The sequence below is a fragment of the Arvicanthis niloticus genome, chromosome 29 (assembly GCF_011762505.2).
Source record: "Arvicanthis niloticus isolate mArvNil1 chromosome 29, mArvNil1.pat.X, whole genome shotgun sequence".
Taxonomy (NCBI): Eukaryota; Metazoa; Chordata; class Mammalia; order Rodentia; family Muridae; genus Arvicanthis; species Arvicanthis niloticus.
The window spans coordinates 25,451,758-25,516,812 of record NC_133437.1 but is presented as its reverse complement, the minus strand read 5'-3'; the positions used below and the strand labels follow the sequence as shown (position 1 = coordinate 25,516,812).

Here is a 65,055-nt window from a genome sequence, read left to right as displayed (position 1 = left end):
ACGAGCTCCACTGTTATTTCTTTGAGGCACGGCCTCTCACTAAACCTGGATCTTACTGATTGGCTAGGCTGGCTGAACAAAGAGCTTTGGGGAGCAGCTCAGGGCACAGATGCACCAAGCCACACTCATTTTTTTATGTGGGTTCTGGGGATCCAAACTCAGGTCCTCTTGCTTAAGAGGCAGCCACTTTACTGACTGATTCATCTCCCCAGCTCTATTTTATATTACTTTGAAGACATTTTATTCCATGTGTGCCTGGCTGGCTTTGACCTTGCTATGCAGCCAAGGTCATCCTGAACTTCCGATCCTCCAACCTTCAACTTCGAGGTGCTGGGATTACAGGAACATGGTACCATGCATGGCACCTCACGAGGGTCCAACTCAGGCCTTCTGCTTCTAGCAAGGTCCTCTGCCAGCTGGGCCACCTCCCCAGCCTTGAACTACTTTCTGACTGAGGCGAACGAATCAATTCCAGAGCTCGTTGGGCATAATTTCAACAGGGTTTTCAACCTCACAAACAAGTCCAAATGTGACAGAGTTAAAACAGAGTTAGCCTGCCGAGAGGTCACGGAAATCAGGCCCTGAACCCATCTTCCCCCAGAGAAAGACATGAACAGCCAGAGTGGTTGTGGGGAGGAAGACAGGACACCACCCATCTCTGAGAACAAACAGCCGTCTTCTGGAGCTGTCCATGTAGAGTTTATAAGGAGTCATGATGAGACGTCTTACTGCAACCTTTTCAAGTTGAGCTATGAAATCCTGTCCAAAGGCTTTGTCCCATCAAAGGGTCTGGGTGGTGAAGTTGGACTTAAGAGATGCCTGTGTCCTACGACACACTTGCTGGTGGGTGTGGAAACGGATAGGGTAAGGCCTCCTTGGAATGCTGGAGGCTGCCTGGCAGGTGTTCACAGCGGGACCTCCCACAGCCTTTTGACCCAGCAGTTCTTTGAAGGATGCCTGCCTGTTGCAGCTGTAGTCTGTTGTGTAAGCCATTTCTGAAGCCCTTGGTGGGAGCAGAAAACTAGAAACAAGGGAAGTCAGGAAGGGACCCTAATACTGAGTGTGTGTCACACGCCGGAAATCCCAGCACTCAGGGAGGTAAGGCAGGAGGATGAGCTCACGGGAAGCTGGTCACGGTGCCTCGTGCCTTTAATCTCAGCCTCATGTTTGAGGCCATCCTGGTAGTTCTGGCCAACTAGGGCTATATAGTGAGACTGTGATGCAAGAAGAAAACAGAAGAAGGAGGAAGAGGAAGATGAAGATGAAGATGAGAAGGAGGAGGAAGAAGAAGAGGAAGAAGAGGAGGTGGAAGAGAAAAGAAGGAGGGGATGAGGAGGAAGAGGAGGAGAGGAGGAGAAAGAAGAGGGGGAGGAGAAGGAGAAGGAGGAGGAGGAAGAGGAGGAGGAGGAGAAAAGGAAGTACCAGTAGTAGTGATGGAGAAGGGATGAGGGCAGTAGGACTGAAATCTTAGTGATCTTAGCTTGATCTCCAGAAACTATGTAAATGATTTGGATGTAAACTAAGGAGGTAGCTCAGTGGTGAAGGCAGAAGCCTGACCACTGGAGTTTAGATCCCCAGAAACCCACATAAATGTCAGTGAGGGGTGTCGTGGCCCACCTATCCTTCTAGATTTAGAAAGCAGAGATGGGGTTGCCCATAGCAAGATGGTTAGTTAGAATAGCCATAGGAGCAAACTCTGGCCTGTGGCAGAGCCCCTGCCTCAGTGGGGCCACAGAGGATTCTCAACAGCAAGGTCAGCTCACACACACATACATAATCAAGTGAATGTGCATGCTGTTTACACACATGTGCCTATACACATGCAAATATATGCATTCACACATATGTGCACATGCACACACACACATATGAAAATGGGGTTGGGGGAGCTAGATGACATATCATGCAGTCTACATTCTCAGGAGTCTTACCCCAAGGCAGGAGGCAGAGACTGGTGAATTGCCTAGAAGCTGGGGTAGGTTGGGGTGCTAGAGTATACAGTACAGTAGCAGAAACAGGAGAGACCCAACTTCGACATGGTAGAGGCAAGGACTGACTTCTCCCCCAGTTGTCCTCTGAGCACTTGCATGCCGTAAAACAAATGTAGTAAAAATAAATAATACATTTTTAAAAATGGATTGAAGCTACTTAACTGAAGCCACTCCCTGCCACCTTGGGAATAGAGAGCCAGCTCAGCAGTTAAGAGCACTCTCGCAGAAAATCTGAGTGTGATTCCCAGAATCCACATCAGATGGTCACAACGCTACCTGTGCTCATGTGCACATACCCACCCCCACCTCCCACACAATTAAAAATAAAAATTGAAGACATTCTCTTTATTTTTGACAATTTCATACATGTATACACTGAAATAAGATCATATCTGCCTCATCTCCCACTCCAATTCCCGTGATGCTGCCCATATGTGCAGGGGGCGGGGCCATTCGCTGGATCACAAGAATCATACTAGTGGTCGTATGTTCAGAGAACGATTCTCCCTTCCCGCTGAGATGGTTCAGTGGGTAAAGGTACTTGCCTCCAAGCCTGAGGACATGAATTAAATTCTCCAGGCCCCACAAGGTAGAAGGAGAACATGAACTCCTGAAAGTTGTCTTTTGGTCTCCATGCATGCACATGCATGTAACTGAACATACACATGCACACATTAGTAAATATAATAAAAAAATTAAATGAACAATTAGAAAACACACACACACATACACACATACACACACACACACACACACACACACACACCAATAGTTCTGGGGTTGGGCTTAGTTGGTAGAATGCCTGTCTAGAATTCAGGAAGCTCTGGGTTCTACCCCCAGCACATCATAAACTGAAATGTCAGCTTGAAGAGACTAAGGCAGAAGGATTGCTGTGAAAGAAAGGCCAGCTGTGCTATGTAGCAAGACTCTGTCACACCAGCATTTCTGAGAAGCTTTGGCTTCATTCCTTATAACACACACACACACACACACACACACACACACACTCACATATACACACATACACACACTCAAAAATACATGCAGAAATACACATTCACACATTTATACATACATACACACAGTCATACACACATACTCACACAGACATTCACACACACACACACACACACAGAGAGAGAGAGAGAGAGAGAGAGAGAGAGAGAGAGAGAGAGAGAGAGGGATTTGTAGATCAGGTGACCAGAAGAGTGTGTTTTTCCTTTTATTTTCTTTCTCTATTTTTTTGAGACAGGGTCTCATGTAGTCCAGGCTGATTTCTTGCCTCCAGAATGCTGGGATTACAGATGTGTGCCCCAACACCTGGCTCAGAGCAATGTTACTCATAAGACAGAAGTTGGGGTACAAATTTGAGGTTTGCTTTATAAAGCAGTTAGAGAAAGCTTAACCAAAGATGACATATGAACAAGGCCACAAGGAAAGAGAGTGCACCATGGAGGTTATCTGGGGTAAGGAGGGGCACATGGCCCGTAATCAAGAGCAAAAGCCCTGGAACAGGAAAGGTCACAAGTAGTGCACTGTGGGTGGAGAAGAGAGACACAGTCTTAGGGCCGGCCACTTGATCATTTGGTGGGGGCTGGGAATATAGCTGAGTGGGAAAAAAATGCTTGCCCGGCTTGCATAAGACCCAGAATTTAATCCCCAAAACAAAATCACAACGGTTGGCATTGGCTTCCTCATCCTGGAGTTCTGTCAGCTGGTGTCTTGGCTTGTGCTGGGTGGGATCCATCCTCAGTACTCTCAAGTGTATTGCTAAACTTTTAGGAATTTCACAAGCTTGTTGGTTTTTTTCCCCCCTTCATCTTGTTATGTAGCCCTGGCTGTCGACCAGTCTAGCTATGAACTTATGGCCATCCTCCTGCCTCTACCAACTGAGTGCTGAGATTATAGGTGTGTACCACCATGCTCATCTTTTCAAATCAGTGGATAAATATGAATCATTGCTGTTGTTCCTGTTGCTTTGAGACAGGTTCTCACATGGCCTAGGGTGGCCTCAAACTCTCTCTAGTGACTGAGGCTGGCTTTGATCACGTGATGATTTCGCATTCCTCTCCAAGTGCTGAGATAAAGGTTTGAAACGCTGGGTTTCCATTGTTGTGAACAGACACCATGACCAAGGCAACTCTTAGAAAGGACAACACTTAACTGGGTCAGAGGTGCAGTCCATTACCATTATGGCAGGAAACATGGCAGTGTCTGGGCAGGCATGGTGCTGGAAGAGCTGAGAGTTCTACATCTTGTTCCACTGGCAAACAGAAGACTATGGACTTCCAGGCAGCTAGGAGGAGGGTCTCAAAACCCATGCCCACAGTGACACATTTCCTCTAACAAGGCCACACCCACTCTAACAAAGCCACACCTCCTAATAGTGCCACTCCCTGGGCCAAGCACATTCCAAACCACCACAACCACTATCTACTACGCCTACCTATTGAACCCAATGCTATGTGAAGGTGAGGTTAACTTTCTGTGAGGATTGAGGTCTGAGGACAACATATCCAAATTGGTTCTTTCCTTCTACCATGAGGATCAAACAGGTCATCCACCTTGGGATCTATTGCCTTTACTCACTAAACCACCTTGCCAGATCATATTGTGTTTAAATTAGGAACGCATGCCACCAAGACTGGCTTTGAACTCCTGATTCTCCTGCTTCAACCTACAACTACTGGTATAACAGATGTACGTATGTCACCATGCCTGGCTCAAATGCACCCTTTTTATTTTAATTTAATTAAAGTTATTTATTTTAGCCAGGCAGTGGTAAGGCATGCCTTTAATCCCAGCTAGGGAGACAGAGGCAGGTAGATCTCAGAGAGTTCAAGGCCAGCCTGGTCTACATAGCTAGTGTCAGAACAGCCAGGGCTGCACAGAAAAACCCTGTCATGAAGAAAAAGAAAGAAAGAAAGAAAGAAAGAAAGAAAGAAAGAAAGAAAGAAAGAAAGAAAGAAAGACTTATTTTATTTTGTGTAGTGGGTGTTTTGTTAGATCCCCTAGAACTGGAATTATAGACAGATGGTTGTGAGCAGCTGTGTAGGGGCTGGGAATTGGACTCAGGTCCTCTGCAAGAGCAGCAATTGTTCTTAACTGCTGAGCCATCTCTCTAGCCCAGGAATCCACCCTTAAGTAAGAAAACAGTGAGGCTTAGGGCCCATGAGTGTCCTAAGTAGAACTTTCTCCATCTGTGCTTATATAACATCTACTTTGAGAGCAAACACAAGGCCCTGGGTCCCTGGTCCCTGGTCCAAGTGTGCAGGCTCTGCCCTTCCCTATGAGTGGCCCTCTGAGCTTTCCACAGGGAGGCCCATCCTGCTGGGGGCCTCTGATGTGGGTACTTCAGAGCCTCCACCTCTGGCCCACAGCCTATCCAGCTGGAGCCTGGAGTCCTCCCAAGGAGCCTTTGAGGATGGGATAAAACAGGCTGGGGTACCTCCTGGGAAGTGCCTCAGGGCATGGAAGAGGAGGAGAAAGAGGTGGGTTTTCACTATCTCTTTCTGTCCAGTGCATGCCATGTGCCTTCAATTATCAATTCCCACGTGTTTTTAAAAGTGTTCTATAAAAAGTATCAGCCTAAGGGGTCCTGTCAGAGAGCAGGAGATGGGTGGGAGAGAGAGAGACAGAGAGGCCCTGAAGAAGGAGGAGGCTGTTGGAGCAAAGAATGACCCGGCCTCCAGGGCAGTAGAGGCTGCCAAGCTTCCTCAGCTTGTTCCAGAAGGTCCAGCAGTGGAATGTTCTCCAAGCAACCCATAGAAGGCTGTGGGAAGCAAGGGCCGTCCCTCAGCTGGGCCCCTGGAAACTGCTGAAGAGTCTCTCAAAAAGGCACACAAGGACCCCCAAACACACACACACACACACACACACACACACACACACACACACACACACACACTCTATCCCAAATTAAAAAGATCCCCTAACATTGCAGCCACCTCTAAGTGTCCTGTGGCAGATGAAAGCTGTGTGTGTCCCAGGGTATGTGAGGGAGGCCCTGACCCCACAGCACCCTCGGCTTTCCCAACCCTACCGTTTCTCCCAGCATGCCCTTCTCCGTGTCTCTTGCCTTCCAACGTTTCCTCCCTGTTCTGTCTAACTCTCCCTTCCTCCTTCCCCCATTTTTTTTTCTCTCTTTCTCAAAGCTTTTTTGGGTTGGGGGTGGAAACAGTCACACTCAGCTGGATCTCTGTGAGCTCCAGCCAGTCCTAGTTCTGTACTGAGTTCCAGGTGAGCCAGAGCTACACAATGAGACCTATTTATTAAAATATTATCACAAGCTGGACAGTGATACAAATCTTACATACATACATACATACATACATACATACATATGTATATATATGTGCATGTGCATATGCATATATATATATAGTTATATATGTGCTTGCTTGTAAATAAACAACATAACATAAAGTATGGTCTCCCTATGTAACCTAAGCTATCTTAGAACCCACTATGTAGCCACAGATGACCTCCAACTTTCCTTCTTCCTGTCTGCATCTTCCCAGTGCTTGGGATACTGACATGAGCCACCAAACCTGGTTTTCTGAGGTGCTGGGAGGCCCACCTAGGGTTTCCTGCACACCAACTAAGCTGCATCCCCAGCCCTTTTCTGAGAAGATTTTGAGCATCCAGGTCAGCTTCAGATTAGAAACCATCCTCTCACCCTAGTGTCCCAAGTGCTTAGGTAACCAACAGGCATTCTTCCACTCTCCAGTCTGTTCCCCGCCCTTCTGTCAGCCAGACCTCCTTCCCCAGCTGGGCAGGGTCCTCATCACCTGCTCCTGTCCTGAGCCTTAGCACACACCGTTTCCCCTGCCAGACCTCCCTCCCCACCTATTGGCCTACTATGGTTGCTTCTGCACATTTCACCTCTGTGGCCTGACTTTCCGCTCTCCTCAGGCAACTTGCCAAGAGGGAAAGCAGAGTCCACATCCTAAGGGAAGGCTGGAAACAAAGGGATGGTTGAGAAGACCTTCCGCTGCAGGACTCACTGCCCTGATAGGGAAAGAAGCAGAGGGGAGGCATAGTATGCTGGAGAGATGGGGGCGGGGTGAGAGGGGTAGAGGGGGAGGGAAACGGAGGAGGGAGAGAGAGAGAGAGAGAAAGAGAGAGAGAGAGAGAGAGAGAGAGTAAAAGGTGGACCAATACCAATAGCAATAGGGGTTGGGACCTGTGAGGGACAGAAGGGACAGCAGGAGCAGGGGTGGGGGTGGGGCGTGCAGTGAGGGGAAGAGAGCAGGTGGGGGAAAAGGGGGTGGGGGCGGGGCGTGGGGGTGGGGCTCTGACTGTACCGAGCATGCGCAGCAGGTGCTAGAATGAGGCTGTGGAGCCTCCAGGCTAAGAGCTTAGTTCCTCTCTGCACTTCTATTTTTATCTCACATCACTTAAACGCTGCCCAGTGGGCATCTGGCTGGTAAGAACAAACATCATGAAGATGTCGAGTTGTCATGGCAACCACAGGTTTATCACTTTGGGCTGAATGATGAAGCCTGGCATCTATCTCCATAGAAACAGAGAGAGCCACACGGTAGAAGGAGAGGTCTCTATGCAAACAGGGACTGTTGTCTTCTTCCTTCCTTCTTCTCTCTCTCTTTTTCACGTGTGCATGTGGTGCATGTAAATGTTCATGTCATGTGAGTATACATTCACATGTGTGCACATGCTTGTGGAGACCCGAGGTTAACATTGAGTATCTTCCTCAAGAAACTTATTTTTCAATTGAAATTATTATGTATCAAAAAAATAATATTATGAGTATGTGTGACCATCGTGTGTGGTCACAGAACAATTTTGCTTTGTTTTGTTTTGAGACAGATTTCTTTGTGCAGCCCTGGCTATCCTAGAACTGGCTTTGTAGATCAGACTGGCTTCGAAGCTCAGAGATCTGCCTGCCTTTGCCTCGAGTGCTGGGCTTAAAGGAGTGCGCCACCGCTGCCTCACTGGAAGGACAATTTTGTAGCATCTCCCTTTCTACCTTTTTATGGATCCTGGGTGACCAAGCTTAGGCTGCTGGTTAGTTGTTTGTTTGTCTTTGGTCAACTTGTCACAAGCTAGAGTCATCTGGGAAAAAGAAACCTCAATTGAGAGAATGCCTTCAATTTAGACTTCAATTCAGACTGTCTGTGGGGCACTTGACTGATGTGAGAAAGTCCCACCCACTGGGGATGGTGCCACCCCTGGACAGGTGGTGCTGGGTGCTATAAGAAAGCAGGCTAAAGCCAGACAGTGATGGCACATGCCTTTAATCCCACCACTTGGGAGGCAGAGGCAGGTAGATTTCTGAGTTTAAGGCCTTTCTGGTCTACACAGTGAGTTCCAGGACAGCCAGGGCTACACAGAGAAAGCTTGTCTTGGACAACCAAAAGAAAGAAAGAAAGCAGTCTGAGAAAGCAGTGGAGAACAGGCCAGTAAGCAGTCCTCCTCCACAGTCTCTGCGTGCCTTCCGGCATCCAGCCTCTTGCCTTGGATTTCCTTGATGGTGGAGCGTAAGCTCTAAAATGAAATAAGTCCTTTCCTTCTCACATTGCTTCTGGTCATGGTGTTTTATCACAGCAATAGAACCCCGACTAAGACATGCATTTACCTCCTGCACCCATTCACTGGCTCACCCACTTATGCCTTGAGACAAGGTCTGTCTTAGGGTTTCCATTGCTCTGAAGAGACACCATGACCAAGGCAACTTTTTTTTTTCTTTTTTCTTTTTTTCTTTTTTCTTTTTTTTCCAAGGCAACTCTTATAAAGGACATTTAATTAGGACTGGTTCCCAGGTTCTGAGGTTCAGTCCATCATCATCAAGGCAAGAAATATGGCAGCATCTCAAAACAACAACAACAAAAAAAAAAAAAAAAAAAAAAAAAAAAAGCAAGCCGGGCAGTGGTGGTGCACGCCTTTAGTCCCAGCACTTGGGAGGCAGAGGCAGGTGGATTTCTGAGTTCGAGGCCAGCCTGGTCTACAGAATGAGTTCCACGACAGCCAAGGCTATACAGAGAAACCCTGTCTCAAAACAACAACAACAACAAAAACAAAAACAACAAAACAAACAAACAAAAAAGGAAATATGGCAGCATCCAGGCAGGCATGGTGCTGGAGGAGCTGAGAGTTCTACACCTTGTTCCAAAGGCAAACAGGAGAAGGTTGGCTCCTATGTGGTTCAGAAGGTCTCATTGCCCAACCCCACAGTGACACTCCTCCCCCAAGGCCACACCTACTCCCATAAGGCCAACTGCCCAATAGTGCCAAGGAGATTCAAACCACCACAAAGTCTCTCTCTCTGATTCTAGGAATCAGCAATTAGATGGCCAGTGAATTCCAGGAAATCCACCTGTCTGATGCTCCCACACTACCACTGCTGGGGTTACAGGCGTGCCCCACCCCACTCTGCTTTAAAAAAACTCTTTTTTGTATACTTATATTTAATTTAGTGTGTGTATGTGGTATAAGTGCCGTGGTGTGTGTGCCATGGTGTGGGTGCTGTGGTGTAAGTGCTATGGCGTGGGTGCCGTGGCATGCGTGCCGTGGTGTGGGCTCCGTAGTGTGGGTGCCATGGTGTACGTGCTGTGGTCAGGGGATAATTTGAAGAAGTTGGTTTTCTTCCTCCACCCATTTGCAGTTCTGGGGATCAAATTCATGTCATTAGGTTTGGGGGCAAAAGCCTTTGCCCACTGATATTCACCGTTTCCATGGGCATTAGATCTGAACTCCTGTCTTCATGCATGCACAGCAGGTACTTAATTGATTAAACCATTTTCCCAGCCCGGAGAATCAAAAACAAGCCAAATAAAAAACCAGAACAACTTCGAGGTCAGCCTGCTCTACAAATCTAGGTCCTTCACAGGGAAACTCTGTCTCAAAAATACTAAAACAACAAACAAAGCAACAACAACAGTAACAAAGCAACTAACCAAACAAAAATAACAGGAACAACAAAATACCCCAATTATTAATTTATTTAGTTTTGGTACTACTGTGGATTAAACCTAGGCATCAAACATCAAAGGCAAGAACTCTACCACTGAGCTACAACCCCAGGTTCACCACAAATATTTATGGAGGACTTCCAATGTCCCACGAACAATACTGGTACAGCGGTAAACAATCATAAAACAAAATCCCAGTTTTCTCCCAGCTTACATTTCTGTCAGCATAAGAGGAAAGAATGATAAACCAGAAAAATGGAAAAAAAAAAACAAGAGTGATGTATAGTTGCTTACAGAAACAGAATGGAAGAGAACCGGGGCGTGGCTCAGGGGTAGAGCCCCTGCCTAGAATCCCCCAGTAAGAGGCTGGGGGCGTGGCTCAGTGGTAGAGCCCCTGCCTAGAATCCCCCAGTAAGAGGCTGGGGGCGTGGCTCAGTGGTAGAGCCCCTGCCTAGAATCCCCCAGTGAGGGGCTGGGGCCGTGGCTCAGAGGTAGAGCCCTTGCCTAGAATCCCCCAGTGAGGGGCTGGGGGCGTGGCTCAGTGGTAGAGCCCCTGCCTAGAATCCCCCAGTGAGGGGCTGGGGGCGTGGCTCAGAGGTATACCACTTCACTTGGTATATAGAAGGGTCTCACTTCAATATAACAACAAAAAAAGTAAAGCATATATGCTTTGTTTCAGCACTAAGGATAGAATATAGGACTTGCACCTTCCCAGTACACACTGAGCTGCAACCTTGCCTGCATAGGTAATTTAAAAGAAGAAACGTTTTATTTTTAATTACGTGTACATGTGAGTATCTATGTGTGAGTGAGTGCCCATGAGTGCTGGTACCCGTGGAAGCCTGAAGTGGAGTCAGGCTCCCCGGCGTTGTAGTCACAGGGGATCATAGATTGTCTGATGTGAGTGCTGCGATTAAAACGTGGGTCCTTTGCAAGGACGGTGTGATCTCTCAAATGTTGGACCACGTCTTCTGGCCCCGAGTAGGTAATTTTACATTCTGAATGCAATAGTCGAATTAAAAAAAAAAAAATAAGTCACTTTGAGAGTGCCATTTAAAAAAAAAAATGTATTTTTATTTTATGTGTATTGGTTTTTTGCCTACACGTATGTCTGTGTAATGATATCAGATATTGGAATTACAGACAGTAATTCCATCTCTCCATCTCTCCAGCCCGAGAGAGTACCTTTTTGTATAATTTAACTTCAGGAAGCAGAATAATGACTGTGGGGGGAAAAAGTCAGCTTACATGACAAGAAGAATTGTAAAGGAGAGAAGTCAAGATTCTCAGTAGGAGGTTGTCTTGGATCCCTTTCCGGGGTGGGGGGTCATTCCATGACAGTAGCACAGCTACTATGACCTCAGCAGCCTGAAGAGGTCACTTTCCCTACCGGGACCTCTAATCTGCTCAAACTGGAATTTATAGCTTCAGTGAAGAAATAAATTTCAGAGTAAACACCTGGCGGTGGTGGCTCACGCCTTTAATTCCAGCACTTGAGAGGCAGAGGCAGGTGGATTTCTGAGTTTGAGGCCAGCCTGGTCTACAGAGTGAGTTCCAGGACAGCCAGGGCTACACAGAGGAACCCTGTCTAGAAAAACCAGAAAAAAAAAAAATTCAGAGTAAACAACTATGAAGCAGAGATGGTGTTTGTGAAAGAGAATCAGGTGTGCTGGCACACAACCACAGGATATGCTGAAAGAGGGATCACCAGTTTGAGGCCGTCTTGGCTACACTTTTTCCTGGGGGGGTGGGGAGGTGGGGAGGAGGAGAAAGAGAGAGAGGGAGAGAGACACACAGAGAGAGACAGAGAGAGAGAGAGAGAGACAGACAGAGAGAGAGAGAGAGAGAGAGAGAGGAGACAGAGAGAGAGAGAGAGAGAGAGAGAGAGAGAGAGAGAGAGAGAGAGAGAGAGAGAGAGAGACCCACTGACGCTGGTTGGATGGGTATAGGTCCCTCTGCTCCCTGTCCCTGTCCCCTACCTTTTTGTGATTAAGAGCAGCATTGCTCTTGCAAAAGACCCAAGTTCGGTTCTCAGCACTTAGGTGGCTCACAATGTCGGTAATTCTAATCCCAGGTGATTTGACACCCTTTTATGGCTTCCTTTTTCCAAATCTGCCAGGCCTGGTGGTGTGCTGGCAGCTGTTGGCAGCTGGTTTGGAAGCTCTAAGGAGATGATTGTTTTAGTCTCACAGGAGATGATGCTGGAGTAGCTGTCAGGGATGGCCTGTGATTCCAACGCGGAATTAACAGGATTTCCTGCAGGATGGGATGTGGAATGTGAATCAGGAATCCCCTCAGAGACTCCAGGCTAAGAGCAGATAGGACTGTGGGTCCTCTGTAACTCCAGAAAGCAGGCTCGACCCAGCCCTAACTGCAGCTGACACAGGGAGCACCCTACCTGTTCTGTACCTGTGCTGGTGGATGTTGCAGCCAATTTGGGGATTGCATCATGAGTGGGAGGCCTCTGGCTGACCCTGGTTAACCTTGACAAGGCTCCAGCAAATGTCAGGCCTGAGGCTAACCTTATCTCCAGTCTCACATTCCCTCTCTGGGCTGGGCCGGATTCTCTCTTCCCTAGGCCCATAGAAAAGTAATCTCATCCATCTTCACTTTGAATTCACTTCACTGATGTCTAAGCACTCCCTGACATTTGTTAGGGCCTGCTCCTTTGATCTAAGGATGGAGACCAGGCATCTACATAGCAGGCATGAGCCTTATCCCCAGTCCTGCTCAAGTGGAGTCTAGACAGACATTCAGTGCACCCTTGCCTTGAGAGTGGGGGTGGGATGTAGAGCTTAGTGGTTAGTGCACTGGCTGTTCTTCCAGAGGAATGTCCAATTCCCAGTTCCGACCACTCACATCAGTTCTAGGGGGACCCCATCATGCTCTCTCCTGATCTCTGTGGGCACCAAGCACAGACATACATGCAAGCAGAACACCCATACACATAAAATAAAATAATTAAAACAATTTAAATGAATAATAAGGAATTTCTTTTTGGTTCATTTGTTCATTTTGAGACAGGGTCTCTCTGTGTAGCCCTGTCTGTCTTTGAACTCACTCTGTAGACCAGGCTGTCTTCGAACTCACAGAGATCTGCCTGCTTTTGCCTCCTGAGTGCTGGGAGTAAAGGCTTATGACAAGACTGCCCAGCTAAAATTATTTTTTTAATGATTTATTTTTATTTCATGTGCATTGGTGTTTTGCTTTCATGTGTGTCTGTGTGAGGGTGTCTGATTCCCTGCATATGGAGTTACAGACAGTTGTAAGCTGCAATGTGGGTGCTGGGAACCCAGGTCCTCTAGAAGACCAGCCAGTGGTCTTAACTGCTAAGCCATCTCTCTAGCCTCTAAAATAAAATTTTAATATATATATATATATATATATATATATATATATATATATATATACACATCCACACACATATGAAGAAAGTCCATGCAGGTTAGACCTCTGAGAAGGTGAAAGCACCTGCTGCTGAAGCCTGATGACCTGAATTTGAGCTGTAGTGGAAGGCACGAGTGCTGGAAAGCTATCCTCCCACCTCACAGGATGCTTTGGCACGCCCGCGTGCACACACATCCATTATGCATTACACACAAATGCACAATTACACAAAATAATAATAGAGAAAAATTAAAATGAAAAAGAGAGGCTTCAGCTAAATGTGGTGATGTACACTTTTAATCCCAGCACTCCTGGAGGCAGAGGCAGGGGGATCTCTGTGAGTTCAGGGCCAGCCTGGGGGGCTCCAGGACAGTCAGGAATACATAGAGAGGCTCTGTCCCAAAACAAAATAAAACAAACAAATAAATGAGAGAGAGGGTGGGGGGGGCGGGAGGGAGAACGCAGACAGACAGCTTAGAATTAAGAACATTGGCTGTAGTTAGGTGTGGTGGCATACGCAGAGGCAGGTGGATCTCTGTGAGTTTGAGGCCAACCTGCTTTACAGAGTTGAGGAACAGCCAGGGCTACACAGAAAAACCCTGTCTCCAAAAACAAAAACAGAACAAAACAAAATCCCAGCAACAAAAAAAGGTTTTACTGGGCGCTGGAGAGATGGCTCAGCGGTTAAGAGCACTGGCTGCTCTTCTAGAGGTCCTAAGTTCAATTCCCAGAAGCCACATAGGGGCTCACACTCATCTGTAATGGCATCCAATGCCTTCTTCTGGTGCATCTGAAAATAGTGACAGTGTACTTATGTACATTTCTTTTAAAAAGTTTCATTTTGAATGTGTGTGCGTGCATGTGTTCATGTGCTAGCCTCATGCAAGGCCATGCAGACATCACGTTCTCTTGGTCACTAAGGCTAAATCTTAACCTCTGGTTGGTCAATCAGTCTCATATTTGGCCTTAAAATGACGGTGCCTTTCCTTGAGGCTTAGTTTTCTCATGAGTCTCTGTCTCCTGGGATTTTGTAACAGTCCCCAGAAAGATGGGGCTTTGACAATAGGAACTTTAGAGACTCCAAATGAATCCCGTGAGACAGACGAGGTGGGTCAGGCCCGAAATCCCAACATTCGGAAAGCCGAGGCACAAGAATGTTGAATTTGGCATGTGCCTCCACCACTCTGCTAAAATCTTTGATTTATTTTTATTTCATATGCATTGGTGTTTTGCCTGTATGTGTGTTTATGTGAGGGTGTCCAATCCACTGCAAGTGGAGTTACAGATAGCTGTGAGCTGCCCTGTAGGTCCTGGGAATTAAACATGGGCTACACAGTGAAATTCCACCTCAAAACCAACCAGTAAACCTGGTAGTGCAGACCTATAATCTCTGCGCTTGAGGGGCTGAGGTGTAAGGATCACAGGTTCAAGGCTGGTCAGGGCTGCAAAGTGAGTTGAAGGCTAGCCTGGGTATTTAGTGAGTCTTGACTCTAATAAATAAATAAATAAATAAATGGAAAATGAAAGGCTTGGTATGTATAAGAGGGTTGGGCATATAGCATCTGCCTGAAATACCCCAGTAAGCAGCTTGAGGACTCTGTGAAGCTCACTTATTGGAAGGTATTGTCAGTGGTATTTACTTAGCCCACACAGTCTATTCAATCCCTATTACCACAAACACACACAGACACAAAACAACCCTGTGCACTGAGAAGCCACTCCCTTTCTCCACGCTAATCAGCTTTCCGTGTTAATGGATCTGTCCGTTCTGGTATTTGGACACTTCATGTTGGAGCAGGTACTAACATGGAATTTTTATTCATATTCTATTCTATGGAGACAGGGTCTCATGTAGCTGAGGATGACCCAGATCTCCTGATCCTCCACCCACATCTTCCCTTGGTGGCCTTTTGTGTCTTCCTCCCCTCCCATCAGATGCACTGTCCACACTGTGGCGGGTGTCAAAGCTCCAGTTCATTTTATGGCCGGATAATTTGTGTGTCGACTGAGGCTTTCCTTCATCGATGGGCTAGCATCCGGGTTGGCTTCTGTGTGTGTCCACAGCTGCCATGGACACGTGTACACGTGTGTGTGGACAGAAGTTTTATTTCTTTTGAGTAAATTGCTGAGTCACAGGGCGTGTGTTTGTCTTGGTAAGGAGCTGCTTGGCTTCTTTCCAGCCTGAAGGTTCAATTTTGCATGCCCACCTGCCAGGCTGAGATGCTCAGCCCAGGTGAGGTCTCTGTGTGTGTGTGTGTGTGTGTGTGTGTGTGTGTGTGTGTGTGTGTGTGTGTATTTGCCCACGTGGAGGTCAGGAGTCAGCAGAGGTCAGCTTTTGGAAGTCAGATCTCTCCTTCCATCTCATTGAGGCAGGGTTTGTTTTGTTTCTGCTTTGGTACTCTGGGGTAATTGGCTTCTGAGCTTCCTGGTGGTTCTCCTGTCTCTCTGGCTCCCATCTTGCCATAGGAAGGTCTGCCATACACACACACACACACACACACACACACACACACACACACACACTTTTTTGTTGTTATTGTTCTAGAGAGACTCAAGCTTAGAAAGTTCTTTATCGCAGTGGTGGCGCACGCCTTTAATCCCAAGTGCTGAGATTAAAAGTGTGCACCACCACTGTCCGGCCAGACTTTTTCTTTACCCCTAGACCTGAGCAAAAGAATGCAGGTTCCAGAAAGCGGAACTGAATGTAAGATTCAGGCCTTCACTGCTCCGGGATACATTCTGGGACATTATCCCCGAGTCAGAGGACACTTGCTAGATTACATTCCTCAAGCCTCAGGGAAAAGAACCCACCTGTGGGTGGGGAAGGCCCAAAGCAGGAAGACACATTCCTGACCACAAAGAGAAATACAAGCCATCTAGGTGAGACTGAGAAATAGTTGAGCTAGTGACAGGGCAAGACTACAATTTGAGAATACAGAGTGTTTTCCACATGACCCTGATTCACTTAGGTTGCGTTTCTCTGGAATTCTCCGCTATTTTTATTGTTATATTTCCTTAGCAACCTTTCACCCCCTCCTCACTCTCCAGGTTTGTGGTTTCCCCCTTTAAAAACCCTTCTCAAACTGACTGACTTTGTCAAACTCTACTCCTGCGTGGGTGAGCAGTTTGACCGTTGGCTGCCAGCTTTCTTCCCTAATAAACCTCTGCTGATTGCATCCAGGTATGGTGTCTTGCCAGTTTGTGGGTGGCTGTGACTTCCCGAGACTTGAGTAAGGGTCTCCCGAGTTTGGGGGTCTTCAGATAGGTTTATGGTACTCTCCATAGCACTTCTAAAAAATGCTTTGATTCCGGCAGGATTTCACATACCCCAGGTTGGTCTTGAATCTGCCATGAGAGAGCTTGAACTCCTGATCCTCTTGTCTCTGCCTCCTCAGTGCTGGGGTTACAGATGTGGGCCACAATGCCTACTTTATGTGGTGCTTGGAATTGAACCCGGGACTTTGTACACGTTAGGCAAGCACTCTATCCACAGAGCCACATCCCCAGTCCATTTTGCCTTGATAGCTACCTCTGTGGTCAGGGAAATGCCAGGACACACCACAGTCACTTAATGGCTACAGAATAATGTGTTTGCTCTCAGATTAGTTAAAGGAACGCTCACAAAAACACAGATGAGGAAAAATTGTTATTACCAGCTGAGCAAGTAATCCCAGCATAGAGGAAGCTGGGGCAGGAGGATGGTAATGAGTTCAAGGCAGCTTGGGTTATGTAGGTGAGACTGGCTGCTAAGGGGCCATGCTGGGTTGCACCTGCCTCTTGCAGTGGTTAAAGTCTGAGAGAAGGCACCATGACATACAGAGCTGTTCCCTCAGAGGTGGGGATGGTGGCCATCACTCTGTTCTCAGAGGTCATGGGGTGGATATACTGCTCAGAGATGAGCAGCATACAGGGCCCTGTTTCTCCTCTGTGCTTTTAAGTAAAACTTTTACTTATTTATTGGGTGGGAACAGGAAGGGCACATGTGCCACAGCATGCTTGTGGAAGTCAGAGGACAGCTTGTAGGTGTTGGTTCTTCCTACTGTGTGGGTGTGGGGATTACAGCTGGGCCATCAGGTTGGTGGCCTGCATCTCACCTGCTCTCTTTCTCCAATTTTTCCTTCCTCTTCTTTGAATTGAGAATTGAACTCAAGGCCTCACACATACATGGCACTCTACCACTGAGCCATGCTCCCAGCCCCTCATTGGGAGATTCTAGGCAGGGGCTCTACCACTGAGCCACGGCCCCAGCCCCTCACTGGGGGATTCCAGGCAGGGGCTCCACTACTGAGCCACATCCCCAACCCCTCACTGGGGGATTCTAGGCAGGGGCTCTAGCAATGAGCCATGCCCCCAGTGACATGTGACATAGGGTCTAGTAGGTAGAAACAAAGATTTGGACACATGCTCCAGGTCTCAGAAGTAGCTCCATATCAACCTAATGCAGGCCATGGACTTCGGTTAAGTCTTCTTGGGTTCAGCCATCTCCCTCAGAAAAAGGGACAACTAGGCGCCCTTCCTCACAATCTTGTAAGTACAAAGTAATTTCTCAGAAACTGGATGTGGAAACACACTGCAATCCCCGATCTTGGGGGTAGAGGTCAAGACTCCTTTTTAAAAATCCAGGAGCTGAGCTGGAACTTGTGGCTCACCCCTTAATCTCAGCAATCAGGAGGGAGAGTGAGGTGAGTTTCAGGTTAGGCAAAACTACACAGTGAGGCCTTCTCTCAAAACAAAACAAAATCTGTGGCTAGGTATGTGCGTTGCCAGCAGGCTCTTGGTGCTGTTAGGCCCAGTCACTGAGTGCGATTTTAGAGCAAGTGTTTCCTGTCTAGAACACTGTGTTGGGGCCCTGTGTGGGCAGCAGCATGGCTAAGGAATGCTTAGGTTTCTCTGCTTTTCTTAGACCAGTGTGACATATTGTTGACTGAGTCACTGATGGACCAAGGGCAAGGCTTCCTAAGGGCCGCTGGTTCCCAGGGCAGACAGAGGAGGGCTCAGCCAGCCAGGCCAGGCAGGACCACAGGTTTATTGGGGGATGCACACACGCACACTCACAGCCTCACACGACAATGCACAGTTACTCAGGACATCGTGGTGGCCTCTGCCATCCACATAGGGCCCAGAGGCAGTGGGTTCCGGCCTCCTCCCCTGCGGCCTAGACCCTGTGGGGTCCTTCCTCTGGGCCAGCTGAGGAAGGGAGGGAGCTGCTGGGGTGGGCCTCAGGCCTGGCAGGGGACGAGCAGGCAGGTTGGTCCAGCAGGCCGAGCTGGGCGGAGGCCCGCCTCACTCCAGGGACTGCAGCATCAGCAGCTGCTTCAGCACCTTCGTCTGGCTGGTCTCTCGGATTTCTCCTGCCAGGAACATCTCATCTACCACCGTGTAAACCTGGGCAAGCAAGGGAGGGCAGGAGAAGCTGGAGTGAGGGAAGGGAGCCAAGTGGGTAGACCCTGAGCGGAGAAACAGCATGGGTGGCTCTGGGCACATCCCTACAGACATCTCTTGCCCATTTACCCACAAGCCTACCTTGTAGAAGTTGAACACCAGGTCCAGTTCACAGACATTGTGGAAGTACTCATTTAACACCTGAGAGAAGGAGACAAAGACCAGTGAGTGGTAAGAGACAGGCATAGACAAGGCTGGCTCTGTGGCCAACAGTACTTGCTGTGCACTGAACCCTGTATCCCATGGTGGGAGGAGAGAACCAACTCCCAAACCTGTTCTCTGACGTCCATGTCTGACGTCCATGTGTGATCCGTGGCACACGTGTGCCCGCATGAACACACATATCACCACAGACACTAGACACACATGATGATGATGAGGATAATAATAATAATATGAAAATGACACAGGCCAGGAGGCCTGGGATGTAGTTCAGTGTCTGCCGAGCATCCACAAAGCCCTGGGTTCCATTTCCAGCACTGCATAAAACCTGCTTGGTGGACCACATCTTTAAGCCTAGCACGTGGGAGGTAGAGGCAGGAATTTAAGGTCACCCTTGGCTATATAGCAAGTTTGAGGCCAGCTGGGGTTCTATGAGACCTGTCTCAAAAAAAGGAGGGGAGGTATGTGCAACTGGAGAGTTGGCTCCTCAGGTGGCTCACAACTGCCTGCAAATCCAACCCCAAGGTGTCTAATGCCCAATGCCTTCTGGGTCCTTGGGCACCTGCACATACATCATACTTGTACACACACACACACAAGCACAATGGAGGGAGGAAGAGACAGCAATGTGATGCAGTTGTGTTGACTGTCATCAAGCATGCAGAAAACTGAGAACTGAGGAGGGAACCTAGATCATGAGTCACAGGCCACCCTGAGCTACATGGAAAGACACTTATCTCACACAAACAAACCAGTTATCAAGACGACAGACAGACAGAAATACTGAGGGAACCATGAGGACGCAACTGCTGGGTAACAGACAACTGAAGACCTCAACTGTGGCACCAGGAGAAGGGTCAGGAAGAGGGTTCAGTTGGTGCAAGTGCCTGCTGCCAAGCCTGCCGACCCAAGTTTAAGCCCTGGAACCACAGGCTGCAAAGGCAACACCCTTCTAACCTCTACACACACGCACGCACGCACGCACGCACGCACATGTACACACGCCATTGTACAGGCACCGTCACACCATGACTATAGTCAAAGGTGGAGCCAGGTGGCAGATAGGCAGATGAAGGAGGCACTTGGCTGGAGCAGATGAGAGAGGTGAGGAGGGAGAGGCAGATTAGAAAGCCAGTCCCATGCACACAGAGGGAGGCTAGGGGTGGGGTTTGGGGGACAAGTGGCCACCCCAGCACTCCAGGGCCTCCTAGGCTGGCATCTGACTCACTTCTACGAAGTTGTGGATGGCCTCGAGATAGGCCAGATTGTTGTCGTTGACATCCACGCAGATGCAGAAGTAGAGGCCAGCATAGCGTCTGTAGATGATCTTGAAGTTCCGGAACTGTGGGCAGAAAGGAGTCAGGTCTGAGCCTGGCAGAGGGGGCAGGTGACAGCTGTTCCACTGTGTGTGAGCACAGGCACGGCTGTTCCTGCCTGGGGGAGGGGAGGGCAGTAGTGACAGCCAACTTTGGCTCATGGTCCAGCAGAGGGTCACTCACCCAGGAAGTGGGATGGAAATCCCCAGAGTTAGCATTGGTTGGGTTTTGGGAGTTCAGGACAGGGCCCTAATCCCTTTCTCTCCTGGGAGTCAGGGAGATTTCCTGAAGGAGGGTACTGTGAGTTAAGAGATGGAAGACAGTCAGGGGAGTTCCAGGCACAGGGAACAGAGGACAAGGAACAGAGAAACAGTTCCTGAAAAGGAGCCAGGGCAGGGACTGTGACTAGGCCTGGCAGTAGTAGGGGGCTGAGGCAGGAGGATCACATGTCTGAAGAAAGTCTGGGCTATATAGTGGATCCTAACTCAATATAAAACAAAAATAAGTTTCAGCTTGTTTGTTTGTTTTAACACGAAATTACCATGTAGCCCAGGCTGAACTCGTATTGGCTACGTAGTTAAGAATGGCCTTGAACTTCTGATCCTCCTGCCTCCACTTCCCAAGTTCTGGAATTACAGACATGCAGCACTACACTTGGTTCAGCGTCTCAGGAGGCTGGGAGGAAGGCATTTCCGATCAGCCTGGGCAATATAAACAAACAAACAAAACACAGAAGTTTCTTATTTCGGGGCATTTTGAATTTTAGAGTTCCAGGTAATGGAAGGTCAACTGACACATGTAAATATTACAGTAATGCTTACATGGCTCTCACGTGAGGCACACCTGTGCCGGGGTAGACCTCATACTACATGCATGTACACTTAGTAGACAAGAGATGGACAGGGGCTGGGGCGTGGCTCAGTAGTAGAGCCCTGCCCAGTATGCATGAGGCTCTGTGTTCTGGCCTCAGCACAGTGAACAAACTAAAGGAGTGCACAGTTAACACAGACATGGATGTTCACACTGGGATATGGCTGGTGTTTAGCCAAGTCCAAGTTCTCTGGGATGTATGTAGAGCACCACCTGGTGGTAACTGTGATGAACTACATATTTTGTGGGTCTTGGAATTTTTTTTCAGCTCAGTTCATTTTTTAAATATTATTTTGCTCATTTTTAAAATTATTTATGGAAACAAGGTTTCTCTATGCAACTCTGGTTTGGAACTTTATATATAGACCAGATTAACTTCAAATTTTTCCTTATCTTTACACCTCTGCTTCCCAAGTGTGGGGAAAACTGTCACCTCAGAGATAAAGACAGAAGAATAGTCAAGGCTGGGGGTCAGCCAGGACTACAGAGTGAGACTGTCTAAACCAAGAGAAAAAGCTGGGTGGTGATGGCACACGCCTTTAATCCCAGTACTCAGGAAGCAGAGGCAGGAGGATCTGAGTTCTAGGTCAGCCTGGTCTACAGAATGAGTTCCCAAACAGCCAGGCCCACACAGAAAAACCCTGCTTTGTAAAACTAACCCTGGACCCCTATTCCCTAAAAAAGAAAGGCTGGGAGTAGCTCATCCCTAAAGTCTCACTATGCAACAGAGACAGGCATAGTGTCACATGCTTTAATCCCAGTGCTGGAGGCTCCCTGGAGTTTTCTGGCCTGTCAGCCTAGGCTAACCGGTGAGTACAGGCTTCAACGAGAGAGCTTATCTCAAAACACAAGGTAGATACCTCCTAAGGAATGACCCCCAAGGTTGACCTCTGGCCTCCACTCTCTGCCCTGCCACACACATAAACACACATAGGAATTCAGTGCCTGTGTTACAGGCATGCATCACAAAGCTAGGGTTACAGGCATGCACAGCAATCCTAGGGTTACAGGCATACACTGCAGTGTTAGGGTTACAGGCATACACTGCAGTGTTAGGGTTACAGGCATACACTGCAGTGTTAGGGTTACAGGCATACATTGCAGTGTTAGGGTTACAGGCATACACTGCAGTGTTAGGGTTACAGGCATACACTGCAGTGTTAGGATTACAGGCATACACTGCAGTGTCAGGGTTACAGGCATACACCTTAGTGTGTTAAGCGTTATAGGCATGCACAGCAATATTAGAGTTACAGGCATGCATTTTCCCCCTCAAGATCGTCTCTATGCAGTCCATCTTGGACATAAACTCAACCATAGCTGAGGAACTCTCCTGCCTCAGCTTCTCAAGTATTGGATTAGAGGCAGACACTACCACTCCTGTGTGATGTGGCTCTGGCTTGGAGCCCAGCACTTCATGCATTCTAGGTAAGCACTTTGCCAACTGAGCCATATCCTCAGCCTTTCTTTTGGAGACAGGGTTTCAATGTGTAGCTCTGGCTGGCTAGAAACTCTACAGAGACCAGGCTAGCCTTGAACTTACAGAGGTCTGCCTGCTTCTACTTCCTTGGTGCTAGGACTAAGGGCATGAGCCATCAGTCTTAGTACCCACCAAGTTTCTTAAAATTATTAGCAATGTCACTCACTAGTCATAGCTCAGGACTCTGTATGTGGCTGACTTCAAGTGGCATCTGTTCAATGTTATCTCGGTTCAAGGCAGCACCAGAGACACCACGAGACATGCTCAGCTTCTCTAACAGGCTCAAGGTGCAATGGGGGTCTCTCCTCTCACCCCCAACCTGCTGTGTGTGTGTGTGTGTGTGTGTGTGCGTGCGTGCGTGCGTGCGTGTAGTGTAGTGTAGTGTAGTGTAGTGTAGTGTATCTTGGAAGAATGGGGCTGTCCAGCTAGGACCTCATATCAGAGCCCCCACCTCTCCTGCGATTCTGCCTCAACACTGGCGCATCTTCCTGTGCCACACTGGTACCACTTTGAGGGTCTCCTGCTTCTGTTCTTGCTCCCTAAGGGGGATCCTAGCCAAATGTGGTGGTACAGCCCTGTAATTCCAGTACACAGGAGACTGAGGCAGGAGGATTATGAGGTCCATCCCTGGAACCCACACAAAGGCAGAAGGAGAAAACAAGTCCACAAAGTTGTTCTCTGACCTTTGTACACATAAGACACTGTGGTGTGCATGCTCTCCCACAACAGTAAGTAAGTTACCCAGACAGATGGGGGATCCTGGAAGCTTGTACCAACTCCTGTCCCCTGCTCAAAACTTTCTTTGGCTCTGGCCACTAAGTGTGCCAGAAGACCTCAGGACCTCAGCCACACTGTTTCTCCCTGCCTGGCCCTCCTGGAACTCTCCATCCATGCCTCTGCCTCAGGGCCTTTGCACCTGCTCCTCCCCCAGAGGTCTGGAATGTTCAAAGCTCTGAAAACATCTACTCCCTCAGATCTCGTCACCTGAATGAACAGGGTTTGGGGGTGTACTGAGGATCTCAACTCAACTCCTCATGCTTGTGTGCTCTGCTCACTGACCACACCCACAACCCCTGAAAGAGAAAACGAGCTAAAAGCATGCGGAGTGGATTAATAGCGGAGAGGAGGTCACAGGCCGTGCTACTGTTAGAGACGGGCAGGAGGCTGAGGTGCCAGGGAAGTAGGGGGCAGAAGGAAGCACAGGAAGGGTGTCAGTCACCTCCACAAAGTTGGTGTGCTTGGCGTCCCTGACGGTGACCACAGCGTGCACCTCCTCAATCAACTTCTGCTTCTCGTCATCATCAAACTGCATATACCACTTGGCCAGTCGAGTCTTACCTGCCCGGTTCTGGATGAGGATGAATCGGATCTAGAGCAAGCAGGGGAGAAGGAAATGAGAGGAGAAGGACATGGCTCAGGGTGGGCACCAGGAGACATCCTATGGGAGAGATGGCGGGGCCCAGGCTCGCTCTCTCTTCTCTCTCCCGTTTTCTAAGGCTGCCTCCCTGGGTCCTGCTGTTCACTCTGGACATGGGCTGTGGTCCCGCTTCCACTGAGTGACTGACCAAGTCCCAGGCTTCAGTTCATCTTACATCCACCTCTGAAGCTACTTCCTCACCTTCAAATCAAGTTTCCCAAGATGCTCCATCTTATCAGGGATAGGGGGGGTCATTTACAGTCCTGGGGAAGCACCCAAGGCCTTGTGTGAGCCAGGCAGGAGCCACCCCTCCAGGTGCTCACTGGGGGATTCTGGACAAGTGCCCTTACTGAGCCATGCCACACAGGGGGATGACAGGCACTATCACTGAACAATAAGTTATGAGCCGTCTCCTTGTTGGCTATGTAAGCACTCAATCCGTGTTTATATTTAAACTTCTGTGTCTGAGTTCCTACAATGTGCCTTTTTTTTGAGATTGTGTCTCCTATAGCCCAGGCTGGCTTCAAACTTACTACACAGCCAAGCAGACCTTGAATTTGCTGCCACTTCCCACTTAAATTTGCTAGGATTACAGGCAACGACATAGCTCAGCTGTGTTTGGTTACTTGTGTTTGTATGTGCACATGCGTACAGGTGCCCATACAGACCAGAAGCATCAGGCCACTTGGAGCTAGCGTTCCAGGTGGCTGTGAGCCTCCCAATGTGGGCGCTGGAACCAAACTTGGGTCCTCTGCAGGATCCTCTTAACTGCTAAGCTGTCTCTCCAGGCCTTGCTTTTCTGTTTTTTTAAAGACAGGGTCTCCCTATGCAGCCTAGGTTTGCTAAGAACTTAGGGAAATCCTCTTTTCTCAGCCTCTCAAAGCTCTGAGATTACAAGTGCAGGCCGCTATGACTGGGTTTACTGGTGCTTGGCGGAATCCCAATACCCTGTACATAGAGGCAGAAGAATTACTGTAAGTATGGGGCAAGCTTGGTTTACATACTGAGTTCCAGACCAGCTGAGGCTACATATAAAACCCGTCTAAAACAACAAACAAAACAAAATCAGACACCACAAATTTCACCACTTCAAATGTTCTGAGATAACCCCTCAGCCCATTCACAGCTGTGCAATAGCCACTGCTAATTCTAGTATGCTTCCTTCCTCTCATTTTGCCAAGAATAACCTGGAACACACTGTGACCTGGGCAAGCCTGGAACTTAAGATCCTCCTGCCTCAGCCTGAAAGCACTGCAATTGCAGGCCTATCCTGCTCACTTCCTGATTACTGGTAAATGCTCCTCCACTTGTGGGTCAGCACCACCTCAGTTATTCATCCTTCAGCTGATGGACAACTGTACGGCTTCCACATCCGGGTTACAGTGAGAAATGGCATACGAGTCTCTGTGTGTACTCACTGCTTTTCGGCTATCTGCTCAGAGCAGAATTGCTGGGCTCTTTGGAGACTGCCTGTCCTCTCCAGAGGTGTTAGTGCTTTCCGGCATCTGGCGCTTGTTTGTTTGTGTGGAAGTGAGAGGATTTTGAGGGAGCCATTCACTCCTTCCCTCCTTGGGTTCCTGGTATTAGACGAAGGTTGCTGAGACTACGTGGCAAACGCTTTTGCCCTCTGAGCCATTTCAACCCAAGACGTTTGTTTGTTGTTTTGTTGAATTCTGGGCTAGAACCTGGGGCGTCACACTTCCCAGGAGAGCAAGTTGAGCCTTAACACTTAAATACCCAAACTGTTTGGAGCCTCGGTGTACTGTACCAAAATCACTAAAGCAAACCACCCGCAGCGGATCTGACTCAGACTACACATTCTGTGTTAACCCAACTACCTTCTATCTGGCTCAGAAAAAAGTCATGAGACCCCATGACTAGGTCACCTGTCAAGAGAGCAATTCTGAAAGCTGAGTAAGTCAGGTGGACTTGGTGACACAGGCCTGTCAACCCAGCTTTTTGGAAGGCTGAGGCAAGAGGATCATAAGTTCAGGGCCTGCCTAGGCAACTTGGTGAGACCCTGAAAACAGAAGATAAATTGCAGCAACAGAGCTCTTGCCTAGTGTGCTCCAGGCCTGGGGCTCAACCCAGGCACCACAGGAAACAAAACAACCGAGTTAAAGCCACAAGTACTCAGCACAATCCCCAATACCCACTGAGTCTTCAGTAAAATCAGCAGTCATGTGACCTAGACCAGCTTTCAACCTTCCTAATGCCATTGGGGGTTCCTCATGTTATGGTGACCCTGCAACCATAAAATCTTTGTTACTACTTCATAACTGTCATTTCGCTACTGTTAAGAATCATAATATAGCCGGGCGGTGGTGGCGCACGCCTTTAATCCCAGCACTTGGGAGGCAGAGGCAGGCGGATTTCTGAGTTCGAGGCCAGCCTGGTCTACAGAGTGAGTTCCAGGACAGCCAGGGCTACACAGAGAAACCCTGTCTCGAAAAAAACCAAAAAACAAACAAAAAAAAAACAAAACAAAAAAAAATCATAATATAAATATCTGTGTTTTTTGATGTTCTTAGGTGGTCCCTGTGACGGGCATTCAACCCCCAGAGGGGACATGACGGTTGAGAACCGCTACCCTAGATGCATTCAATCAAGCAGCTAAGAGCACAGACTCCAAGCTAGTAAACATCCTAGTACTATCAGGCAATGGCTTTATGTTCATGGGCAGATCACTTAAACTCTGTGGGCCTCAGCTTCCCCTTCTGTGTAATGGACATAATGGGAATTCCCTCCTTCCTTAGACCAATGAACAGGGTAATACCTTATAAGAGGTGCAGCATATGGCTACTATATATATACATCATAAAACCCCAACCTTTAAGTAGCATTATAAAGTGTGCTCTGTCATTTCACTTTCAGAAACCCACGCCCCAGCCACCCAGTGTTGTGTATCTGTGATTGTAGCTACTGGGAATGCTAAGACAGGGAGACTGGGAGTTCAAAGGCATCCTGGGATAACTGCAAGATCCTGTCTCAAGGAGAAGAGAAAAAAAAGAAAAAAAGAAAAAGAAAAAGAAAAAAAAAAAGCTGGTGAGATGGTTCAGTGGGTACAGGTTGCCAAGCCTGACGACCTGAGTTTGATCCCTGAGACCCAGGAGAGGACTGACTCTGTCTGTAAGTTGATTCTGACCTCCACATATGTAACGTAAAATGAATAAAACACCAGAAAGGACTGAGATGCAGTTCGGTGGCAGGAGATGTACCTGGCTTACTATCATGTACAAGGCCCTGGGTTTCATCCTGGAAATTTAGCTGAAGGTAAAGTACTCAAGCAGCATGCCCAGGATCCTAGGTTCAATCCTCTATGGAGGTTCAATCAAAATCAGGGCTCAAAGTTTCCCTGCTGGGAAGCCTAGCTTTGAGCTCTATCTGTCCAGACATACATGCTCTTGCCCATTTTACAGATGATAAAGCTAAGACCCAAGGAAAGCAGTTATCACAACCAGAAAGCAGAGCTAGTTCCTCAAAGTCTTTACCCTGAGCCCTGGATTCTTTACTGGCCTTCACAGTCTTCCCTGAGCCTCATGCATCACTCAACCTAAGCAGAAAACACCAACAGGATGTTACACGCTCCTTCCAAGAACTACTTCTGCTGAGCCAGGGAAACCCAGTTCTGGGCAGCCCCAGGAAGGGAAGGGGTGGGTGCAGGCAGGCTAGGGCAGAGCCAGGCACAGAAGCATAAGGGAAGAACAGCTGGAAGCAGGGCTGAGTTAAGTCCTCTGTGTCCTACCCCGTCGTCCCCCAACCAATATGTCTGTTTCCCTCAGTGAGAATCATTGCATTCCTAGGAACACATCTGAGAAGCCCCCAGTCCCTCTGCTGTAGCCTCAGTGAGCCTCCCGACCACCTCCCCCCATGTTCTGTTGTAACCTCTATTCCCCCCACTCCGCGGCACCTTTGCCCGCCTCTGTGAAGCTCCACCGGGGCCTTCATAATAAGCATCCCTTCTCCCTGTAAGGCTGGCCTCCCCTGGTACAAAGGTCGCATCGAACCTGCAAGTCCTCTACTCACCTCCTGTTCTGACATCCCCCTCCCAAGTCTTCTTCCCCAAGACCCTATCCAAAGAACTCTTAGTTCCAAAAGGCCCATCTCGGAGGAGGAGGTTCCCCTAAATCCAGTGCTCAGTCCTTGCTCCAAAAGCTCCCCCTCCTCAAATGTCACGCCTCCAACCCTACTCTGCACCCCAGCCCTCTCCTCTGTGGGGCGTTCTGTTCAGCTGCTCCTCATTTTCTTTTAGAAATCACTTTCTACTGTTAGAGTCCTCTCTCTTTTTGCAGCAGCCTAAGCCTAATCCTACAGGGGCTGACTTCCGGTCTCCAGGGTCCTCTTCTTCCCCAGGAAAGTGTCTTCCCTGGCCATATCCAACTTGCCCCAACACTAGCTCTCCTTAAAACCAGCTCCTTCCTGCTCATAAGGAACCCTGTCTGTAGAGTCTCTGGTTCTTTTTCATCATCCCTGCCTCATCTCCAATATCTTCTCCCGCCTCTGTGGTTTCAAAATCTCCTGCAAATGTCTCCCACCAGGGCAGTCCCTCCCCTGGACACTCTTTCCCCTCCAAATCCTTTACTTGGAACCACAAGCACACCCCGCAGCGCAGCATCGAGCCCCTGAGCCCCATTCCTGACCCCAATCCCGAGAACCCGCGTCCGGCCCGGATCATCCGCGGCAGGAGAAAGCTTGTCAGCTCCAAACCGAAACCCCGGGGACCGTAAGTGAACCCTCCCTCTGCCTGTCCCCGGTACGACGCTCCCCTCCGTTACCATGGCGACCCCTGTCTGGACCCCAGAGGCCCGGGTCCCGCTGTAACAGGGCGGCTCAGGCTCTGCTTGCAGTTGTGGGGCCCAGGACTAGAACTGACTTCCGGCAGGAGAACCCGCCTTCCTTTTCGGGCACGGCCCTCTGGGAGTTGTAGTTTAACGCATGCGTTGGCAAGTAATGGTGGCCCCAGTCTAGACGTCTTCCCAGCATGCTCTGCGATTGCTTTTTTTTTCCTATCAAGAGAGCCAGCCACCAAACGCATGTACCAAGTGCATTGTGGATGAAGGTCTCTGTATAAGGACAATTTCTATAGGTTAAAAGTAGGCTGAGTGAGCATTTCGGGAAATGTGGTTCTAGTGCGCCTCCATCCCAAAGCTACCGCCCAAGGGCATGCTGGGAATAGTAGTTTTTTCTTTTGAGCTTTGTTTTAAATTATAATATATAATGTGCTTTGATAATATTTCCCTATTACCATTAGCTTACTTCTTTCTCCTTCACCAAAATCCTTTCTTCCCCAAGTGTTCCTATTTTCATGTAATTTTTTCTTGCGGGGCGAGTGACCCACGTCTTTGATCTGGGGTTGCGGATGTGGATGTTACTTACTTGGGCAAGGGCATCTTTTAACTGAATACACTACTGGAAATATGACTCTCTCACCCACTGCGACTGGTCTTTAATTATTTTATGTGTTTGAGTTCTTACCTGCATGTAGGTAAGTGTACAATGTACATGCAGTGTCCACAGAGGTAGAAGAGAGCAAGAGCATAAGAACCTAGGAACTGGAATTTGGGAGCCAAATCTACAAGAGCAGCAAAAGCTCTGAGTCTTCTCTCCAGCATCTCAACCCTTCCCCTACATGTGGTGAAATGCTGATGGGTCCAGTCTCCTACAGGTGGTGTGCAGTAACTCACAGCTGCTGTAAGTTCCTTTGGCATTATCTCTGTCACTTTCAGAAGGCATGTTTCACCCTTTCCTCCAGTGATATTTTTCTTTAAACTCAGAGTTTTATGTATCCCGGGCCAGCCTAGAGCTAGCCTTGTAGTGGGAGGACTGGTAAGAGTCTTGATCCTCCAGATTCTGCCTCCCAAGGGGCTGCATTATAGGCTTATGCCACCACACCAGTCTCAGGAATAGTGGGTTATTTTATTTTATTTTTGAGACAGCGTTTCTTATATAGCCCTGGCTGTCTTGGAACTCACTCTGTAAACTAGGCTGGCCTTGAACTCAGAGATCTGACAACTGGGATTTAACACCACCACTGCCCGGCAGAAATAGTCTTAAACAGGAAATTACACCGTGGACCTAAAAGTGTAACTCCCTTTCCATGCTCATGCATGCTCTGTTTAGTTGAGCTTAGGGATGTAGGCTTGCTCATCAATATAAATACATATATACATAAAGTAAAATAAAGATAGGAATTGGGCTAGACACAGTGTTTGTAAATCCATGGTTTGTTATGGATTTGAGGCTATCCTGTGTTATATAGGGACTCTCTGGCTAGCCTGGACTACAGAGTCAGATTTTGTCTCAAAAATCTAAAACCTGCACCAGGCAAATAGATCAATGGATAAAGACAACTGCTGCCAAGCCTGACAATGACCTGTGTTCAATCACTAGGACCTGCATGGCGGAAGGCGAGAACTGACACACACAAACACACACACACACACAATACTAACACACACACATAAACACAGACACAACATTAACACAAACACAGAGGATAAATTTAAAAGATGTAAAGAGAACAGTAAGAGAAGAATGTCCTTGTGTGTGTGTGTGTCTTCCTGGAATAAGCACCCCAACACCAATGAGAGTGGAAGAAAGGAGACTTCACTGGTGGACCGAAGCCAGGTGAGCTCCGGAAAGGTTTCCATCCCAAGTCTGGTTTGTTTTCTCATTTTATACAGCCACAAGGTGGGGCAGGCGAGGGAGAGTTTTATAGAAGCCTATGCGGTTTCAGTGGCAGGGCAACAACCTGGTTGTTTGAACTGTTTTTCCAGATTGTTTTGTTCCAGGTGGCGAATGCAGTCATGCTTGCCAATTAAGTGGTACAGACATCACTTTAAGCAAATCACTGAGCAAACAGATAAATATAGTAATTAGTCTTGTTCTACTTCCTTCTCTCTTCACCTTCATAATTTATGGATATATCCTGAAGAAAGGGGTTGGAACTCTGGCATATCATCTGCCACTTTATCGCTTTCCTTCTAGTTTTTGGTGTAGCTGGACAGGGAGTTTAAGATGCATGGTCCAGAGGGCTAGAGGGATAGCTCTGTGGTTGAGAGCACTGACTGCTCTTCCAGCGGTCCTGAGTTCAATTCCCAGCAACCACATGGTGGCTCACAACCATCTGTAATGGGATCCAATGCCCTCTTCTGGCAGGTCTGAAAACATCAACAGTGTATTCATATACGTAAGTAAGTAAATAAATAAAATAAATAAAATAAATAAAAAGCATGTTCCTAATAGAAGTCCCAGCATCCTCATCGTAAGCAAGCCTATGGCGGAGCCAGCCAGCCTCCCCCCTCCCTGCGTTGTTCATATTTACTCTATTGCCTCTCCTTGTATGTCTACCTTACTTTTCTAATTACACACCTTTGGCATTTCCTTGTACTATTCCTGATTAACTAGCATGAAACAGCATTCTTTATTTAGAACTGTGTATTTGCCTAATCCTCCATGGTTTTGGAGGAATGTTGTCGCCAATGCATCTGTCTGGTTCTGGAGAGAGACTATGCTTTCCTGAACAACAGTTAATCTTTGATCTGAGTGTGAGCTGGCTGTGCTGAACTTGTTGGGTGCTTATTGCAGAAGCACCGCCATGGACCCTGTCAGGGCCATTCCTAGCAGGACTGGTAAAAGTACAGGAGTTCTCTTACTTTTTCAGTCTAAGGGATGTAAGTACTGGACGACATCGCTTCCTGGGAGCACATCTGAGTACTGGCCACCCTCTGTCTCCTGGGTAGCAGGTGTAAACACCTTAGGGGCAGGTGAAGCATATACCATTAGGAGCTGCTGCTCTTTTAACTAGTCTTGTACAGCCCCTTTCATTTTCCACACATTGGCCTACTTCTATGACCTGAGCAGGTAGCCCAGTTAAACCTACCCCTTTTGTGTTATTAGTCAGGCTTCGGTTGGTCATTCCTATTCCAGTATAGGTAACCTGCCTTCACACAAGCATACTCAGCAGTCCTGACCTAGAGATGGATCTGTTAGATTAAGAAATTTGTGTCTCAGGCAGTGGTGGCACACGCCTTTAATCCCAGCACTTGGGAGGCAGAGGCAGGTGGATTTCTGAGTTCGAGACCAGCCTGGTCTACAGAGTGAGTTCCAGGACAGCCAGGGCTACACAGAGAAACCCTGTCTTGGAAAAAAAAAAAAGGAAGAAGGAAGAAGAAACAAACAAAAAACAAAAAAACAAAAAATGAAAAAAAAGTGTAGCTGGCATTTAATAAAGCCAGCATTTTGAGATATGGCTTTTCCCACATGAAAGACTTGTCTGTGATCAGTTCCTGTATTGTTCCTCCCAGGTTGTCCCATAAAGGCTCATTAGGGACTTAATTCCTTGTACTTTCTGGGAGCTCCTTTTATAGTGAAGTCTCCACATGGCCAGTATTTAAGATAGCACTAATAAGTTCCCCCACAATTGTTTTGACTTCTGGCTCCTTGTCCTTAGGCTGTCACTGACTGGGGACATCTCCAAAAGGAATCAGTCTCTTTTGCCAATGTGGTTGGTTCCACAGCAACATGATGAAGTCTGAGGGATGATCTGTGACTGGCCTATTCCCAAGGAAGGGGATAAGGCAAAACCCCGTCGTATGGAGGGCAGTTAGTTATATGATGGTTGTCCAGAGATTAGAACTTCCCTAGGATGAGATTGAGGAACTGGTTCAGGTATGTATCCACAGGATCAGAAAGGACATCAGAGAGTAATGTAGAAGCTGAGCCATTGTCTCTATTCTGAGGTCATTTTGAGATGGCCAACTTCAGAAGCTGGTCTGGGTTGGCTTTCACAATCCACTTCTGGCTTAGATCCACAGCAGCCAGCCATGTGGTAGGTATATGTTGGGAGCCAACCTTTAGCAGAAAGCGGCTAGAAAGCAGCTATCATCTTTGCAGCCATCTGGAACCATATACCCTGATAGAGACTTGTTTTTCAATAGCCTACAACAGCTGAAGCACACTCTGATAAATATCTTGTTTATCCCACATAGCTTGTTTTGCTGTTTAGTGACCCCAGCTGCATGGTGCATGTGGTAAAATGTTTTCACCTGTGTTCTCCTGCTTGTGCTTATAAATACCCAGGATTTCCTTGTAGTGGTGTGTGGTGGTGGTCAGTAGGAGGTGTGAATATAGTCTGTGACTTGACTACAGATCCTCTGGCTTGTCTCTATTCTTTGAGTCTCTTCCCCTTCTCCCCCCCCCCCACTCTCTCTTGCTAAACCCTGACCTGCAGAACAGAGCGGGCCATTACAGGTATATCCACAGCTTGACTGTAGAGAGAATATCTTGTGTTTGAATGGATGTGGCACCTATCAATAAAAATCTGATGGCTTATGATTTAATCCGGAAATAGGAGGTGGGACATCTGGGAGGCAGAAAGGATTCTGGCATAGTGCCAGGAGAGGGAGATTCATCTGGGAATATGTGACAAGATAGACACATGGTGCCTGAGCACAGGTAACCACCCATGTGGCAGAATATAGATTAGAATAAATGGGTTATTTTAAGTTATGAGCTAGTCAGAGAAGAGCCTAGATATATGGCCAACGTATTTGTAAATATATTTTAAGTCTGAGTCTTATTTCTGGAGCATGGGGCTGGGAGGAAGAACCAGGCCAAACTTCTACAGTTGGCACCATCAAATTTTTGTGCAGTGTCAGCTAGGTCATTCAAGAACTACTGGAAGTTGGGTGGCACATGCCTTTAATCCCATCACTCAGGAGGCAGAGGCAGGCAGATCTCTGGATTTGAGGTCAGTCTGGTGTACAGAGTGAGTTCCAGGGCAGCCAGGGATAAACAGAGAAGCCCTGTCTCACAAAACAAAAACAAACACAAAGAACCACTTAGGGTAGGTGTGTCCAGTAGAGGTCCCCTGAGTCCTTTGGGAGCAGTGGATGTAGATAGTCAAACATGACTTCAAAAGTGGAGTAACTGCATGTATAAGCATACAGTGCACCTTAAACAGTACAGGCGGCAGAATTTCTGGCCAAGGAAAGTCTGTTTCTGGGTAGTGTTTGGCTTGTACCATTTAAAAATCTTATTTTCACAATCATGCCTAAAGACTGATGGATGGTAGTGTGTGCACAAGTTCCAAGCTAATTCTCCATGCAAGTAGGAAAGGCCCAGCCTGAGAAAGTGCACACCATAAGCCATGAGTATTGTTACCTTCTGCTGGGTTCAGTGTCAACAAAGACCACTTGTAGGTGTTTCAGTGGGTATGATCCCAGCTTTGTGTTAGCATGTGGCCTTGAGCTATTGCCTGGGGTTACTCTGAGCACATTGAGGACAGCCTTTAGTAGCTTGTTGGTCAGCGTTGGCAACCTTGAGACCACCAAATATATATGCACCAATTCTTTTGTTGTTGCTGCTGTTTGCTTTTAAGACACCCCTGACTGTTCTGGAACTCTAACTCTCTCTGAGTTGGCCTTCCAAGTGCTGGTATAACAGACCCAGACCTTAGCACAGCTGACTCCATGATGAAAGTACCATTCAGGATGTAAAACTCAGTACGCAGACAGCACCACCTGCCAAAACTAAGACAAAGACCTAATCCATCAAAGTCCATCGTTTTGGGAAAGTCTCTAACCTTGCCTTTTAACTTCTGTTGTTCTGCTTCAGGCTAACTATTCTTGTTAACTGAAGTATGCCAACCTAGAACATAGTTTTTATGCTTAAAAGCTCACCCAGAGAAAGGTTCGGTTGCTGACTGGCTAATAAACAGTTTCTATTGACTTACACCCATGTCTGAGCAGTCTTTTCTGATGAATACCCAGCAACACCAGAATTAAAGGCATGTGCCACCATAACTGGCTTCTTTCAGTGGTTATTGTAGGGCAGTCCCCGCCCACCCCCAACCCCGGGAAAGCTTTGTGAAGGAAGCTTTGTGACCTTGCCTGGTGTGATGGTTTGTATATGCTTGGCTCTAGGCAGTGGCACTATTTAGTGTAGCCTTGTTGGAGTAAGTGTGTCACCGTGGGGTGGGTGTGAGCTGGAAGCTGTCATCTCTGGGATTATTATTTTCCTATCACCTGTGGTATTCAGCCAGACCTCCTGATTTTAGTAGCTCCTTTATCAGTTTTTTTTTTATTTAAACCTGTGTATTATTTATTTATTGTATGTGTGTGGGTACATGAACATGCCACAGTATTCATGAGGAGGCCAGAAGAAAACCTTCCTTGGCAGGGATCAGGGGGTACCTGGTAGGCCATGCCAAGGTATCCCCCTGAAAAATCACGCCATGAGACAGACCTGGTATAATGGATGTTTATTGTGGGAGAAGGGAGGGGAGCGAGGACCCCGAGAATGGGTAGAGGCAGAGAAGGGGGATAGAGGGGACAGAAAGACAGACAGAGAGGCCGGCCAGGAATATGTGGGGACACAAAGAGAAAGAGAGAATGGGGGGAGTAGAGAGAGGGAAAGATAGAAGAGAAAAAGGACCAGGGTAGCGAACAGTCTTTTAATATGCTGCCAAGCCACCTGTACCTGTGGTCGTGGAACAGGTAGTAATGGTGGTGAGTGATGACGTAACTGTTGCTGGGTTCCTGGGAGGAGTTTAGCAAAATTATCTGTAAGCCAACACAGTTGGTCCAGGGAATCAAACTCAGGTCATCAGGCTTGACAGTCTGGACTTTACTCACTGAACCAGCTCCCTGGCCCATAACAGTTGTGTTTGTTGTTCTTTCATTTTTCTTTTCTGGCCTATTGTGAGAGGAGTTCTGGGGGGTAATGGGATGGGACTTTGGAGCTGTGTTTTCTTGGCCTAGACCTTGGCTCTTTGTGTGAGGCTGGCAGTGTATCACTTCCATAGCCAGGGGAGCCCACACAGCTCCTAGGAGCTGGAGTGTTTGGACTCTGTGTTTAGCTTCTTTGTTCCCTGAGGTAAGCAGTCCTCTTTCTTGATATATTGTTTTTTTAGAGTCTCTTGTTGTGAGGGGCTATTGTCCTGTCATAGGCTTCAGCTCTGATCAGAAAAAGGCTCCACATCTGAATTGGGGAGCGGCTAATCTTTTAAGTCTGGTTGTGAGGAGACAATCTCTTCTACAATTTCTTCAAAATCATGGAAGGGCTCTCCCTCCTCTTCTGGCAACTATGTGGCTGAACAATATAGTTGCCATCTTGGATGAGGGAGAGGCGTGATACTCCCTTAGTGAACACATTGGGATGGGCTTGGATCTGAAATGCATCCCATAGAGTCTGGCAAGGCTGGCCTGCACTTGAGGCTGGTGAGCATTGCATGACACAGCTGCTTTTGGAGGGTTGGGATGAGATGATCTTGGGACCATCTTGGTTCCTTGTGATGCTGACAATTGGAGTCAGCATGGAGGCAGCATCGTGAGAAAAATTCCATCCTCTGGGGATGTTAGTGTGGGTGCCTCCTTGGTGTCTTTAGGCTTAACAATCTTTGCAAGACTGTATGGGTTTGTATTAGGACTGTGCAGACCCCATGACAGGAGTTCCCTAACCAGGAACTGGGGGAGGTTTATGTTCCACTCCCTGTAGTGCATAGAGTGGGGTAGAAGGTGCCTGCTTTGCCAGCCTCCTTACCATGATTTAACCGTGCTTGGTCACCTCTGCTGGGTCACCTCCTATTATGGAAGGTGAAGGCTCACTTATGGAAGGTGAACCAGCATCAGAGGAACCATAGTTTGGAACCCAATCAGATTCTGTAGCCTCAGGTGTGTAGAGCCATGACAAGCATGCACACATCCATCCACTATTCATTCAGAAGTTATAGACTCCCGCTTTAAATTCCTAGTCTGTCTGTTTCCCCAGAGACCAATACCAGTGCCACCTTGGTCCTCATCGGGGCTTTGGATGCAATCTTCTGTGGGGTGATTAAGGCAGCACTGGCTCTTCCTGCCCATCTCCTCGGAGACTGGGGGGCCATCCTTACCTGGTCTGGACTCCCAGCACTCAGAGACTCTGATCCTGGGTCTCATAGTCATTTTGACCACTAGAAAGGGATCCTGGGATTGCATTGGGTATGTGGGTATGCGTTCTTCCTGGCTCCAGAGACCTTTGGTTGTCTGAGAGGCCCTGGAGAGGCAGTCATTCTTGATCAACTGGGGTCATGGTGAAGGATATCTCACTAGGGCCTCCAGAAATGTTATGGGAATCTTTCTGGAATAAGCCACTCCAACACCAACAAGAGTGGAAGAGAAGAGATGTCACTGGTGGACCAAAGCCAGGATGGTTCCTGAAAGTTTTCCGTCCCCAGACCAGTTTGTATTCTGATTTTATACTCCAGAACCACAAGGTGGCATGGGTAAGTGAGATTTTACAGAAGCCTTTTGGGAAGTCAGCAGGTTGTTAAGAGCACAGAACCATTGTTTAGATATTTTTTCCAGGTCATTCTGTTCCAGGTAACAAGTGAAGTCATGCATTGGTAAGTAGACAATACAGGCAATGACTGTATAAGTCGATTGATCTTTCTGCCCTATTATACTTTAGCTTCACATTTGTGTTTATTGCTGCGTTATTCCCACTATCTAGAAACTGGAACAAGCCTGGTGTCCCTTAAGGGATGACTGACTATGAAAATGTGGTATATGGGGCTGGAGAGATGGCTCAGCGGTTAAGAGCATTGATTGCTCTTCCAGAGGTCCTGAGTTCAATTCTCAGCAACCACATGGTGGCTCACAACCATCTGTAATGGGATCTGATGCCCTCTTCTGGTATGTCTGAAGACAGTGTACTTCTATACATAAAATAAACAAATCTTGAGAAAAAAAAAAAAAAAAGAAAATGTGGTATATATAGACAGTGGAGAGAGGAAAGCCAAAGTTAGAAAGACAAACACTGAGTGTTTCCTCTCATATGCAGAACCTAGATTTAATTTTTTTTTTAAATTTTAAATTAAAAAATTATTTTTTAAAAATTTTGTTTTGCCGGGCAGTGGTGGCGCATGCCTTTAATCCCAGCACTTGGGAGGCAGAGGCAGGCGGATCTCTGAGTTCAAGGCCAGCCTGGTCTACAGAGTGAGTTCCAGGACAGCCAAGGCTACACAGAGAAACCCTGTCTTGAAAAACCAAAAAAAAAAAAAAAAAAAAAAATTTGTTTTAAAACATCTTAAATTTTTATTATTTATTTATTTATTTAGTGTGTGTGTGTGTACACGTGTGTGTGTGTGTGTGTATGTTGGTTTCTTTTGGGCACAGTTGATACTCACTGTGTAGACCAGGCTAGCCTCTAACTTGCATTGATCCTCCTGCTTCAGCCTCCTAAGTGGCAGGATTACAGCCATTCACTGAAACTTCTGGTTTAAAATTTTGTTTAAAGGTGTGTATATACTTAAATAAAACCCTGACAAAATAGGTATGGTGGTAAGTGCTTATAAGGTGAGTGCTTATAATCCTTGCATTTGGGAGGATCAGGAGTTCAAAGTCATTCTTGGCTACTTATGAAGTTTGAGCTACATGAGACCTCGGATCAAGAAAGCAAAAGGAGCCTGGCAGTGGTGGTGCATGCCTTTAATTCCAGCGTTTGAGAGGCAGGAGGCAGGAGGCAGGAGGCAGGAGGCAGGAGGCAGGAGGCAGGAGGCAGGAGGCAGGAGGCAGGAGGCAGGAGGCAGGAGGCAGGAGGCAGGAGGCAGGAGGCAGGAGGCAGGAGGCAGGAGGCAGGAGGCAGGAGGCAGGAGGCAGGAGGCAGGAAGCAAGAGGCAAGAAAGAGGCAAGAAAGAGGCAAGAGGCAGGCAAGAGGCAAGAGGCGGCAAGAGGAGGCAAGAGGCGGCAAGAGGAGGCAAGAGGAGGCAGGAGGAGGCAAGAGGAGGCAAGAGGAGGCAAGAGGAGGCAAGAGGAGGCAAGAGGAGGCAAGAGGAGGCAAGAGAGGCAGGCTGGTCTCTCTGGGTTTGAGGCCAGCCTGTTCAAGAGGCAAGAGGCAAGAGGCAAGAGGCAAGAGGCAAGAGGCAAGAGGCAAGAGGCAAGAGGCAAGAGGCAAGAGGCAAGAGGCAAGAGGCAAGAGGCAAGAGGCAAGAGGCAAGAGGCAAGAGGCAAGAGGCAAGAGGCAAGAGGCAAGAGGCAAGAGGCAAGAGGCAAGAGGCAAGAGGCAAGAGGCAAGAGGCAAGAGGCAAGAGGCAAGAGGCAAGAGGCAAGAGGCAAGAGGCAAGAGGCAAGAGGCAGAGGCAGAGGCAGGCTGGTCTTTCTGGGTTTGAGGCCAGCCTGTTCCACATAGTGAATTCCAGGATAGCCAGGGCTACACAAAGAAACTCTGTCTTGCAAAAACAAACAAACAAACAAACAAACAAACAAACAAGAAGAAAGAAACCAAAAGAGAGAGGCTGGAGAAATGGCTGGCAGAGATGACTCAGGGGTTAAAAATTCACACTACCTTTGAAAAGGACCCAAGTTCCATGTCCAGTTGGGTGACTCACAACCACCTGTCATTCTGTTTTGGGAAGGGGGCAGCATGTTTGGGGTCCAACACCTTTAGCCTTTGAGAGTACTTGCATTCACGTGCATATGTCATCACATGGACACAAGTGCACACATGGAACTTAAAAAAATCAGTCTGGGCATGGTGGTTCATGGATTAAATCCCAGCGTTCTGGAGGTCGAGACAGGTGGATCTCTGTGAATTCAAGGCCAGCTTGGTCTACGTAGCTAAGTTCCAGGTGACTCAGGGTTAGGTAGTGTGATCTTGTTTCTAATAAATAAATGAACAAATACCAAAAAAAAAAAAAAAAAAAAAAAAAAAAAAAAAAAAAAAAAAAAAAAAAAAAAAAAAAGCAGAGCTGTAGAGCCCTTGCCTGGTGTGTATAATCTCCTAGGTCGAAGGCCAGAACTAGAAAAGCAAAAACAAAATGCGGGAAAGGGGACTCAGTTGGTACAGTGCTGGCCTAGAGTGCGTGGTGACACAGTCTACCCCTCCAGCACAACGTTGGGTGAGGTGCAGGCATGTAAACTAGTGCTTGGCACAAGAGACAAAGAAATCAGAAGTCCCAGGTCATCAGTTCGAGGCTACCCTGAGATACATAAGACACTCTCTCTAGATAAAAATTAGCTGGGTATGATGTAAAAAGATAATGGGAAATTGAAGGAGATTTACTGAACTGAGGTCAGGGCAGAAGGTGGTGTTTGCCAGCCAACAAACAAGAGGGTATCTGTAGAGTTTTGGCAGAAGGCTGCCGTCACACTCCAACAGGTCTTTTCTTAGCATTACGTTCTTTGCACCAGGAAAAGGCTCAGTGGATAACATAACACCATGCTCTTTGTGCAGCAAGAAAAAAAGTAAACATTATAGATTTGTATCTTATTTGTACCCTATATTTTGTGATCAGAGTGGTAACATACTATATGGCTAAGAATAAAGACGCTGCACTGTGCTTCCCACATAAACTGCGTGGTGTCTGTGGTCTCCCAAACTCTGAGCTTTCACACAAAATTGATGATTCAACAGCTCACACAGCCTTCCCGCTAACTATGCAAGTTGATGCACGCCCAGTATCACCATGCATGAACAAACATGTGTCCTGAGTTTTCCCGGATCCATGGAGCCCATAAGATTAACTCCGAAAGGAACCTGACAGCACCTGGTCACCTAAGAGACATACTCTTGGTAGACTTTCCTTGTTTTAACATCGGCTAAGTGTACTGAGAGAAGCTGGGTGTGGAGAGGACAGAGTGCCTGGTGAGAATGGGTCAATCTTACGGTGTACACGCTCAGAAGCAGTTGATATACTTGTATAGCAGAGCACCTTCAAGCTCAATTGTGCCCTTCTCCCTAGGATGGGACACAGACCTCGCTAGAGTAAATGCACGACAGCCTTGGTACAGGGTGAGGAAGCATGGGGAGATAAGACTTGCCTGTCCAGGCTGGCACATTGGAGTCTCCTCCTCTACAGAGCTGGTGAATTACTCCTCATGTCTCATGTGGCAGGGTGATGGGGTCCTCTCCCCCAGAGAGGCATCTTGGAGGCTGTATCTGTAGTCACTTTGCACTCACTGTGTCCTGAGCTGACAGGATGGTGCTGCTGACAGGGACAGCTTCACTCAGGCTGCAACTGCTATGAGACCCTCACATTACTTCAATTGCTCATGCTCTTTACCCTGGTCTTCAGTCCCCTTCCTCTTAGCAAAGCTAATCCCAAGGCTGAAAAGACACAGCCCAGGTCCTTTGGTATCTGTGTGGCTCTGTAGGAGTCCCAGGGAGTTGCAGATGAATTTAAGACTAAAAATCAAATAGACAGGGGCTGGAGAGATGTTTCAGCAGTTAAGCAGATGTCTGGCTGCTCTTCCAGATGACCAGGGTTCAATTTTCAGCACCCTCATGTCAGCTGACAATAGTCTGTGACTCCAGCTCTAGGGCTTCACACAGACACACAAGCAGGCGAAACACGAATGAACGTAAAATAGAAATAAGTTTATAAACAAATGATCAACTAGACTGTCATCTGGTGGTTGGTAGTAGGCAAGAATGTAAGATAACCAGCAAAGATGTAGCAGTTGTACCAAGGATGTCCTTTAATGTATATTTAGCCAGCGGGATGCCACCAGCCAGGTGGCTTGAGAGAACAGAATCATGCTTTGTATGATGCTAACAAAAACACAAACGCTACGTACATAGAGGCAGAAGTGGGCCGACAGCTGTCAGAGCTGTAGGAAACGGAATATGCTTAGAAATGGTTTGGAAAGGTATCTGGGTGGCATCAGTGTGAGGCATCAGAAATGACTGAGGCATGCAAAAAGATAATGTGTCTATGCAAACACCATTTCCAACAGGGGACTCAGAACATCCAGAAATTTGGGGGTGCCTGGAATCAGTTCTCCGTGGATCTGGAGGACTGGCCATATTTGACTCAGGACCTAAGCCCTTAATTGTAATCCCTTCGTAGCTTTGCTTACTGTGCTGATTTTTCTTGAGACTGGATCTCTCTTTGTAACCCTGACTGGTTCAAACTCACGTTCCTGCTGACTCACATTTCATCCTGAGATGACAGGTCTCCATCACCACGCTGACTGTCTTGATTTTTTCCCCCTAGAACTTTTCTTCACTTTTAGTATCATTGACAAAGAATCCCCCACCCCAGTGGCAAGGTCACTCACTAGTCACAGACATTTGGAGTGGGAGACTCATCTTAGAGCTGTACCCATTGGAGACCTCACACTGATACTCCCCAGAATCCTCCCTCCTGGCTGGGTCTATGCTGAGTCTGCTGTTTTTCTGAGACAGAGTCATCCTGTCATTGAAATACAGGCCCTGGTGATTGAACAGCCAACGAATAGAGAGTCCAGGGTCTTCTGAGAGGCACATGAGGGTCACAGAACCATCTTCTGTTACTGTGGTACTGTCTGCTCGGAGGGTGGGCTGTGCCACGGGCTCTGTGAAAGAACAGAGGAGGGGTTGAATGATGGTAGCTCACCCTCAGATCCCAACAAGTCCTCTCTGGTCCACAGACATTTCATATGGCCTCCAGACCAAGACTGTAGACAGATATGTACTGTTTCAGATCTGCCACCCATGGTCTGTATGGCCCCAATTCAGCCACTGTGTTTCCTGTGTTTCTGTTTCTATAAAATAGAGCACTTGGCCAGGCAGTGATGGTGCATGCCTTTAATCCCAGCACAGAGGCAGAGGCAGAGAGGCCGAGAAGCAGAGAGGCAGAGGCAGGCACGTCTCTGTGAGTTCGAGGCCAGCCTGGTCTACAGAGTGAGTTCTAGGGATAGCTAGGGCTACATAGAGAAATCCTGTCTTGAAAAACCAAACCAATAACAACAACAACAATAATGGCACATGATAAATGATCATGGTCATTGCCGTGTCTGTAAGGTAACCTTAAATGTAAACAAGGACTTGCTTTTTAGAGATGGGAGCTGCTCGGAATGTCGGAGTCTATTACTCTGCCTACAAGGGACAGTTGACTGGGCTGGACCCCTGAGGACAAGCAGTTGCCAGGAGGACCCGTATCCTCATGAGCCCCTCAGAACAGTTGGCTCACAGCGTGGGCATCTGTCCATCTGGGCTCTCCATGCTGAGACTCAGGAGAAGGATGTGTCCGGGTGACCTAACCTGACTGTGGTCCTCCAGACAGTGCATAGGCTGGTTCCACCTGATAGGAGACAAGTAAGCAATAAAGCCTCCATCCCTATCATCCCTCACAGGACGTGAAGGTTCCCAGGTTTCCCCTGGACTAGACGCTCATGCAGAGATCTGGAGTCAGGACTTCCTTGTGGCCACCTTACTGTGAGGACCCCACGGTTTCCTCAGCCAGACCCTGCCAGGATCCCAAGAGTCTTTCTCAGGGCCATGGTCCTGGTGAAGCCCTACCACTCAGACTGAATTACATAGAATTACATAGAGTGCGCTTCTTCTCTGGGAGTGGAGTCAGGGAAATTGTAGATTTTCCTCCCCTGTGTATGACCTGCACTAAATGCTCAAACTCCAGCGAGGAGACACGCGCAGAAGGAGATGGGCATAGCTGATGCCTGGTGGTCCTATACGGTAAAATGGAATGAGCCCCACCCCCAGCCCTAGCACCCAGAGGTCACGCAACCACTTACCGCGTACTTCCAGATGCACGTGTGTTAATTCGCTTTCCATTTCTGTGTTGAATGTTAGTAAGGTGTAGACTCCGCTGTCGGCCTGGGTGACATTTCTGATCAGCAGGGATCCACTGTAGAATACGGTTTTCCTACCACTGTGCTGAGGCATCTTCGAACTTTCGTTAGTGGGTGTTAAGTACCGCGCGACTTCATAGCTCTTGGTCGGACCTCTCTGTTTGTACCAGTAAAACGCCTGGACATTCAGCGGCATTTCGTGCACAAACAGAACGGAGTTTCCGCCTTCTGCAACCATGGGTGGCACTAACTCAATAGTGAGCTCAGCAGCGGCGAGTGCATTCCAGCAGGTTAAGAGGGAGGCTAAGAGGAATGAGAAAAAAATCCATCAATATCGGGACCTTAGTGTTTGATGAGATGAACGGCAAGTCCTGAGCAGGTCGGTGTGTTCATCTCTTAGCCTAGATGTGGAAGAAGGGTGTGCCTCTCTTACTCAGTGCAGGGGAACGGCATCTACATTTCCCAGTCCTCTGAAGTTGGAGTGGCTACCTTTGTATGGATGTCTCTCTTCCCACATCTGCATGGCTCCCCACTCACTGTGCTTACATTTCCACAAGAGTACCTTTAGGGTTGGGATGCCTTCCCTGACCTCCTCCAGAGACCCTGGGTCATCACTATCAAATGTTGTCCCTTTCTCTGTGTTTGCAGTCAACCCCTTGATGTATCTTCTAAAAGCTCTCGGTGCCCAGTCTGTCTTTCAGTCCATGAGGGCTCGGGCTTTGTGAGGACAGGGGCTAGGGGAAGGCCATGTGCCTGAGAAAGACTCAGACTTCTGTGGAAGAATGAAAGAATGAATGAATTGTAGAACTAGGGGTGTCTAGGGGCTTGATCTCTCTCTCTCTCTCTCTCGGGGGGGGGGGGGAGGTGTCAGCAGATAGCTACCTCCCTGTCTCCCACAGCTGCCCTTCCTGTGGATTCTGGGCTCCCTGGAGCTGTATGAGGAGAGGAATAGCCTGTCTCAGTTCCTAAGACAACGTCCTTCCTAGGTGTCCAGATTCCTGAGAGTGACAGGCACCTGGGAACATGCAACCTCCAACTTCACAGGGTTAAGGCATCCCCTGCTCACCCACTAAAGGCACCTAAGGCACCCTTCCTCCACAGCTCCCCCAGGGATTCCTCACTTCCCACAGCAATGATCCCGCTTTCCTGCTTTCCCCTTCCCAACCACACACAGCCATCCTCTCCAGCACTGCATACATCCTGTGGCCTCACAGACAGACCCCTGTCTGAGTCCTGGACTGCAGCTCACTTCTCTCTTCCCATCAAGAGAATCTCTCCAGGGCTACCTCCTTCTTTGTCACAACATTTTCTCTGTGCTCTGCTGCCAGCTCTTCCCCCTCACAGGGAGGCTTCCAGGCCTCTGTAGACTCCCAGGTGCTCCTCCATCATCCCTCCACCCCCATTGCCTGGTCTCCACCTCTTCTGTGTCAGAAGCCCCAGCACAGCCCTGTGCACAGCACAGCCACATCCCTCCCACAATGCACTCCTGCTTGGAGACTCCAAGCATACCCACAGCTCAGCATCTAGGCCCTGACCCCCATTCCAGAGCCCCTGATGGGCACAAACACACAAGCCTGGATCTGACCCAGGACATTTGTGGTCCTCTGGGTACCATGCTCTGGGCAATCTCTGGCTTGGAGCAAACCCTCATTATTACCATGGCCACCCCTGTGAGGACTCCAACAGTCAGGATACAGCCATGTACCCTGTGGGCACTGGTGACTAACTTGAAATGAAGAGCGATCTGGCTTTTCCTCCCCTCTGAACACCCCTTGTTCCCTGAGAACATCCACCTGAGCAGCCTGGGTCCCTCCCTGTGTCCTCTCCTCTCAGCCTGAAGCAGAGTCTCCTCCCAGAGTCCCTTCCTGTCAGAGCGCCCCACCACCACCACTCCAAGACTGGCCTCACCTGTGAGCAGGAGCCCTTTGCAGAGAAGCAGAGAAGGGGACTCCATGGTCTCTGTTCCCATGTGTGCTGTCCTGGTGTCTGAGGGTCCTTCCCTCTTATTTCTCCTGTCCTTACCCCAGGGCCATCTCCCAGAGTCACATGGGCTGTATGCAGGGAATCTGCCCAAGGCCATGCTCTGTGTCAACTGTTCTTGCTGGGGGACTGTCCCTTGTTCCTTTCTCCCCTCCACCCCACCTGTCTCTAAACCCACTCTTTACGTTTATTTTTTAATAATGCTTTAAAAAAATTCTTACATTGTAAATAATGGTTGAAGGCCCTCTAGTATTAAGAAAAGTCATGACTGGATGACATCATTTTCTGCCTTCCTCCTGGACCCTATTTTAATCCCACCATTTTGACTTTACTGGGTCTCCATAGCCCAAATGTCTGCCATTTGCCCTACTTCTGAAGTTCTGCAGTGACCTCCACATTTCTCTACAGTGTTTGCACCTAGGAATGACCACTAGGTCAGGAAGTGAGCCCTGACTATCTGGGCATCTTGGGTAGCTCTCCTACTTCAAAACCCATTACTCCCCCTGCCTGTGACCCAGGAAAGGGCAACTGTCTCAGATTTCCAGCATTCTCTGCAAAATCATTGTGGTTTTATTTATTTTTAATTTTGATAGCCCAGGCATCTCTCTGATTGACATCCAGACCTCAAGCCCCACCAGTCCCTAGGGCTCTGGTTCATGTGACTTCTAGCTGTGCAGGTCCCCAGGGTCACACTGGGGAATCTTGGTGGAGGCCCAAGCTGGCAGCCCCCACTTCCCTGTGATAATTAGTCAGCTGTTCATTCATTTGTCCGGGAGCAGGTGAAGGGAAGGTGTGAGGGCAGGGAGGGGATGGAAGATGGCTGTCCCAAAGAAGCCTGCTTCCTGGCTTTGGCTTTCAAAGCTACAGTTCACCTTCTTAAGCACTGGGAAGGCCTTGTCTAGTTACCTGCACCCACAAAGACACCCCAGTTCCTGAGACCTTCCCTTGTGCACTGATCTAGATTGGACACATTGGTCGTGAGCATGGGAGTCCTGGCCTTGCCCTTAGGTCATACAAGACAGGAAAGAGTCACTCTAGCCAGAAGGGGCCATCTGACTCAGCCTCATGAACATCTGACACTAGCACAGCAAAGGACAGCGGTTAGTAAGTAGAGAAAAATGTTTCTCTTTTGACCACCATGAGACTGATTCCCAAGTCTCCCATTGCTTTAACACCGATTAATTAACACTGATTAATAAATTATCACTGATTGATTATCCATTCACACGGATTATTTTGTACTTACTTTTGGTTGACCTTAGTAAGCCTGGAACTCATTATACATTCCCAACACAAGAATCCTCCTGCCTCAGTCTCCTAAGTGCTGAGACTACGCACATGCAAAACTGATGTGCCACTTAATAGTTGTGTAGCCTTGACTTATAAAACCTCTAAGGTCTTGGTCAGGACTATTTAGCTAAAGATATCAAATATGCTTTTTAAAACATAAAAAGAAGCCAGCAGTGGTGGTGTGCGCCTTTGATCACAATACTCAGGAGGCAGAGACAGGCAGATCTAGTGAGTTCGAGGCCAGCCTAGTCTACACAAAGGAATTGTGGGATAGCCAGGGCTACAAAAAGAAACCCTATCTTAGAAAACAAGATATATATTATAACATGTGTTATATTATAATGTGTATAAAGTGTATATTGTACCCGGAAAAGCATTCTGAAGTACTTAAGAAATATATATATATATATATATATATATATATATATATATATATGACAGGGTTTCTCTGTATAGCCCTGGCTGTCCTGGAACTCACTCCGTAGACCAGGCTGGCCTCGAACTCAGAAATCTGCCTGCCTCTGCCTCCCAAGTGCTGGGATTAAATTCGTGTGCCACTACCGCCCGGCCTTTTTATTTATTTATTTATTTATTTATTTACTTATTAGTTTTTCAAGGCAGGGTTTCTCTTTGTAGCCCTGGCTGGGCTGTCCTGAATTCACTCTGTAGACCAGAATACCCTTGAACTCACAGAGATCCCTTTGCCTCTGCTTCCCAAGTGCTGGGATTCAAGGTGTGCACCACCACAGCCAGACCTGACTACAGTATTTCCCCTTTGCTTTTGTTTGCTTGAGACCTGCTCTCTGGCTGCCCACTGGGGCTGGCATACGCTGAGGACGGCCTGGGCCTTCTGGCCTCATTCCTGCAGCTCCCCAGTGATAGGGTGACAGGGAGGTGCAGCAGTTCTGGGCGATGCTGTGCTGGAGTCTGACCCAGGGCACGCTAGGCAAGCACTCTGCCTGCTACACAGCATCCCAGCCCAGAGTAGACTTTCATTACAGACTGAGGCCCAAGCCAGCACTACAGGGAACTCAAGGCCACCCTGAAAGCTTCCACAGGAAGATGGACACACATCCTATTTCCAGGATTTGGGTTACTTCATCCTATAGACATGGGATGTCTCACACTGTTGACACAACTGCTCCTGGGTGCCTGAACAGAACTCTGATTAGTGACACCAGTGACCGTAGATAAGTTCTGTTACACAGTCATCATGCACTTAGTCCCTTCCTAGCCCTGTGAGACATCTGTCACCTACCTGCTGGGTGTGGATTCTATTTTCAGGACACCTGGATGATCAGTTGAGTTTCTATGACAGTCCTCTGGTACTGACAGACCCAGGCTAGGACTCAATAGAGGCCATTGCTGGGGTGAGCTGCAGTTCTCTGAAGGCACAGTACACATCTCAGCCTTGCTGCCCACTGTGTGGTGTGGAGGACTGAACCATAAAGAGAAAGAAGGGGAGAGGCATGGAAGGTGGACTGGACACTGGAGGGGACAGAGCAGAGTCTTAGACACCAACAGTCTATGTGATTCTGGAGGGAGCTGCTGCCTGGGAGGAGGGTGAGCTCAGAGGAAGACAGCAGAGCTGAGAGCACAGCATGGAGCACGGGAGCAGGGCTGAACCTGAAGCTGTTCTCCACAAAGGGAGGACTGAGGAGGCAGCAGAGACCTGGAAGTCCCCCCTCCCTCTTTCCTTTTCTCCCTCCCTCACTCTCTTCCAACATATGTCACCCTTGATGACAAGGGTTTCTCCTCACAGTATCATAAATAAGAAAGCTATCAGTGTGGGTGTGGGATCCCTGTACCCATCACAGTAGGCAGGGAGACAGTCGGGTGAGGTCAGAATGCAGTTCAGTTCAGCCAGAAGTACTTAGGTAGTGCTGGGACAAACTTCTGGAGCCTGACACTGGGAGGTCTTAGCCATATTTAAGCACAGCACGATTTGGGGGAAAACGTTTCCTGATGACAATCAACTCGGTCTCAAGGGAACAACAAAGCTCAAGGCGGCATGTTGACTCTGAGACTCTTTACAGAGTCCATGTCCCTTCTTCATGAACATGGGCTCTGTTGACTTACAGACAATGCTCAAGATGAGGGTCTGTGGAGAATGGCTGAGGTAAACATAATTCCTGTCCCAAAGATAACACAGAGGTCACTTGGGCTGTTGTAGAGTACAAGTGTTAACTGTCATGAGGATGCTTGTACAGACTAAGAATCAATGCTCAAGGTGTAGGGGAAAGCCAGGGGTATGCAAACGTAAGATTCTGGGAGACTCAGATGCAGCTGGCCTCACAGAGAGCTAGAGATGGCAGGTTGTAAACTACAACCTTTCCCTGCTGCTTCCTGGAGGAAGACAGGCAAACATCTTCTTCCACTGGAGCCTGAGTGTTTAACTATGCTGGCTTCTCCAAGGCTTACCTGTGTGCACAGGGACCTCTTACCCTCTACAGGTGGGAGATCCCCACAGGAAGCTGAAACAACTCCCTCAGCAGGCTTTGATGAGATAAAGGATCTGAGGCCATGATGGGGCCTGGAGTGTAGGAAGAGGATTACCTGGGAACAGCAGGAAGTGGCAGAATCTAGACATGCCAGGGGCTTAAGGGAAGGACAGGCTTTTGTTTAAACCCTGGAGAAGAGCTTCACCATGATGAAAATGATGGGGGTGGAGGGGAGGGAAGAGAGAGGAGGAAGGGATGAAGGGATGGAGGGAAGGCCACAGAATCTCTTCAGACAGCAGCCTTCATCTCAGGACCGAATTCCTGAGCATTGTCTCCCTAAGAGTCCTGGACCAATTCCCAGGACAAAGGGAATGTCCTATTGCTTCTGTTCTGTTAGCATGGTGGGAAGTTTCAATCTCCTGACTTAGTTCAGCACAGCATAAGGAGCACTGAAGAACAAGGTCCCACAGACAGAGCTGTCAAGTTCAGTTTGCCTCTCCCCTAGCAGCTGCAGGAAGCATGAGCTGGCTGAGGCACTGGGATGTGTCTTAAAGGTACAGGCCTGTGTTCTCACAAACAGGCGTGGAGCCCATTATCTGCTGACTGTGGGTGAGAAGAGGGAGCTTGGAGACTGTCTGGGGTCTCCCTAGGAGACCAAGGGCCTGAGAGGAGACCCAGGGTTTCTATCTGCAGCCTGAGAGAAGACACAGGGAGACAGGCTCAGCAGCAGGCAGCCCTCAGTGAACCTGAAATAGTAGGAGTGTGGCAAGAAAAGGCCAGATTGTCCCCCAAAGTTTTGGTCTCTTTATTCTGAAGACTGATGTTCCCAACAATTATGGAGTGTCTTTCCTAAAATCATAAAAATGGGAAGGCCAGTGAGACACCTCCATGGATGGCAGGACTTGTTTCAAAGTCTGAGGAGCTGGCTACAGTCTTCAGATCCCACAACATAGAAGGCTGAGTAATGCTCTTCTCCATGAAGGGAGACAGAGCAGGCAGCAGCGATGATGGAGGTCTCTTGTGTACCTTTCTGCAGAGGGGAAACCACCTGGGTGTGTGTTTTGCTAGCAGGTGAGGAGACCATTCTCTGACAGTGTCAGAGAGGGAACATTCTCTGACAGTGACAGGGTGGGAACAGGGATCAGAGTTTCCTAAGGAGCAAGAGAACCTGAGAGCAAAGGCAGGGGTTTGTGCTTGAGCTTCAGGGAGCAGACACAGAGGGGAACAGATGGTCAGCAGAGGGAAGTCCTCAGTGAACAGAAAATGGCATGGGGGAGGGGAGGAAAAGCCAGAGTGTCCCCTACTCAAAGTTGATCACCATTGACTTCTGTACTCTGAACACCTATTGTACTGGCTGGGTTTGTTGTCAACTTGACACAAGCTAGAGTCATCAGAGAGGAAGGAGCCTCAGTTGAGAAAATGCCTCCATGAGATCCAGCTGTAAGGCATTTTCTCAATCAGTGAGCAATGGGGGAGGACCCAGCCCATGGCTGGTAGTCTTGGGCTCTATAAGAAAGTGGGCTGAACAAACCATGGAAAGTAATCCAGTAAGCAGCACCCTCCATGGCCTCCATCAGCTTCTGCTCCAGGTTCCTGCCCTGTGTGAGTTGCTGTCCTGACGTCCTCCAATGATGGTTTATGATCTGGAAGTGTAAGTGGAATAAACCTGTTCCTCCCCAACTTGCCTTTTGGCCTTGGTGTTTTCGTCCCACCCATAGAAACCCTAACTAATACACTGATCTCCCCAACACCATGACTCCAAAACCTATCAAGCCGGGGATGGGGATAGTGATTGTTCAGCTCACTGGATACTCATTGCCACCTCACTGTTTGCCCTTGATTGTTGCACAGACCTCACCTTCTCAAGTAGCCTGCTAAGTCTTGATAGTTGATGTGGCATCGACAGACTATACACATAGGATGGACTGTGCCTGGTACACACACACACACACACACACACACACACTCGCACACACACTCGCACACAAACACACACATGCACACACACGCACGCACACATACAAACACACACGCACATGGATATATTAAAATATATAAATACATTTAAATCAACCAGGGATACCAAACACTCTCATTAGTGCCAAACATGAGATGTTTATAAACAACCTGCATTCCCGTCGACCTGAGACATTCATTCACCCATTCATCCCTTCACTGGGTGTTAAGTCTTTGGCAGGCAATCGACCTCTCCAAAGGCTCAGCCTAGTCCTATCTTCACAATGACCCACTTCTACTGCACTGGAAGGCAGCCGGGCAGGGCAGCCGGACAGTTCAATGAGGGGTGACTAGAACCACAAAGGGAGTTGGTTTTTGTTCTTGTTTGTATTTATTTGTTTGTTTGGTTGGTTGGTTGGTTGGTTTTTCGAGACAGGGTTTCTCTGTGTAGTCCTGGCTGTCCTGGAACTCACTCTGTAGACCAGGCTGGCCTCGAACTCAGAAATCCGCCTGCCTCTGCCTCCCAAGTGCTGGGATTAAAGGTGTGAGCCACCACTGCCCGGCTGTTTGTTTATTTTTAAAGGTCAGAAACTGAAGATGCAGGGACTCTGGAAGATTCAGTCAGTGAAGGAATCATCTCCACTGAACACCGTGAGTGTGAATCTGAGGACAGTGGGAGGGGTGAGCCATGGATACATCTGAGGAGGGAGCTCCACACAGAGAAAATGACACACTCAGGGGACTGAGGACATGGAGGTCATCTTACTTTTTTCTATCAAGTAGCACAGGCTCCCCCTCCCCTGACCTGCTAGGCTGGGAGACAAACATGCCTGCTTAGGACAGAGGCGCCCATCTTTTCCTCTGTTGTTGGCTTTCTCTCTCTTACATTGCAGACCCACGTTTAACCCATTGTAGCACGCCTGTCACTGCATATGTCAGCATTGAGGTAGTGTCTCCCAAAGCTGCTGAGTGAGAAAATGTTCTTCTCCTTGTTCATAATCTGCCAGACAACCTTGGAGCCTTTTCCTGGTACAGACCTCCATTTCCAGCTAAGATCTTTGAAATCATGCCATATATCATAGCCAGTAGTTCAAGAAGGTTGGGGAGATCATACCGTAGTGCACCAATGGGTCCTTGTTGGTCCCAGAAGGTCACCCAGGTGCAACATGGATACTACATCCTATGAGCCTTCCATATGTGTTTTACAAATGAAAAAATCTATATGAGTCTCCATGAATGCAGTAATCCACTTTGTGTCCTGTGGGGGTTGGTGACACTGATACCACTGTGAACACACATGTCAACAATGGCCTATGTCACCCCTGGATTTGTTCTCATGTGGTAGATTGGGGGCTTAGGGCAGGACAAGTATTATGGAGTTTTGCAATAGATAAGAGTCCTTCACCTGACCTAACCTGGGGAGAGCAGGCATGTGCTGAATAGCCAGCCCATGGATGTCAGCTTCAGCCCAGACTCTTCCTGGCTTCATTGTGAACATGGCTCTGAGAAAGATGCTGGGGAAATCTGGCAGGGCATGGCTAAGGTAGCCACAGGATCCACACAGCAAGGCAAACACCAGGAAGCCCTGACTCCAGACCTCTGTCCCAATCTCCTCTTAGATGACAGACATTGGGAGCTTTTCTCCAAGGCTGAAATGTAACTCCCTGCTTTTGCTGACTGGGAGCAATGGTTTACTGTTTGCCCAAGTTTCACAGAGACCTGAAACAGCCAGTGTTTGTAGTGAGTAATTTTTTTTTTAAGCCCACACTTTTTCTGACTAGGTGCCGGCATCTGCAGTTTCTATCTGTTCCTAGCCCAGTGCAATGGCCTTGCTAAGCCACCCAGCAGGTATCCCTCCTGTGAATGCCTGGAGCTACCATTTGCATTCAACCAACTGACCTCCTTGGCGTTGCTCTGCCAATGGCACAGCTGCCACGCGTCTGCCCTTTCTCACTTGTCCACCTGAACTGTCCTGAATGGAAAACACCAGACAATCTTAATTTTAAAATTAACTAGAATGACACAACTGCTGGACATGGAATCTATTGTCCTAATCTCATCATCCATTCTATGTTGAAAATTCTTCCAGTGGAGGGAGCCACCACCGGGTCTGACAATTCTCCAGCCTACATCCTGCACATCCTCTGGATCTCCAACTGGCTGAAGAAAAGTTCCTTCCTCCCTTGCCCCCTCGTCCTCTCTGGGACCCAGAAAACCTGCCTCTTCTCTTCACCCAGCAATTAGCTTCTTGTTGTCTTTATTAGCCAAACAAATAATTAGGGGAAATCCCCCAGTAAGTGTTCTACAGCAGTTAGGCAAGCTAATCTGAATATCTGTTTCTGAGTCTTAGCATGGAGATCAAAGCTGGACAGGTACTCAGGACATTAGTGACCTGTTCTGCTGGGTTTATGAGATGTCATAGGAAGACATGGTCCTCAAGGAAAAGAATATGGGAGAGAGGTCCTCTTGCCCAGTGCTTCTCCTTAGAGGTCCATCCCAGGGACTTCTCTGGTAGGCAGTTAGCAATGGTCTCTGCTGATTTGGGAAGTTCTCCCGCTCCAAGGTCAGGTTGAAGGTCACTTTACTGACATGGCAACAGTCATCTACCATGTGTTCTATTTTAGGGAAACAGATACATGAAAAACAGTGGCCCAACCTCAATCACAGAGGTCATGAGTGGCAGATCCAAACAGAAGTTGTCTGTTTCCACCCCCAAAGGCCTGGGGGAGCCTGGGAAGCAGAGAAGGGCTGGCTGAGATCTCTGAAGATGAACTACTGTAGGCTTTGATTTATCAAAACCTACTTTAATTATGGTTCTTTAATACTTCATCCTCCTCCCTTTTAGCCCACCACCCACCAGAGGTAGGAGAAAAGAAAGGTTAATAGGAAACAGGGCTTGTGGACCTGCTTAGAAATAGTTCTTTGGACGATTCCAATCTTCATTGTCTGCAGTCCAGTCCATTGGACAAACACCAAACACGAGCCTGTTCTCAGCAAAAGCTCCTCCCACGTGTCTGCTTCATCCTGTCAAAGACAGTTTCCAGAAAAATATCACATGACATTTCCCACTCCAAACTACTGTCATTTGGTCCTCTATCTCTACACAGCCTGTGGCACAGCCCTCCCTCCAGGTTACTGACACCACAGTCCATGAACAAGGCTCTGTGACCCTGATGTGCATGTCATTTGACACTGGACTCTCCATGCAATGTATCTTCAGTAACTGCAGCTTTGTTATCAATGAAAGGATGGCAGTGCCTCACACAAAACAAACAAAAACAGGTTCAGTGTGGAAGTTTGAATAAAACAACCCCTACTGCTCTATAACAAGTGGCACTATTAGGGGGTGTGGCCTTGTTGGAGTGGGTGTGGTCTTGTTGGAGGAAGTGACACAGTTATCCTTCTGATCAGGATGTAAAACTCTCAGCTCCTTCTCCAGCCCTATATCTGCCTACACACCATCTTGATGATGATGGACTGAACCTCTGAGCCTGTAACCCAGTACCAATGAAATGTTGTCCTTTATAAGAGTTGCCTTGGTCATGGTGTCTCTTCACAGCAATGGAAACCCTAAGACTCCAGGATAGACAGTGTCATGGGGGAGGATCAGTGGGAGGTCTCCACCACTTTAGTTCCAAAAAGAGTCTCCTAGTCCTCCTACCTGTGATTAGTAAGCCGCTCCTCCTCCCTAGTGTGTGTGTGTGTGTGTGTGTGTGTGTGTGTGTGAGAGAGAGAGAGAGAGAGAGAGAGAGAGAGAGAGAGAGAGAGAGAGAGTTGTGTACAAAGTGGAGAAAAATTACTGTGAGACAATTAACAACTAAGACACAAAGCCAGCAAGTGGTGACAAATACCTGTTAACCCAGCAGAAAACATGAAGCAAGAGAAAGCTGAAGACAGGCCAACCCAGGTTATACAGTGACACTATGTCTTAAAAGAACAAACAAGGAGCCAGGCGTGGCAGTGTACACCTTTAATCCAAGCACTTGTGTGGCAAAGACAGGTGGATCTCTGTGAATTTGAGGCTACCCTGGTCCAGAGAGTTCCAGGACAGTTAGGGTTCTTACACGAAGAAATCCTGTCTCAAAACAAAATAAAACAAAAAGCATATCTGCTCTTCCTCCAGAACAACGTGGTTGGAGTTCCACCACCCACATGGTGGCCCACCACAGCTCTTAACTCCAGTTTCTTGGAATCTGGCGCCCTCTTCTGGCTTCATCAGGAGCTAGACAGACACAGTAAAATACATGCTAGCAGAACACACAAGCACATTAAATAAAAATATAAATAAAATAAATGAATCTTTTTTTAAAAGGTCATCAATATAGTAAACAGAATTGCAATGCAATTAAGAGTGCATAGGCTCTGAATCAAATATATTGAACTCTCAGAATTCATGGGGAACTGATCTCTGAAGCCCTCAACCTTCTATATTCTCTGAGTCCCAGTTTTAAAAAGGTATTGTGAGCTGGGCATGGTGGTGCATGCCTTTATTTCCTGCACTTGGGTACAGAGGCATATGGATCTCTGTGAATTCCAGGCTAGTCAGGGCTATGGATGGAGAGGCCTCATGCCTGGGACAGGCTTGAATACCTGTCGATGAGTGAATGAAGGATAAATGAGTGTATCCAGGACCTGGGTGCCCAGGTTTGTTCGTTTGTTTTTAGAAACTCTTCAGTTTCAGAGCTAATGAGAGTGTTTGAGAGGGGCAGGCAGGTAGGGTTCTGATGCTAAGGTCCTCTTCTCCAATTGGTGTTTGATCTATCTGTAAAGATGCCCTGGGCCAATTGCTGGGTGGAAGGAAATAGGACTTTTGGGTCCTTTGCAGGAAGGCTAAGAGATGCAGGAAAGGAGAAAGATTTTTGCCATGCTTTGGACAGAGAAAAGGGCCAGCCATGTGAGATCTCAGAAGGAGCGGCCATAGGTCACTTGTTTCCCCAGGCAGGAGATTAGAAATGCAAATAAGCAGAGGGCAGTTGTGGTTGCTGAACAAGAGAAGGTAACTGAGCAACTAAAGTTGAGGGCAGATTTAGGGTGCAGAGCTGGGAGTGAAAAGAAGGGCGTGAGATAGCTGAGGAAGGCTTAGTTAGAAGAGCCCAGTAATTGAGCCAATAAGGCAGGTTGAAAAATAAGCTAATGTTTGTGTGTTTCATCCTCAGATCTGAGGGATCCTGGGCAGGGCTGGTAGCACGGTCCATCTGGAGCTTAAAGTGGAGGAGCAGAAACTACAATTACAATGTTTAATACCCTGGGCTGATTAACAATTTTCCCACTTATTTGTGTATTTGCTGTGTGTGTGTGTGTGGGGGGGGTCTGTGTATGTGTATCTCTGTGTGTCTATGCATATGTTTGTGTGTGAGTGGGCGGGTCTCTGTGTGTCAGTGTATGTGTTTGTGTCTCTCTCTCTGTGTGTCTATATGTATGTGTGTGTATGTATTCCTGTGTGTATGTCTGTGTGTGTATGTATATGTGTATTTGTGGGTGGTATCTTTGCGGGTTTATGTGTCTGTGTGTATTTATGTGGGATCTGTGTGTTTCTGTGTGCCTATGTGTTCATGCCTATGTGCCTGTCTATGTATGTGTGCTTATGTTTATGTGTGTGTGTATCTGTGTGTGTGTCTATGTGTATGTGTCTATGTGTGTGTGTGTAAATGCGTCTAAGTGTATGTGGGTTTGTGTGGGTCCATGTGTTTCTGTGTGTGTATATGTGTGTGTGTATGTGTGTGTGTGTGTGTGTGTGTGTGTGTGTTTGACATGAAATGTCACAAAGCCTAATTGGAATTCCAGATCCTGTCCACTACTTGGCAAAAGCCACCCTACAAGATGGGAGACGCTGAGTTCTCCTGACAGCAGAAAATGGAGCCAACTTAGTCTTTTTCTCCAGGAAGAATGCTGTTTTGTGTGGACCACTTGGACCAGGGCAGATAAGGAATATTCAGACAGGAAGCATGAGAGCCATGGAAGGGACAACAGGGAAACTCTCCATGGACTCCCTGGCTCATACTGTGATGACCCTTCTAACACACATCTGAATCTTTACATCCATGGGGCTCTGCCAAATTCAGATGTGAATCAGGTCATCAAATGTGGCCCAACAGGCTACCTAGACACCTGTCTAACACTCTCCTCATGTGACAGTACTGTTACCAGTCCCTCACCCAGAAACCTACCATCCACTGAGGAACACAAATGCTGTCCAGATTCTGTCTATAAACTAGAAGAATGTGTGTCCACCCCTCTAAGGTTGTCTTCTGGGGAAGGCAGCTTAGCTGCCCTCCTCTGCACCTCTCCACACCCTCCAGGTTTTCTCTCCTGAGTGTTTTAACACAGCACCACTGTCTTCCTAGATAGTGTGATCTTTTCCATGCTGTACTATATCACACGCCTTGAGATGGTCTAAAAATCCTGTGGCCTCGAGGAAAGATCTTTATCTGTGTGCACCATCACACGTCAGACCTCTATTCTGTTGACACAAAAGCACAGCTCTCACATCTTCAGGGGACAAGATTTACTCCAGATCCCATGTTCTGAGGTGGAAGCAGTTTGTCATGACCTTCTTTTACAGTAATGTAGCAAAGAAAATCTCAAATCAAGGTCTTTTTCAACGACATTCGTCAACATGAAGTAGGTAATTATAAGGAAGCTGAGGGATCTCAGTTCTAAGAATCAGATACCATCCAACAGCTCTTAGCCTCTGGCTGGTGAAATATAGGGTTCTATTAAGTTAATACATCCCAAGAGGATTTTAGTCTGTTAGTTCCCAGGATGCTAGGTCTGACACAAGTGGGCAATGAGAGGATGCTTAGGGAGCTAAACTGCAGTTAGACTCTGGACCTGCAACATTCCAACCTCTGTTCTTCATTGTAGCTATGGTCAGTCCATCCAGCTTTGCAAACACAGCCTCCCTCTAGGAATCCCCTGCATGATACCTCCTTTGCCCAAGCTCCACATTTATGCATGGGGCTACACATTTGTGATGGTTTGTATGTGCTTGGCCCAAGGAGCGGCACTATTAGGAAGTGTGGCCTTGTTGGAGTGGGTGTGTCCACTGTGGGTGTGGGCTATAAGACCCTCATCCTAGCTGCCTGGAAGCCAGTATTCTGTTAGCAGCCTTCAGATGAAGATGTAGAACTTTCAGCTCTTCCTGTACCATGCCTGCCTGGATGCTACCATGTTCCTGCCTTTTTGATAATGGACTGAACAGAGGTTCAGTCTGTAAGCCTGTAACCTGTAAGCCAGCCTCAATTAAATGTTGTCCTTATAAGAGTTGCCTTGGTCATGGTGTCTGTTCACAGCAGTAAAACCCTAACTAAGACAATATTAGAACACAATATCCCTGATTAGCTACATGGTTCCTAGGAACTGATGCACACAAGCATGGATAGCAGCAGGACAGCAGCCTTCAGGAGAGAGAAGGAGCTGGTAAAGGCATTAAGGAACACACATCCTGGATCTATGAAAACCTTTTGTTCTCAGGGTCCATATCTCACTTCTTGTATTTCTTCTTCTCCATCTCACAGAACTTTTCCATAGGATGAAGCTACATCAGTATGGCAGTATCTCTTATATTCTACAAGACTGGAATTTATGTTAGACTCAAGTTAGTAATATACCTTGAGGTCACTTAAGACTTATTACCAGTTCTCAACCTGTGAGTCCTGACCCCCTTCCAGCTTGCATATAAAATATCCTGCAAATGAGATGTTTACATTATGACTCATAACAGTAGCAAAATTACAGTTATGATGTAGCAACAAAGTAATTCCATGATTGAGGGTCACCATAAAATGAAGAACTGTATTAGAGGGTCACAACATTCAGAAGGTTGAGCACCTCTGCTTGAGACTGATAGCCTACTGTGCGTTCAGTCTGTTTGTTTAACTTGTCTTTAAGAGAATAACTTAATGGGGCTGGAGAGATGGCTCAGTAGTTAAGAGCACTGAGTGCTCTTCCAGAGGTCCTGTGTTCAATCCTCAGCAGCCACATGGTGGCTCACAAACATCTGTAATGGGATCCAATGCCCTCTTCTGGTGTGTCTGAAGACAGAGACAGTGTGCCTACATATATAAAATAAATAATTTTTTTAAAAAAGGCTCTAGATACAATTCTCCTGTGCTTACAATTTTACCAACTGTGGGAAATATCCACCCATCCTAGAGGGTTTTAGCAAATCTGCCATCACTTTGCATTATTTTTCCTTTGTCCAGTGTGATCTTATAGCTATGAGCGTCAGTGCATGAAGATGGACCAGCCTGAGCACCCAGGAATGTCAGTCCTGAGGGGACAGAGGCTTAAAGAACTCTCCTGTCAGCTTTAGGGACCTCGACTCAGGACAAATCAGGCTTTAGGCTTCAGTGTGAAAGGGAATTTTTGGATGGGCTGGAGAAATAAAGATATTTTTATGTAGCTCATATCATGAGCTAAACTAAAAAACTAAAGTAAAACAAAACAAAAAAGAAGAGCAGTCCATGGTACGTCTGTCTGTGTGAGGGGCCTGCCGAGGATGAGAGCTTTCTGCACAGGAGACATTTCACACAACATGGACTCTCTCTCTCTTTGTTTTTGACTTTTATTTTTAAATGGGCCATGATGTCTTTTTCCTTTGATATCGAATTTTGCTGTTTGGAGATTCAGGAGGAGGCAGTGTCAGAGAGGAGAGCAGGGAAGTGGACTTGGAACCTATCATAGTTCTGACATGACACCACTTTTAAAAAATTGATTTTGTCAGTTGATGGTAACATATCCTTTAATCCCAACAGAGGCAGAAGCAGGTGGATCTCTGTGAGTTTGAGGCCAGCCTGGTCTACAGAGTGAGTTCCAGGTCAGCCAGGGCTACACAGAGAAACCCTGTCTCTGAAAAACCAAAGTAAAAGAAAATGATTTCATACAAAAACGATTTCATACTTATTTTTAGTATCTGCTTGGACCTCACATGCAGTTTTTATAGTTCTTGCTAATTTTTTAATTTCCTATTTTATAATGTTATGTCATTAATATTGTACCAAAAGCAGGCTGCCTATTTGTAACTTTTAAAACATTTTTAATTGCCAATGACTGTTGACTGATTGCACTAAATCAACCAATTTACAGGTAGTCAATGTCCCCATTGAGGGACTCAGATTTTACTATTTTGCTTTATTCTTTTAAGGTCCTATTTCACACATTGTTTTAAATGACCCCTATCCCTTGGGTATATTTCATAAACACATCCCTTTCTCCCAAGATTTTTTCCACAATGTCCTCTTGTCCAGAGATCCTGAGTGATTCCAATGTGCAGCATCAATGGTCCGGTCCCCCTTCTGCACCCTGGAATGGCTCCAATCCACAAAGCCTGCCCCCTCTGTTTGCAGGCTCACATGTACCCTACTTCCCCCAATCTCTGGTAAGAAGTACCCCCATGACCATAGAGGCCCCTCTCTGGACTCCAGCTGTCAGTACACAGGAAAAATACAACAGGTAATGTCAGTTTGAATAAAGTATAACACAGCTCTCTGAGCCTTGATACTTCCTGTCCCCAAAGCTTCCAGCTGCACAGCCCCCGTCCCCCTGTCCCTCCTCTGTGTCCTCTCCCCTCAGGATTCAGGAAGAAAGTGAGTCTCTTTTCAGGGTCTCTTGTCCTCTGAGGTCCCCTCCTCCCAGCCACTGTCAGGGCTTGTCTCACCTGTGAGCAGGAGCCCCTTGAAGAAAAGGAAAGGAGGGGACGCCATGGTCTCTGTGCCTGCTTGCCTCATCTCCAGCTTTGCCTCACACCAGTGCTGCTCTTATTCCTTCCCACCTGAGCAATGGGAGCCCCTCCCAGGGTCACAGGACTGTGGGTCATGTTGTATCTCGTCCCATGCCTACTGCTTCGCATCCTTCCAGGAATGGCCCATCATCCATGGAACTCAAGGCTGAAACCAGGAGGCAGGAACTGAAGCCAAGTCCATGGAGGAATTATGCTTATGACTTACTTCCCGGCTCATGTGCACCAACATTTCTTAAACAGTCTAGGCTCAACTGCCTATGGACGAGAGGTCCACAGGGGCCTGTGCCCTCCCACATCAATCGGTAATCACAAGAATGCTCCACAGACATGCCCTCAGGCCAGTCTGATAGAGTCTTCCCAGGACTGTCACCTTTAGAAGTGTCCGTCTTTAAAAATATGTGTCATACCATAAAAATTTTATATCTCAGGGTGGGAGAGATGGCTCAGCAGTTGAGAGCACTGGCTACTCTTTCAGAGAATCCAAGTTCAATTCTCAGCACCCACCTGGCAGCTCACAAGTGTCTGTGAATCCAGTTCCGTGGGATCAAACACCCTTAAGCAGATTTACAGGCAGCCAGGCAAAGTGGCACTACATATAAAATTTTTAATGTTCTATAGGAGCCAGGCAGTGGTCACACCACACCTTTAATCCAAGCACTTGGAATGTAGAGGCAGGCAGATCTCTGAGTTTGAGGCCAGCCTGGTCTACAGAGTGAGTTCCAGGATAACCGGAGCGACCCAGAGAAACTCTGTCTCAATCCCCGCCATACAGACACCTCAAAAGTGCTTTATCTCATTTCAATATTCAGTATCTTAACTGTTGGCTCTTTTAGAATTAAAACAAGCTATTACATTCTATTCCAAGTCATAAATACAATTACATTTATGCAAAACCAAAGTCCATGAGTGTAGCTCAGATCCTACAGCTCTGTGGCTCTCATGTGGGACTCAATTATGATGTCCTGGGTGCCATAGTACACTGGGAGTCCCCATCTCCATGTTTACCTTCTGCAACCCTTACAGCTTGCCTCCTTGGCTCAGGCTAGCCCCCTTCCACACCCATTGTCCTTAGTATTTATCTCATGGTCCTGACATCTCCAAAAAGCCGGAGTCTTCACTGCAACTGAGATGTCACTTTCACCAATGGCCTCCTTGCCTCTCTTCTAGAAAATTCTGACCAAAATGAGTTTGGGAGGTAAAGGATCCATTCCACCTTACATTCCATCACTGAGGGAGGCGGGAGGCTGGGGCAGAATCTGCAGGTGAGAAAATGCTTTGATAAATGATTTTAGATGTCACTATGTTTCTTTTCTTTTCTTTCTTTTTCTTTTCTTATTTATTTTTTTTTTTAGTTTAATGTATTTTAATAGTAAACCTCCAGGAGCTACACAGAAAGCAGACAACATTAAAAACACATTCTTACATGTTGGACAACTCAGTTAGAAAAGTATAATGAAAGGATGAAATCTACTGAATGATAAAAATGCTACAAATACCATTTAGTGGCCCTCAATAAGAAATTTACTTTTTTAAAAAAATCCAAATGCTGGCATGTCCAGAAAAATTTAACAGGCTTATTTATGATCGTTATAAAGTTGAACTGCTCAAATGTGTTCACTGAAACATTCTGCTAGAATTAATGCTTTACATCTTGCATTTGTATTAAAAAATTTACACACAAATGAATGTGGAGAAACTGCCAATATCTGACTATGTCCTCCTCTATGTTTCCACTCGAAATCATATACTTAGGTGCCTTTGACCCCATAGAAAAAATATTTAATATTCAGAACTACTGATAACTGGAGAGTGGATCTAATGCTTTGATTCAATCAGGAATCTGCATGTCCAAACACTAAAGATCCTTGTCTCAAATTGGTTTTTGATCGATTGATGTTTTTGATCAATCAATGAGAATGCAAGTGGCCAATGGCTGGGCAAAGGGAGAGGGGGCTAGACCCTTAGAATTGTGCATGGCTAGGATGCAGGGGAGAGGAGAAGGAGAACCACCATGACTTGGGGGAGAGAGATGGATCAGATTTAGAGCTGCAAAGGGAAGATCATCCAAAATGTAGGTGTACAGGGAAAGCAGACCCTGGAAGAACCAGAAGCATCTTGGGCAGCAAAGACCAATGGGCCCCACATAAGGTAACAGGGTAGCAAAGTTTTGGGTGTTTTGTTTTCGTTTGTTTTGTTTGTTGTTGTTGTTGTTGTTGTTGTTGTTGTTGAGACAGGGTTTCTCTGTGTAGCCCTGGCTGTCCTGGAACTCACTCTGTAGACCAGGCTGGCCTAGGCTCAGAAATCCACCTGCCTCTGCCTCCCAAATGCTGGGATTAACAGGGTAGCAAAGTTAAAAGTAGAGTTAGAAGGTGTTGAGCCAGGAGTACCAGAGGGAAAAGCATGCTAGCTGTTGGAGGCTTAGAACTACCAAGGCTTTGAGTAGCCAATGTATCTTAAAAATCATCTAATGTGTGTCTTTCGTTCAGGGATCCAAAGAGCTCAACCCACCAGGAGCATGAAGAGGAGAAGCTAAAAACTCCAAGCAACATATAGCTCGCAATGTGGTAGGCTAGAACCTGTTATTAGAAATAATTAAGGAATTCTCTGATGGAATACACATGTGCAATGATGATATGGTTTAGGAGGAGGGAGAATTAGTTTCTCAGTGAGCTGAGTCAGGAATGGTGGCTCCCAGGAAGCCTTTGAAACTAGAACAAAGGATTTTCCCTGGGCCCTTTGAAAGGATTCTAGCTGCCTCTGAGAGCCTTAGCTGAACCACTGGAGCCCCTGCAGTGCAAACAGGCTGGTTCCCTGACAGGTGCTAGGAGAGAGGCAATGAGAAGCAGACATTAAAAGCTGCCTGCCTCCAGTCAGCAAAAAATCATAGAGCTTTATAAAACTGATTTAATTGTTTTTAAGGATAGAAGAGTATATAATGGTAATTGTTTAAATATTCTTAAATATACACATATATTAAGCTCCATAGAAGGGAGAACATAGGAAGAGTAAATGAAAAACTGCTTTAAAGAAATTTAAAAGTCTTGCCAGGGCAAATTCTCAAATGGGTTTGCATAGGATTTCTGGGATTGCTTCTGTCTGGTATGACATAAATAGAGCCTGCAGATAGGCTTATACAGTAAGTGTATATAGATGTATAAAATACTGAGGCTTTTGAGCTTAAATTATAGGTCAAAAAGCAGGAGATGATGAAAAAGCACTGTTTCGGTGGTTAATATTTGTTTAGATTGTTTTAATTGCTTTGAGTTGCTTTAATTATCAAAATGTGTGTGGTTATGAGTTTGGTGGTTATATTAAAATTCCTCTGGGAGAGTTGTCAATCTATACCTTTAATGATTTCCGGTTACTGGACCAAGGACATGCTATTTTGGGAGAGAGGCTCTGTATTTGTGTTGACAAGAAAGGAGAAAAGGCTTTGTACCCCTTCCAGAGTATGACAGGGGATCAGATATGACAGGGGAAGACCCCCTGAAGAACTCCAAAAAATTGAGAAAATCAAACAGGACAGGTAGTGTGATCTGCTGCTTCCTTGACATAGGGACAGCCCAGTCATGGCGTAGACATAAGATGTCTCCAGCCGAAACTTCAGCTACAGTGAGACACTCAATGTTGTTGATTATGAAACCTTTAAGCTTCATCGTGCCATCATTCACATGGCATGAATGAAGACTTAATACAATTGGTTATTAATAAAATTTACTCATAAAAAAGACAATTGCCTTTTACCTGTTCGAATACGGAGCAAAATTTCATCCTCAACTGATGTGTGCACCTTGCACAATTCATACAAATATCTTTCTTTCTTTCTTCTTCTTCTTCTTCTTTTTTTTTTTTTTTTTTTTTTTTTTTTTTTTTTTTTTGGAAGACAGAGTTTCTCTGTGTAGCCCTGGCTGTCCTGAAACTCACTCTGTAGACCAGGCTGTCCTCGAACTCAGAAATCCACCTGCCTCTGCCTCCCAAGTGCTGGGATTAAAGGTGTGTGACACCACTGCCCGTCATACAAATATCTTAATGGTACTAAAATTTTGGTTGTGAGAAACATATATTACAGAATGTACAGCTTTGACAAGATTCATCCTCAC

At 47.3% G+C, this 65,055-nt stretch overlaps 2 protein-coding genes across 2 annotated transcripts; both read right to left on the bottom strand.

The window, feature by feature from the left end:
* Window positions 1–18,315: 18,315 nt before the first annotated feature.
* On the bottom strand, window positions 18,316–28,962 carry Ap2s1 (adaptor related protein complex 2 subunit sigma 1). Its single transcript, XM_076927358.1, has 5 exons — window positions 28,772–28,962; window positions 23,799–23,948; window positions 20,142–20,255; window positions 18,833–18,892; window positions 18,316–18,694 (listed from the first exon to the last, which is right to left on the bottom strand). Exons 1-5 carry the CDS (start codon window positions 28,772–28,774, stop codon window positions 18,593–18,595), a joined length of 429 nt encoding a protein of 142 aa, XP_076783473.1. The 5' UTR covers window positions 28,775–28,962; the 3' UTR covers window positions 18,316–18,592.
* Window positions 28,963–41,571: 12,609 nt separating this feature from the next.
* On the bottom strand, window positions 41,572–45,601 carry LOC143440308 (cell adhesion molecule CEACAM3-like). The gene is made up of 3 exons (XM_076926968.1): window positions 45,455–45,601; window positions 43,490–43,849; window positions 41,572–42,310 (listed from the first exon to the last, which is right to left on the bottom strand). The coding sequence occupies exons 1-3, from the start codon at window positions 45,513–45,515 to the stop codon at window positions 42,027–42,029; spliced, it is 705 nt and encodes a 234-aa protein (XP_076783083.1). The 5' UTR covers window positions 45,516–45,601; the 3' UTR covers window positions 41,572–42,026.
* Between the last annotated feature and the right edge of the window lie 19,454 nt (window positions 45,602–65,055).

Bases quoted from the DNA above. Each gene is read 5' to 3' on its own strand.
- Ap2s1 (XM_076927358.1), bottom strand. The intron at 18,893-20,141 runs GTGAGTCAGATG...TCCTTCTCTCAG, and splicing joins CCATCCACAACTTCGTAGAA to GTGTTAAATGAGTACTTCCA. The intron at 18,695-18,832 runs GTAGGCTTGTGG...TTGCTTGCCCAG, and splicing joins TGGTGTTCAACTTCTACAAG to GTTTACACGGTGGTAGATGA.
- LOC143440308 (XM_076926968.1), bottom strand. From the start codon at position 45,515: ATGGGAACAGAGACCATGGAGTCCCCTTCTCTGCTTCTCTGCAAAGGG. The intron at 43,850-45,454 runs GTGAGGCCAGTC...CATTCCTCTTAG, and splicing joins CAAAGGGCTCCTGCTCACAG to CCTCCCTCTTAACCTGCTGG. The intron at 42,311-43,489 runs GTAAGTGGTTGC...GTTCTTTCACAG, and splicing joins CGTGCATCTGGAAGTACGCG to AGCCCGTGGCACAGCCCACC.